This window comes from Brassica rapa, chromosome A08 (genome assembly GCF_000309985.2).
Source record: "Brassica rapa cultivar Chiifu-401-42 chromosome A08, CAAS_Brap_v3.01, whole genome shotgun sequence".
NCBI lineage: Eukaryota > Viridiplantae > Streptophyta > Magnoliopsida > Brassicales > Brassicaceae > Brassica > Brassica rapa.
The window spans coordinates 6,313,261-6,385,349 of record NC_024802.2 but is presented as its reverse complement, the minus strand read 5'-3'; the positions used below and the strand labels follow the sequence as shown (position 1 = coordinate 6,385,349).

The window sequence follows — 72,089 nt, the reverse complement described above, 5'->3', positions numbered from 1 at the left end:
TTCATCATCTATCTTATATTATGTTTTACTCTAAGTGTTATGTTATTACTTTGAAACCGTGTGGAGCCTTTTGCTTTATGTTTTCTTATGTTTTCGAGACCTTGTGCATGTACAAGGATCTCTCTATTTAAGTGTATCACAAATCCTCATTCTAATCTAAGTTATCTTTTGTTTAAAACCTTTTTGGTGTCTTCTCTCTTGCTTTGCGAGTTGTTGAAGTGTCTGGTGTGTAATATCCAGTCTGCTGGTGTGTAATATCCAGTGTTAAGGGCCTTAGTTTGGTGTGTCATATCCGATCTATAGCCTAGGAGTATCAAGGAGCCTTTCCGCAGCCTCTTGTGTCACCAATCGATCCACTTACCTTGATAAACTTGAGTCTTTGATTCGTTTATGCAAGGATCTATCCAAATCCATCCAGAGACGCATCATAGGAGTTCATTAGCTTCCTAAAGAGAGAAAAAACTAGCAACATGAACGTCGTCTTAAAACCAATTCGTTTCTAGCAATTTTCTCGGAACCGACATATTCCAAGTCGTCAACGTGGAAACAAGCAAATCACAGTCCAAGCGTCGTCTTTAAATCGTCCCGGATTATTGATCATTCCAAACCTCAGAAGAAGAAACATACATAACCCTTCAAAATATCGGTTCAACCGTTTTCTTTCGTAAAGAAAAAAAAATAGGGGACTAGGTACGTATACTATATTCGTATACTCCCAAACTTCAAAAACTTTTGCAAATCGTCAAGAAAACGATTTCGCCAAAGCAAATCGTCCCAAATAGGCAAACGTCAATCTAAAATTCATCTAAACGCTAGCAACATATCCAGACGATCATGAACATAATCTCAAAGACTATACATCATTTCTTGTCGCAATACTGCGTACAGAAACCCTGTACCAATATCAAACTGAAACTCGAAAATTAGCCAACGTATTGAAGCCTTTTCTGGCTTTAGAAAGCCAGTTTCGTTTAAAAATTTCTACGAGAAATCTTCAATCACCAAAGCATTTATTTCATTTTCCGTTGTACCAAGTGAGTCACGGAAAAGCATCGAAAACATTTGTGACGAAGAAAACTCGAGAATAGATGTAGCATCGTGCACATTAAAAGGAACACTTTCCTCCTGATGGTTAGCTAGATCCACCTCTGGTTGACCAATTCGTTCCAGAAACGAATGTGTCATGAGAATCCTCTCAAAAAACCTATGAAAAACGTTCTGTGACTAGATCGTAATGAAATAAACTTCGGTAACACTCTATGAGTAACTCCAAGCAACTTTCACCTAAGATCAAAATCACAGCATAATCGTTTTTTGTAAAACCCGCAGAAACAACCTTATGTATACATATCACCGAATTACATATCACAGCAGAATCGTTTCTACTTTGACATATGTATACATATCACCGACTTACAACCTTCGTAAAACCGGTCTCCATTACTTACGCGAAAAATCCTTCGTACAATCAGACTAAGTCTTACGAAGAAACTTTCTAAAGTTAACATAACAGGCTTTATGAATAAGTATGTTTTGTATAGCAAACGCAAACCTGTAAGATCTGATTTTCGAGGATCAATCTAAACTTTATCGCTTCGCATTACGATCTAATAGATCTCATTTTTTAGCTCTGCGGCTCGCTGGCTTCTGCCTTTCTTTTCCCTCGGTCACATCCGAGAAGGCAGTCATCCCGCCGCTGACTCCACACTGGTTATGTAGCAAACCTCTTGGGCTTCGTCTTCCTCAGACAAAAAAAATCGATTTTCAAAAGACTATAGGTCACATTATATGAAATATTCATCATATAACTTAAACCTAGAGCAGAGAATCGTTTTCTACGACTATCGGCCATATTAGCATGGATAACCCCAGCAAACTTGGCCTATCAATCTCGACAAGCGCTCTTTGGCCCTCGATCAATTAAACCAATATTTGCCATCCCCCTTAAGGACGATCGTAAACTAACATGAGCTTAAATGTTAAACTACCATGGTCTAATCCTTGACCTATAACATCCTTGGCTATCTGAGTGAACACATCCTTCACGCCAAGCCAAACTACTTGAGAAACCATCTCTCCATCACTTAACGGCTAAAAGACAATCTACGATTTTTCTAAAAACATCGTGTGACTATTAAGAGAATATTGCCCACAGTCGGAAATCATATGATAAATTCTTCGTAACGAAACTCAGTCCTAACAACCAAACGGCTAACAGAAAACCTAAACTTTTCAAAAATTGACTAAGTTCAATACGCTCCACAATTTCCTTAAGTCCGCAACGTTTTACCCATAATACGGAGCATGTAAGGAAAAATTCGTAACAAAGCTTCTAGAGCTATACAAAACATCCTCAAATGCACGAAATAGATCTCGGAAGGCCAACACTTCACAAAGCAATATGAAGGAAAACGCTTCTTCCCATGGACAAATTTACGCAACATCTCAGTCCTAATTACTCGATCGCAAATCAAATTATTAGCATCCCAACAGGAACAATAATTTTGGCTGCGAACATTCGTAGTCAAACCAGAATGTTTCTCAAACGCAGGGCTAAGACTAAACCTTTGCAACATCGTGAAACATCTTCAAGCCCACGAACATTTCAAGCACGAAATGGGGCACACGAAAGAATAACAAATCTTCAGCATCGCGAGACGTCACAGACGCCTGAAGATTCATTCTTCGACGAAATTTCCTTCCTAAATAAAAACACCTTCTTGGAAGACCAGACAGTCATACGCACTTACATCTTCTCAAAATATATCCTTCGCGAAGACTCAAAATGGTAATTTTTACGATTAAGTTTGTTGCTGATCACAACAAACTCTTAACGTCCTAAACAGACTTAGCTATCTCCTAGAGATGACTCTCGTACATCCGACTCAAGGATAATAGTGCTATAAAAGAAACCCAAAATTTTTGGTCAGCACTTCCAGGAGGCTTAAAAATTGTCCTTGGCGAGTGTTGGGGTCAAAAATGGTTACGACGGAATTACCACCCGAAAAACCTCGGAGATCGTATTTCCGAAAGAGATAGTAAAAGTAAAGATGTACTTTTCGTAAAAAATAACCAATACGAAGTTTTTACGAAGAAGTATCCTTTGAGATTCAAACCGAACAAACCAAGCTCGGTAACCGCGTATACACGCCGTTCGGTCGCTATGCAGCAACCAAACCCGAGCCAAGCTCTCGGTCGCTACGTAGCGACCGAGCTCGAGCCCAAGCTTGGTTGCTACGTAGCGACCGAGCGCTAGTCCTGCTCTGTCGCTACGTAGCGACCGAGCGCTCGTCCCGCTCGGTTGCTACGTAGCGACCGAGCGCTCGTCCCGCTCGGTTGCTACGTAGCGACCGAGCGCTCGTCCCGCTCGGTCGCTACGTAGCGACCAAGCTCAGCCAAGCTCGGTCGCTACGTAGCGACCGAGCGATCGTCCCGCTCGGTCGCTACAAAGCGACCGAGCTCGACCAAGCTCGGTCGCTACGTAGCGACCGAGCGATCGTCCCCCTCGGTTGCTACGTAGCGACCGAGCTCAAGCCAAAGCTCGGTCGCTACATAGCGACCGAGGGCTCGTCCCACTCGGTCGCTACGAAGCGACCGGGCTCGAGCCAAAGTTCGGTCGCTGTGTAGCGATTGAACCTTTCCGAACATCGATACGACACCAATCCTTGCATTCTCGTCAAACCTTCAAATGCTATCTCCCGAAGACCGTAGCAAGCTCAGTCCATGTTTCCCGCTATTCTAATTCATCGATCAAACTTCGCGGATTAGAAACCGCGGAAAATTCGTAGTAAACGTGTCGAGTCGGAAGATGGCCCAAAGGGACCTAAAACACGACTCGAGGCCCATCCTACGATTTCCTAACCAAAAGCCCGTAAACCACAGCATGGTTTACGCTTGGCCCACAAGGAAGGATAAATGTCAAGTTTCCGCGGATAATTGTGAAGATCGGAAAAAATGAAATATCTCCATTTTTATGCTATGACGGCTTAAGGGCAGAAGAGTGAAAGCGTAAACCGACCTTGGAGCTAGTATATAAGGAGTCCTAGGCGAGGAGCATAAGGGAGAACTTTTTCAGAGCAAACTTAGCACTTAGAGCAATTTAGGCAATTTTCCGTTTTTGTTATTTCGAGCTGCGACTCAATTAGGTTTAGCCGTCTTAGGGTTACTAGAACTAGGAATCTCGCCGACAGCTCTCGAGCCCAGGCTTATACCTTGTTGTAAACGCTCATACGCAAATTCGGAATAAGATCTTCTTTGCTCTCTTTTTCGATTTCTTATACTTTATCGTTGTTATTCTCGTGTTCTGATTGCTTGACGTGTGGTAATTAGCAGATATCCGGGTCCTCTGGGAAATTAGGGTTTTCCTAGTTTCCTTATTTAAACGGAAATCGACAGTGCGAATTTCGGTTCCCACAGTTTGGCGCTAGAAGGAGGGGGGGGGGGTACGGATCAATCTAACCCGCAAAAGCCACATCACTCTCAATCAGACATGTCAACTAACGACGCGGATAACGTGCAAACTCCTCTTAACGGAGGCAGCGGCACCGATCTTCACACTCCAGTAGCGGACGTATCCGCGGCCAACGCACAAGCCAACGCCGCGATGCTCGAGGAGTTTAAAAAGATGTTCGCCACCTATGAGAAAAGGTCGGAAGAACAGGATAAGCTCGTGAATACCTTGACCAAACAGGTTGAAACCTTAACGGCAAGGACCCAAGCAATCCGTCCCCGTGGAACCACCAAAATCCGCGGGAAGAGGCTCGACTTCGCCACCCCACTCGATAGAACAGGAGTTGCGTGGGAACGACCTTCCGGTCAAAACCCTAGCAAGAAATCTCCCATCGAAAAGGGGAACTCTGAAAGTCTTCCGCCCCCTGCAAAGGACTCGGAGGATAACGAAGCCGAACACATTGACCTGGATCCTAGCGATGTCTCCAACGACACCGACGAGGATGTCGACAGACATCCAAGAAGGACCAGGAGCCGATCTGCTCGGGAAGGCTCCCCGTTCGAAAAACCAATGACGGAAGAAGAAGAAATCGCCTATTGGAACGAACAGGAGGAGCTGGCTGAAAGGCAAACCGAGCTCACTCGCAGTAAACGCCGACAGGCTCGGAAATCTACTGACGAGACATCGGATATCCGCGATCTTCGCGACTACATCACCAAGACTGCGGCAGAAGTGAGAGCCGTAAAGTCTCAAATCCATCATGCTACTAGTGCTGCCCCCGAGATCGATCGACTGCTGTAAGGAGCTCGAAAGACCCCCTTTACCAGTCGCATTTCGGATATGAGGGTGTCCGATCCGGGAAAAATCAAAGTACCGAAGTACGATGGTACGGCCGACCCAAAAGCGCACCTTCAGGCTTTCCACATCGCGATGGGAAGAGCAAGACTGAAGGACGGCGAAAAGGATGCCGGCTATTGCCGCCTGTTCGTCGAAAATCTTGAAGGAGCAGCGCTCGAATGGTTCGCACGCCTTCATCGCAACACCATCAGGAGTTTCCGACAGCTCGCATCGGAATTTCTCAAACAGTACTCTGTATTCATAGACAGAGAAACTTCCGATGTTGACCTCTGGAGTCTCTCCCAGAGGGAAGACGAACCCCTCCGTGAGTTTATCAGTCGGTTCAAGCTGATAATGTCCAGGGTCAGCGGGATAAGCGACAAAGTGGCCATCGACGCGCTGAGAAAGACGCTCTGGTACAAGTCGAAATTCAGAAAGTGGATAACTCTCGACAAACCGCGAACGATCCAGGACGCCCTCCACAAAGCGACGGACTACATCATAGTCGAGGAAGAAACTAAAGTCTTATCGCAAAAACATAAGGCGGCAAGACCATCCTCGAAAGACGTGGATCCAAAAGGGAAAAAGAAGAACTCTCGTAACGACAAGTACGTCCATCACGAGGGGGAAGATCTCCAAGGGGCGCATAACTATGCGATCAATTCGGATCAAGGCCGGACCACGGGCAACACATGGACTCGCAATCAAGGGTATGACGAAAACACCTTATGCGAGTTCCACCAATCCCGAGGACACTCCACGACCAACTGCAAAGTCTTGGGAGCAAGACTGGCCGCGAAGCTACTCGCTGGAGAGCTCTCGAAAGTAACTAGCGTCAAGGATCTCATCCTCGATTCTGATCGCCCTCCAAAGACGGACAGAAATCCGCCCGCTGAAAAATGCCCTCAACGAAACCAACCTGGGGATAAACGCGGTAGGAGGCCGGACGACAAGGGGAACGATAACAATCGTCGCAGAGTCAATATGATTATCGGAGGATCACAATACTGCAGCGATACCGTGTTGGCCATCAAGGCTTACCAACGGAAGGCAGAGTCAAGTGCAAATTGGCCTACATGGTCTCCTCCTCGAGATGGCCAAAGTTCCTTGATCACCTTCACAGAGGAAGAAGCCGGCGGTATCGACCAACCTCACTGCGACCCGCTCTTCATAGATCTCGTCATACGAGATTTAGAAGTCGGAAGGGTACTCGTCGACACGGGAAGCACGGTCAACGTAATCTTCCGCGACACTCTCAAGCGGATGAGCATCAAACTCGGAGAAGTAATTCCGATGCCAAAACCGCTCACGGGTTTTTCAGGCGAAGTATCGATGACTCTCGGATCGATCCAATTGCCAGTCATGGCCAAGGAGATCACGAAAATCGTCGAGTTTGCGGTAGTCGATCATCCCGCTATCTACAACGTGATCATGGGAACCCCATGGCTCAACGCCATGCAGGCAGTTCCGTCAACCTACCACCTGGGTCTCAAATTCCCAACGCCAAGCGGAGTCGCGGCCATCTGGGGATGCCAAAAACAGTCGCGACTATGCTTCCTCGCGGAGCACAAGTTAAGGAAAATCACGGCTTCTGCAACTGCAAACGGCAAACGCGCGAAGATAGATCGATCTTCAGCCAAAAGCGCCCCAAGAAAAGACGAACTAAAATCGTCTACCGACGCAAACGCATCGGACGTCGAAGCTCGACACAAGTCACGATCGGCATGGTCAAGGCGGACATCGCAACATCTACCGCCGAGTAAGAACACTCGCGGCATGAAACAGAACTACGAGATGCCTTGATCCTCGAAAGGGGTACGTAGGCAGCTCGTCAAAAGACGAGTTCAGCTATCCCCCTCTCTAAAAAGGTGGGGGGGAGTGGGTGCGTATACTCGTATACTCCCACATAGAAAAATCTTCATTATTGTAATCGAGTTTTTAGAAACTTCAAAAACTTTTACTACAATATACGTTGTCCTTTTTATCGAAAACGCTTACGCTTCAGTACACAAAAGAAACTTTCAGGACACGCCTGGAAACATTAAGACTCTTGTCTACGGCCTCATCCGGCCCAAAAATCGTAAAAATCATCATCTTTCAAACATTCAAAAATACATGTACAATCCTCGAAATAACTGTGAGACGTCGCAAAAGTTAAAATTCGAGGATAATACTAACAAATTGTCCGAACGCGACCACCAAAACCTTACACCCCGTTCGTCGATTGGCCCCGACGAACATGCTAGCCGTCTTAAACAAACGCAATTCGATCACTCTTTTGATCTTCAGAACGTCCAGCACAAGGACAAAAGCGCGCTACAACAAAAATCCAAAATTTTGGTTTAGCACTTCCAGTTGACTCTGAGAAGATGCTCGATTCGTACCATACAAGTCATATAAGCCGAGAACCTATCGCGGACTTTAAATTGGTACGAGTCAGGAAGAAATCGCAACAGGAAAAACGATAGCCAGCTAGTCACCGCACAAACCTTAACCGAAAGTAAACCTAGGTCTTGCCCTAAACCCAACGCTCTGGTCTCAAACATCTCAAGGCATGATATCTAAAAGATACGAGATCCTAAACCATGTCTCTCCGTTCGTACCTCAATGTTCTCGAAAATCGTAAAGATAGGTAATTTTTACGAGAATCACGAACGAACTAACAGGTCGAACGTCTAATCAGAACTAAATACGAGACGACAACTCGTATTTACTTCAACCCTATTCAGGAAAACTCGAAACGAAACATTCGTCATATAAATAACCGCGTAAGGCGGCAAGGGATTCAAAGCCACCAACGGCCAGTCCCGGTAAATACAAATACGGCCATCTAGGCCTAAGCAAAATCCAAATTCAAAAGGCCACACTCGGCCAAAAACAGATAAAACGATAACTACTCCACCGCTCATAATCCAAAGTCAAAGTCCCCGGACAACGAAGCACCGAACGCATCCGCGGGACGATCCCCTTCCTCGCCACCATCGGGAAACCCGGTCGAAACCTCCTTGGTATCAGGGGAAACCGGGATGGATCCTAGAACCCTTGAATCCGCTCGTCGATCGGAGGGATAAGTGCCTCAGCGTGGGCAAGTTCATTCATCCCACTCTTCATCAAGCTCATTTCTTCCTCGAACACGTAGTCATCGGCTCGCGTCCTCCAAAGACTTCCGACCGAACCGCGGCACTCACGGAAATCACCCACCCAAGTAAAGGCGTTCTTGAGGTTCCCATACTCAACCTGGAATTGAGAGGCACGAGTCTTCATCACCTCAACGATTTCTCTTTTTCCTTTCCTTTCCGCCTTACGGACAGCCCGCGCATGATCACGAGTAAGTTGCGCTTCTCGCTCCAAGATCTCGCCTTGCACGCGAGCGAGATCTCGTTCCGCTTTCTCCGCTTTGAAACGATAGATCATAGCCTCCCTATGACTCGCTTCAATGGCCGAGTCAAGCAAGTTAAGGCCCTGCGAAATCAATTAACGCATTGGAAGCAGAAAAGGAAAAACCTAGGCAATCACGAATATTTTCGAAAAAATCATACCCCGTTGATGATTCGGGACCCTTCTGCGACGATTTTCGGCCTCGCCGACTCTTTCGCAGGTGGAGGAGCATCAAAACCCGGTGGTAGACCGGCAAAGAAATCATCGAAGTCCGGGATAGGGGCCTCGCTCGAGCCACTCCCATCGCCATAAGCTAGGTTCGGATCCCATCCTGGAAGCATAGAGTCATCCATCGAAAATTCTATATCGCCAAGGTCGATATATTTTCCCTTTCAAGAGCTCGACGCCGGCACGGCTGGTGGGGCTACAGCGGGACTCTGGTCATCAGGTTCAGAGTCACTTCCCGTGTCCGCAACCGAGGCAGGACCAGGGTGCACGAACCTCAGTGCCCTCCGAACCCTCTTCGGCGTAAAGGAAGTCCAAAAGAAGGGACCATTCCTGAGAAGATCCCTCACTTCAATAGTGTCCTCAGGGAACGGAGCAAGAGGATTGATGAAAGGACGATCGTTCGGTAACCTCCGGAACAGTGGAATGCAACTCTCTTCGACAGATGCAGCGTCAAAACGGACAAAGAAGAAAACTTCTTCCACGAGTTGAAGTTCGAAATGAACTTCTTAACCACTGACATAAATTTCCGAGGGACCAACCTATGCTTATCCGTATCCATGACAAGATGAAGCCTCAAAAGCGCTTCATAATGATCGACGGAAAGGGAGAGGCCATGCTCGTAGCTTAGGATCAGGATCCCAATAAGATGCTGAATGGCAAGGGGAGTCAACTGACTTATCGCAACTTCGAAACGATCCAACACTCGGACGAGAATTTCGGGTATTGGGAACCATAGGCGACAACGCACTACGAACGCCTCATAGCAAGTAAAGTAACCCTCTGGGGGGCTGTTAGCACATTCCCCGCAGCGGGGAACCCGGAACTCCACAGCATCCGGGATATGGTAGAACGATCGCATGATCACGAGAAACTCGTCGGTACTCCTGCTTGCATCCCCTTTCTCGACTCCACGATGGATCAGGACCGGGAACGACTTCTCCTTGGGAGGGGTCAACGAGCCATAATGAGCAACCCACCATGCCTCGTTCTCGGCAGGATGTACCGAGTGAGGCATGAACTCCATCTTCGGAATTATGAGCTCTTCATAAGCACTCGCGGACGAAGACCCTTTTTTCGCAATCTTTTTCTTGCTCGACATCTTTACACTTCTCTTGAGAAAATAGAGGAAAAGGGTGGAGAGAAAGATAGAAAGTTTTTCTTAAGAAATATCATAGAGAAAGACAAGAAAGTGAAAAAATTATGAAACAAGTTACCTCCCTTCTTATAGGCATGAGGATTTACTATTCAAGCTCGGACTTTCGGATATTAATTCCATCCATCACGCCTAACTTGCCAAACATGCCTAACCGCACGCTAGGATCCTACGATGCATGATCCTAACGGGCTGGGGGGCTAACTGTTGGGGTCAAAAACGGTTACGACGGAATTACCACCCGAAAATCCTCGGAGATCGTATTTCCGAAAGAGATAGTAAAAGGAAAGATGTAATTTTCGTAAAAAATAACCAATACAAAGTTTTTACAAAGAAGTATCCTTTGAGATTCAAACCGAACAAACCAAGCTCGGTCACCGCACATACACGCCGTCCGGTCGCTATGCAGCAACCAAACCCGAGCCAAGATCGGTCGCTACGTAGCGACCGAGTGTCCGTCTCGCTCGGTCGCTATGTAGCGACCGAGGCTCGTCCCGCTCAGTCGCTACGTAGCAACCGAGCTCGAGCCGAAGCTCGGTCGCTACGTAGCGACCGAGCGATCGTCCCGCTCGGTCGCTACGTAGCAACCAAGCTCAAGCCAAAGCTCGGTCGCTACGTAGTGACCGAGCACTCGTCCCGCTCGGTCGCTACGAAGCGATAGGGCTCGAGCCAAAGTTCGGTCGCTGTGTAGCGATTGAACCTTTCCGAACATCGATACGACACCAATCCTTGCATTCTCGTCAAACCTTCGAATGCTATCTCCCGAAGACCGTAGCAAGCTCAGTCCATGTTTCCGGTATTTTAATTCATCGTTCAAACTTCGCGGATTAGAAACCGCGGAAAATTCGTAGTAAACGTGTCGAGTCGGAAGATGGCCCAAAGGGACCTAAAACACGACTCGAGGCCCATCCTACGATTTCCTAACCAAAAGCCCGTAAACCACAGCATGTTTACGCTTGGCCCACAAGGAAGGATAAATGTCAAGTTTCCGCGGATAAATACGGAAGTTTTGAAGATAATTGTGAAGATCGGGAAAAATGGAATATCTCCATTTTTATGCTATGACGGCTTAAGGGCAGAAAAGTAAAAGCGTAAACCGACCTTGGAGCTAGTACATAAGGAGTCCTAGGCGAGGAGCATAAGGGAGAACTTTTTCAGAGCAAACTTAGCACTTAGAGAAATTTAGGCAATTTTCCGTTTTTGTTATTTCGAGCTGCGACTCAATTAGGTTTAGCCGTCTTAGGGTTACTAGAACTATGAATCTCGCCGACAGCTCTCGAGCCCAGGCTTATACCTTGTTGTAAACGCTCATACGCAAATTCGGAATAAGATCTTCTTTGCTCTCTTTTTCGATTTCTTATACTTTATCGTTGTTATTCTCGTGTTCTGATTGCTTGACGTGTGGTAATTAGCAGATATCCGGGTCCTCTGGGAAATTAGGGTTTTCCTAGTTTCCTTATTTAAACGGAAATCGACAGTGCGAATTTCGGTTCCCAGAGCGAGATGCTCGGTTCCAACCATACAAGTCGTATAAGCCGAGAACCTATCGCGGACTTTAAATCGGTATGGAATCAGGATGAAACTGAAACAGGATACGTAAGTCAAATTAGTCATCGCACCCGCAAAAACCAGGAGTAAACTTAGGTCTTGCCCTAAACCAAGCGCACTGGTCTCTAACATGTCTATGCCTCCTTATCAAACACGCTGATACGAGATCCCAAAATTTGTCTCTTTGCCAATATTCGAGCGTCTTCAAAAATCCCGCAAGTTTACACACTGCAGAAAACTCTCGAAGCAGATCACGGATATAGCAGTTCACACAGAGCTAGATTACGAGATGACAACTCGTAGTTTTCCTTTCTACACCCATATCAAATGCCATCGGCAGCAACACACCTGATAACCTCTACATATAAACTAGACCGTAAAGGTCTCGCAGGAAAACTAGTTATAAGAACCTTAACTCCAAGACGAACTATGAAAGGCTTGATCCCTTCAACAAGGGTACGTAGGCAGCCGTCATAAGGCCCAGCCCCAATCTTATCGCGTTCTACTTTTAGAAGAGCGAGAAGACCACTTACCACGGATCTTTTCAACCATTAATTCCGCCTAACTCACCTAACTTGCCTAACTTGCCAAGCCACTCGCTGGAACCTCACGCTAGAAGCTCATGGTTCTAACGAGCTGGGGGGCTAACTGTTGGGGTCAAAATCGATCACGACGAACTCAATGTCTGAAAGTCCGTAAAAATCAGCATGAACGTTTTTACGAAAAGTAATATTCGTAAAGAAATCTTTACGAAGAGCCTTGCGGTAAAATCGTGTTCAAATCTCAATTGAACCACTAAATACCGATTGTCCGAAGGCAACAGACATGTGTCCAAATCGGCCACGGACAAGCTCAAGTATGGCCATCTGACCACGCACAAGCCAAGCTCGGTCGCTACGTAGAGACCGAGCATGTACACGGTTCGGTCGCTACGTAGTGACCGAGCTCCGGCCAAGCTCGGTCGCTACGTAGCGACCGAGCATGCACACAGCTCGGTCACTACATAGGGACCGAGCATGCACACGGCTCGGTCGCTACGTAGCGACCAAGCATGCACACGGCTCGGTCGCTACGTAACGACCGAGCTCAAGCCAAGCTCGGTCGCTACGTAGCGACCGAGCATGTACACGGCTCGGTTGCTACGTAGCGACCGAGCTCCGGCCAAGCTCGGTCGTTACGTAGCGACCGAGCATGCACACGGCTCGGTCGCTACATAGGGACCGAGCATGCACACGGCTCGGTCGCTACGTAGGGACCGAGCTTTCCCAAAACCTCGATACGACATGAATCCATGTATTCTCGTCTACTCTTTAATGCTATCTCCCGCAGGCCATGGCTTTACCATTCTATGTTTCTCGTCATTCGAAGTCATCAGTCAAACTTTACGATTAAAACCGCGGGAAGTTTGTTTTTATCGAAGAAACCGTACTAAACGTTTCGACTCAAAGACGACCCAAGGAGGTCTAAAACGCAGCTCGAAGCCCACTTACGATTTCTTAACCAAAAGCCGATAAGCCATATGACGATTTATGCTTGGTTCGTAAGCAAAGGATAAATGTCATGTTTCCGAGGATAAATCTGAAGTTTCCGAAGATAATCACGAAGATCGTGAAAATTGGAATCCCATTTTGAGCTATGCCGGCTTAGGGGCAGGAGGGGAAAATCGTAAACCGACCTAGGAGCAAGTATATAAGGAGTCCTAGGCGAGAGGCAGAAGGAGAGAACTTTTTCACAGCAAACTTAGCACATAGAGTAGTTTAGGCAATTTTGCGTTTTTGTTATTCGAGCTGCGACTCAATTAGGTTTTTGCCGTCTTATGGTTTTAGAACTAGGAATCTCGCCGACAGCTCTCGTAGCCCGGGATCTTACCTTGTTGTAACGCTCAAACGCGAATTCGGAATAAGACCTACTTTGCTCTCCTTTCGATTTATTATCTTTTCTCATCTTTATTTCATGTTCTGATTGATTGGCGTGTGGTATTAGCAGTTATCTGGAACCTCTGGGAAATTAGAGTTCTCCTACTTTCCTTATTTAAACGGAAATCGACAGTGCGAATTTTGGTTCCCACAGCTATGAGAATTGTCGGCGAGAAAGTAAGTCTTTGTTAATTTTATCATAAAGTTTCAACGATAATTCCAATCGAGACCAAACAAGGGACAGTTCAATCAAGGCCCGAAGGAGAAGCTGGTCGCCTAAGGAAAATTTGGTAGGGATTGATCCAGGACACCTGATGGCGAGTCAAATGAAGCTGATCCAACTCATATGTTGGCGAATTGGACGATGTCAGTTCAACTCGCCATCAGGCGAGTTGGACGAGCTGATCCAATTGACCATCAGACGATTTGGCCGAGGTTGATCCAAAACGAATTAGTATCAATTGGAGCAAGAATTGAATCTCAGGCTCAAGCGAAATATTTCCTTTGTTCCTGAAAGTAAGATTTTTTAGATTTTTTTCTTGTTCCACAAAGATAGATTTTCTAAGGTACTTTTTTATACTTTTGAGGAACATTAATTGAGAATAGTTGAATTGATTAAATTTCATTAGTGGAAAGTTATTGGAAAGTGTATAATAAAGTAAAAAATAAATCAAATTATAAACATTTATTAAATTATTAATAAGCGTGCATTCTCTAGAAATCTTACCTTCGGGAACGAAGGGAGTAGTTAACACCTTTTTAATGTTTCTATTTTCTATATATTTTGTTTGAGATGTCAAACAGGTTTACCTATCCCGTCCCGTCCCGTACCGCGACGGGTGAGTCATCGAGCGGGTCGCAGAGGGCATATCCCGCCCGGGCTGCGGTCCTCAGAATGCCGCCCCAAACCCGTACCGCATAACATATAGGCCTTCGTGGGCCGTCCCGCGGGATGCCTCCTTATCAAACCGCCTGCTACAGCTTCCCTCATGAATGTTCAAGTGAAAAAGAGTTGTGTGATATCACACAAATTACCCTAAGGAGTGAATTACTCTCTCAAATAAAAGTTTAGTTGTACTACTTAGGGATCGATTTCATAGGGATCTAGGGAACCTAATAAATCTAATAAGTTGATTAAGCTAGGTTGATTATTATTTTATGAATGTAAGAGATAGGTTTGTGAGCAAGTTAATTGCTCGATTGATTGATTGAGTTTTTGGAACTTAGATGAGAGTAGCTAGACTTAGGGCTTTTATTCAGGTAAGCAGGATTATAATCCTACAGATGCCTAATAAGATGTATGCATGATATTATAGAGCTCAACACTTAATAACAAACCATTAAGCTTTCGCTTTCTAGGTTTGTCTATTGACCAGTGTCGATCGATTATTCTATAGGAATATCGATTGATACACTTGTTGAAACGTCGACCGATTATTCGATTGGAATATCGATCGAAGATTTTGGTCAAGCGTTAAGGTTCGGATTGAATATGCTCACTAAGCTTCCTATATCAGCTCTCGCCTTACTCTAGCAATCTTAGCTCAGTTAGGATGGATTCAAGGTGAGATGCAAGCTATCGCTTATGTCTATAACTCCTAGAGCAAGTGTGGGACCGAAATTTGCACTGTCGATTTCCGTTTAAATAAGGAAAGTTAGGAAAACCCTAATTTTCCAGAGGTCCCGGATATCTGCTAAACCATACGCCAAGCAATCAGAACACGAAAGTAAAGACGAAAAGAATTAAGAAATCGAAAAGAGAGCAAAATAGATCTTATTCTGAATTCGCGTATGAGCGTTACAATAAGGTAGAAGCCTTGGCTATGAGAGCTGTTGGGGAGAATCCTAGTACTAACAACCTAAGACTGCAAAACCTAGTTGAGTTGCAGCTCGAAATAACAAAAGCAGAAAGTTGCCTAAATGCTCTAAGTGCTAAGTTTGCTCTTAAAAAGTTCTCCCTCTTGTTCCTCTCGCCTAGGACTCCTTATATACTCCCTCCAAGGACGGTTTAAGCTTTTCACTTCTACCCCTAAGCCGTCATAACTCAAAATTGGAGATATTCCATTTTTCTCAATCTTCATGATTATCTGCAGATACTTAACATTTATCTGCGGAAATTTCACATTTATCTTTTCTTGCGGACTAAGTATAAACCGCCATAGTATCTATGGGTTTTCCTTAAAAAAATAGTAAGTGGGTTTATAATCACGTTTTAGACCTATTTGGGCCGTCTTTCGACTCGACACGTTTAGTACAATTTTTTATCGATAAAAATAAAATTTATGCAATTTTTATCATAAAGTTTAAGTGATAACTCCAATCGATGGGAGTGAGAAATGAGGAACATACGAGAATGCACGGATTTGGGTCGTACCCGTTGATTAATGTTCAAGACAGTTCGGTCGCTACGTAGCGACCTGATCCGCGTTGGATCGGCCGCTACATAGCGACCGACCGAGTGGCTTGGTCGGTCGCTATGTAGCGACCGGCTCATTCCAGATCGGTCGCTACGTGGCGACCTTGTTTGGATCCTTTTCCGATGTTTTATGTACGTGTTCTTGGACTATGGTTGTGTATTTTCGATGAATCAACGTGACTAGTGCAAGATTTCTCTGCAAAGTTCCTTGTAAAGTTTCTTTACAAAACTACTTTTTGCAACGACGTTCATGCTGACTTATACGGATATCTGGATGTTAACTTCATCGTGTCCGTTTTTGACCCCAACAGCAAGTTATAGGTAGCTAATCTAGAAACATGCATTAATGATAATCCTAAAGATGAATATCATAACTTAGCAATCTATAGTTGGGGTTAATCCTTCATAACCTATTTAAACCATAAATCTAACAAAGAAACTACTCAGACATGTCTAAGCAATTAATAACAGCAATAAGGTATAAAAACTGCATAGATAAATAGATAGATATCAATGGAGTTCCAGTCACAAATCTCTTTGGATCTTCTCTCCAATCTACTAAAAATCCTAGAAAACCTTTGCTGTAAAATCAGTAAAACAAGAAAGAACACTTTGCCTCTAACATGTTGGCAAAGCTTATATAATTAGGTTAAAACTTGTCAAGGGTAACCTTGTAAATAGGTGAAGACTCGGGGTCTAAGTTGGCTGAGACCAAAAGGGTTTCCTGCGCGCTTCATTGTCGATTGATGTCACGATGTGAACATCGATTGATTATTCCTCTTCAACGTCTACCGATGGTCGTGCTCGATGGCATCTCGGGTGCTTACTCCAAATATCTCCAAAATGCTACAAAATCATCATTTTCCTCCAAATCACTCTTGATCCTATAAATATACTAAATAGACTCTATAATATAATAATTAGTAGTTAAAACACTTATAAACCATGGGTAAAAGTGGGTCAAATCCATTGTCGTCAAGCAAAGCAGTATGTGACACCCCCGATCGTAGTTGACCGGAAATGACATGGTTGATGTTCCCCAACGGTCGATCTGAGGTTCTCAGAATACTTCTGATCGTCTTAAACCAACAACCAAAGAACACCAACGCTCCTATCAAATATTACTCTAGGCTTTTCAACCCGAAAAAGCAATACCTGATAGTTAGTTCGTCCGGACAAGGACTAATATCATATGGAACCCGTACTTTAAAAACATTCTTTGTATATCATTCAAAAGCATCTTACTAAATTTGTTATAAATTAACCTTGAGGTTTTCGGTCAACAAATCTTATAAATAAGAAATATAAAAACGCCTTTGCAAGGATAATAAAACTATGGGAACCGAAATACGCACTGTCGATTTCTGTTTAAATTAGGAAAGTAGGAGAACCCTAGTTTCCCAGAGGTCCCGGATATCTCCTAATACCACACGCCAAGCAATCAGAACACAAAATAAAAGCGATAAAATATGAGAAATCGAAAAAGAGAGCAAGATAGTTCTTATTCCGAATTTGCGTTTAAGCGTTTACAACAAGGTAAGTGCCTGGGCTACGAGAGCTGTCAGCGAGATTCCTAGTTCTAATACCTAAGATGGCAAAAACCTAATTAAGTCGCATCTCGAACAACAAAAACGGAAAATTGCCTTAAATTGCTCTAAATGCTAAGTTTGCTGTGTAAAATTTCTTTTCTTCTGCCTCTCACCTAGGACTCCTTATATATACTCGCACCTAGGTCAGTTTACGCTTTTCTACTTCTGTCCTTAAGCCGTCCTAGCTTAAAAATGGAGATATTCCATTTTTCCCAATCTTCGTGATTATCTTCGAAAACTTCACATTTATCCGCGGAAAATTGACATTTATCTTACCTTACGAACCAAGCATAAACCGTCATACGGCTTATGGGCTTTTTGTTTAAGAAATCGTAAGTGGGCTTCGAGTTACGTCTTAGGTCTCTTTGGGCCGTCTTTGACTTGAAACGTTCATTACGGTTTCTTCGATAAAAACGAACTTTCCGCGGTTTTTATCGTAAAGTTTGATTGATGACTCCGAGTGACGAAAAACATGAAATAGTTTAGCTTCGGTTTTCGGGAGATAGCATTAAAGAGTAGACGAGAATGCATGGATTCGTGTAATATCGACGTTTTAAGAGAGCTCGATTGCTACGTAACGATTGAACCGCACACGTGCTTGGTCGCTACGTAGCGACCAAGCTTGGCTTCGAGCTCGGTCGCTACGTAGCAACCGAGCCGTACGCATGCTCAGTCGCTACGTAGCGACCGAGCTTGGCTCGATCTCGGTCGCTACGTAGCGACCGAGCTTGGCTCGAACTCGTTTGCTACGTAGCGACCGAGCTTGTCTGTGGTCTGATTGCCATATTCGAGCTTGTCCGTGGCTGGTTTGGATACCTGTCCGTTGCCTTGAGACAATCGGTACTTGGTTCGATCGAAATTAGAATAAGATTTTACCGCAAGGCTCTTTGTATAGATTCTTTTTTCGAAGAGTAACTTTCGTAAAAAATGTTCATGCTGATTTTTACGGAGATTTGGATGTCAATTTCGTCGTGACCACTTTTGACCCCAACAGTTAGCCCCCAGCCCGTTAGAATCGTAGATCGTTGATGAGATTCTAGCATGCGGTTAGGCGAGTTAGGCAAGATAGGCATGTTGGACGAAGTTCGTATCCGAAGATTCGTAGAAAAACATTGACGAAGAAAAACTTATGCATATAAAGAAAGTTTTTTTTTATTGGGGCTGCGCCTTATGAAGGCTGCCTACTTACCCTTGTCGAAGGGATCAAGCCTTTCGTAGTTCGTCTTGGAGTTAATACGCTCATGAACTGTTTTCCAGTGAGACCTTTTACGGTCCGGTTATGTTGCCGTTGATGGCATTTTGTAGTGGACCTTTGTCGGCCTCGAGATTAGCCTCGAAGGCTGTTTGCTTTGGCCGAGTGTGGCCGTAATTATGTTTTCAGGACTGAGCCATGTGGCTTCGAATCCCTGCCGCTTTGCGGATTTTTACTGAATTGAAGACTTTTTTTTTGGTGGGCAAGTTTGTATTCGTGCGAATGTAGAGGGAAGTATACGAGTTGTCATCTCGTATCTAACTCTTTCGTTGGATCGTCGTATTCGCTGCTCGTTCTAGATGGCATTATTCGAAGAATTTATGATTTTTCAAATATTTATGCGAGAGTTAGAATATTGACGAAGGGACATGATTTAAGATCTCGTTATCACTTTTGGATATCATGCCTTGAGATGTTAGAGACGAATATGTTGGGTTTAGGGCAAGACCTAGGTTTACTCCTGGTTTTAGAGGGTACGATGACTAATTCGACTTACGTATCCCGTTTCAGTTTCATCCTGTTATGTTAACTTTAGAAAGTTTCTTTGTAAGAATTGGTCTGATTGTACGATGGACTTTCACGTAAGTAATGGGGACCGGTTTTACGAAGGTTGTAAATCGATGATATGTATACATATGTCAAAGTAGCGTTGTTTCTGCTGTGAATTCGATCTTAGGTGAAAGTTGCTTCGAGTTACTCATGGAGTGTTACCGAGGTTTATTTCATTACGATCTAGTCGCAGAACTTTTTTCATAGGTTTTTTGAGAGGATTCTCATGACACATTTGTTTCTGGAACGAATTGGTCAACCAGAGGTGGAATTACCAACCATCGGGAGGAAAGTGTTCATTTTAATGTGCACGATGCTACATCTATTCTCGAGTTTTCTTCGTCGCAAATGTTTTCAATGCTTTTCCGTGACTCACTTGGTACAACGGAAACTGAAAGAAATGCTTTGGTGCCTGAAGATTTCTTGTAGAAATTTTTAAACGAAACTGGCTTTCTAAAGCCGGAAAGGGCTTCAATACTTTGGCTAATCGTCGAGTTTCAGTTTGATATTGGTACAGGTTTTCTGTACGCATGATTGCGACAAGAAATGATGTAGTCTTTGAGATTATGTTCATGATCGTCTGAATATGTTGCTAGCGTTTAAACGAATTTTAGATTGTCGTTTCCCTATTTGGGACGATTTGCTTTGACGAAATCGTTTTCTTGACGATTTGCTAAGGTTTTTGAAGTTTGGGAGTATACGAGTATAGTATATGTACGTATTCCCCCTTTTTTTTTACAAAAGAAAACGGTTGAACCGATACTTTGAAGGGTTGTGTACGTTTGTTCTTTTGAGGTTTGGAATGATCGATAACCCGGGACGATATAAGGACGACACTTGGACTGTGATTTGGCTGTTTCCACGTTGACGACTTGGAATATGTCGGTTCTGAGAAAATTGCTAGAAACAAATCGGTTTTAAGACGACGTTCATGTCTCTAGTTTTTTTACTCTTTAGGAAGCGAGCTTGATATGCATGGCGATCGTTTCTCGATTTCGGAGAGTTTAGATCGGTTTGCAAGATCTGGCTGAACAGTTATGGAACGATATATCGAGAGAGGAAAAATTGCCTAAGACTTAGTTCGCTAGACTATCCACCTAGGTTTTACGTTCCCTAAAGTTCTATGGCAGTCTCAAAGGCGTTTTTATTTCTTAGTAATTTTCTACGAAAATTCCAAGTCTGATTTCAAAAATTTCAAGTCGGAAATACCTTAATTCTCTCGAAAATGCAGTTTTGTCTCTTCTCGGTTTTGCTTGCTTATTTCCCCTTCCTCTTCTCATGTATGTTCGCCATTTTCGATATTGGTGTTTATCCTTTAAAACTTGACATTTATCTTCCAAACTTGACTGTTATCTTCTCCTTAGATACGAAGTCAACTTTTATAAAAAGGTTCAACGTAATCGTATAGTTGAGGCGGCTAAGGTGTTAAGTTAACCGTTGTCGTTTTATACGATTAATTTGAATCCATGCGAGAAAACAAGTTTTTGTGGTTTTTTATCGTAAAGTCTCAATGGTAACTCCAATCGAGACGACACAAGAGACGTTTCGATCGAGATTCAAAGGATAACGCAAAGATGGAGGTAAGGGCGAGTAGGAGCAAGCCAAGGAGTTTAGATGAGTCTTACTTGTTTTCGTCGTAAAATCACAACGGAAACTCTGATTGAGACGAAACCAAAAGCGTTTCGATGAGGATTCAAAAGAAAAGGCAAAGGAGGATCTTTTTGTGGCCTGACAGGTCGTTATGTAGAGATTTTGAGGTCTGACAGGTCGCTATGTGGCGAGTAGGAGCAAGCCAAGAAGTTTAGACGAGTCTAACTTGTTTTCGATGTAAAATCTCAACAGAAATTCCAATTGAGACGAAGCAAAAAGCATTTCGATGAGGATTCAAAAGAGAACGCAAAGGAGGACATTTTTGAGGCCTGACAGGTCGCTACGTAGCGAGTTTGAGGTCTGACAGGTCGCTATGTAGTGAGTGGAGAGTTCGGTCGCTACGTAGCAACAGAGCCATGTGCGTGCTCGGTCGCTACGTAGTGACTGACTTTGGCTAGAGCTCGATCGCTACGTAGCGACCGAGCTGTGTAATCGATTTGCTGCGCTTCCTTTTTCCCCGATTAACCTAGGGGTTTTTTGCGGTTTTTGGGAGAACAAGTTTTACTTTTCCGAAACGTTTTCGGAAAATGTGTTTTGGTAAAACTCTTACGCATTGAGACTTCTTTAGAATGGTAATGAGCCAAACTTACGGGGTTTGATAAAATTTATCGTTTCCTTTTATGTTTAGAAAGAGAAATCGGTAGCTCGTTTCGTAGCACTTCCTGTGGTGAAACGTCGCGGCTAGGTTTTCTATTTTTTTCAGGCACTGTGGCGTTTGCGTAAGTGTTGGCCATATGCGCAGTGGCGGCTGGGGTTGTCTTACCAGCGTTGTTGCGAAGTGAAATTTTTTCCTTCGTATTTCCAGACATGGTTTTGATCAAGCGTTTTGTGGCCGAGAGTTAGATTGATCTGTACCCCCCCCCCCCGACCCCCCCCCCCTCCTTCTAGCGCCAAACTATGGAAACCGATATTCGCACTATCGATTTCCGTTTAAACTAGGAAAGTAGAAGAACCCTAGTTTTCCAGAGGTCCCGGATATCTGCTAATACCACACGCCAAGCAATCAGAACACAAAATAAAAGCGATAAAATATGAGAAATCGAAAAAGAGAGCAAGATAGTTCTTATTCCGAATCTGAGTTTGAGCGTTTACAACAAGGTAAGTACCTGGGCTACGAGAGCTGTCGGCGAGATTCCTAGTTTTAAAATCCTAAGACGGCAAAAACCTAATTGAGTCGCAGCTCGAATAACAGAAACGGAAAATTGCCTAAAATTGCTCTAAGTGCTATGTTTGTTGTGTAAAAGTTCTCCTCTTCTGCCTCTCGCCTAGGACTCCTTATATACTCACTCCTCGGTTGGTTTACGCTTTTCTTCTTCTGCCCTTAAGCCGTCATAGCTTTAAAATAGAGATATTTTGTTTTTCTCGATCTTCATGATTATCTTCGAAAACTTCAAATTTATCCGCGGAAACTTGACATTTATCATTCCTTACGAACCAAGCATAAACCGTTATACGGCTTATGGGCTTTTGGTTTAAGAAATCGTAAGTGGGCTTCGAGTAACGTCTTAGGTCTCTTTGGGCCGTCTCTGACTCGAAACGTTCATTATAGTTTCTTCGATAAAAAATAAACTTTCCGCGGTTTTTATCGTAAAGTTTGATTGATGACTCCGAGTGACGACAAACATGAAATGTTTTAGCTATGGTTTTCGGGAGATAGCATTAAAGAGTAGACGAGAATGCATAGATTTGTGTCGTATCGACGTTTTAAGAGAGCTCGATCGCTACGTAACGATCGAACCGCACACGTGCTCGGTCGCTACGTAGCAACCAAGCTTGGCTTCGAGCTCGTGTGCATGCTTGGTCGCTGCGTAGCGACCGAGCTTGGCTTGTCCGTGGTACGATTGCCATACTCGAGCTTGTCTGTGGCTGGTTTGGATACGTGTCAGTTGCCTTGAGACCATCGGTACTTGGTTCGATCGAGATTAGAACAAGATTTTACCGCAAGGCTCTTTGTATAGATTCATTTTTAGAAGAGTAATTTTCGTATAAAATGTTCATGCTGATTTTTACGGAGATTTGGATGTTAACTTCGTCATAAATATTTATTAAGTGTTTACACTATGTAAACACCTCATCAATTCAATAATTATTAAGAGACAAAGCCTATCAATCATCTACAATCATCTACATTCAGTATTGAACAACCATCTATCTAGACTCACCTTTGAATCCATGAGAATGGCTAAGGAAATCTAGACTTGAGGTCAAACTAATCACACTCAGCTTCTGGAACATTCTCAATTTAAAACCACCACAAGGATCCGGCTGATTCGATCACTTTCCTTGACCAGTTAGACTGTGTACGGTTCTACTAGATGAGCAAGGTTGAAACTTCAAACTTTACTCAACTACTGACCTGAAACGGAACAATTCGGAACATGATCATCAACCCAACAGTTCGGTTCTGAAGAAGAAATTTAAATCAGTTCCTAACAGCGTGGTTCAGGACACGCTTAATCAGTTCAGTTCAAGTGTAGTTAGGGCCATGATCAGCTCAGTTTTGATTAAATCCAATCAGTTTGTAACAGATGTGTTGATTATTCTAGCAAACTGATTTAATTTGAATTAAATAAATCTGAACCGAAGAAAGGCTTAAACAATTGATCCATGACAACCGCTTAACTAAATAACATCTGATTCTGATCAAGACATTTCTGAGATAAGAGACTGAAGCTTACAACAGAAACTGATGGCCATATGAACTCAGATAATCCTCCCCTTGAAAATGAACTCATGGTTGGACTGTTTTAAAAACAGCAATCAGAATCGTTTCATCGCAAAAACAGAACAAGGCCTAGGGTTTACTCTGGGTTCCTCACATTCTGATCTTCTACACAGCAGGGAACTGAGCTAGAGGATGGAAGAAAGTCATCTAAGTTAGTGGCTAATTTTTTCATATTTTGTTTTCTGATTTTTCTCTCTTTTTCTCTTCTTTCTCATTGTTTTTTCTCTGAAAATTTCTCTTGTTATGCTGCAGGTTATGAACGTCCAGAGGAGAGAAGAAGGTGTTTTAAGGCATAAGGAGTTACTTCACATGAGAGTTTACTCCCACACAAGGCAAAGCTGAGGCTAGACAGGTGGAGACATGCTTAAGCACACTAAGCAGCATAAGCAGCTGAACTTTTCCTTCCCATGAAGAAAGCTACAAGCAGCTGAAGCAATTAGCTTGTGACCAGCATGTGACTTATTTAATGAACAAGTAGGTAAGTAGCTTGTGACAGACACATGATAATCTAAATGAATCAAGCAGGCAGGCAGCACAAAACATGCACATGACTCACAAGCGGCTGAAAGTATTCCCGACCAGTTCTCGATCAAGTGTTTCCCGTCCATCAGTTCTCGCCTTTATTTTATATAAACCCTTCCGTCTTGAATAAAATTTGACCAAAATAATTAAAACTCGACGAGAACTGTCAAGAGTAGGTATTTTGCCCACGAGACAGTCCCATCGAGAATAATTCACCGGTCGATTTTTATTTTTAATTCTGGTCGAACCAACTCCAAATTAGTCGAGTGAAATTTTTCTCAACCAAAATTATATCTGCTCGTGAGGGTTATTACACAGTCTCTCTGAAAGAGGTTTGAAAACAACAATGACTCACAGATTAAAACTTAGAATCAACACCTTAGACAGTCCTAGTCTCAGAAGCACACTATACCATATCCTACTCTAGCAACCAAGTTCATCTAGTCAACAACTTAGCAAATCATGTCTGACAATCCCCTCTACCAACCTCAATGCTTACATAAATAAAGTGTAGGCTTTACCTTGGGGGTATCGATCACATGATGCAAGGATGCTCAAACAAGTATCTGGACCTGCACGTAAACAATAGTTCATATCCTCTCTCTACTAATATTCTCTCTCAGTCAAAGTCTGCTTATATTGCAAGATCATTGACCAAGATTGGATAGGCTTCCATGAATCAAGCTTTAATGGTTGTAGCCACCAAATCATGTTCACTTCTTTTTGACATATATCCTAGGATTATTTGTGAATCAAGACTTAATGGTTGTAGTCAAGTCATGTTCTAATCATTTACCTATAGAATTCTTATGAAGCAAGCCTTAATGGTTGTAGCCACCTAGTCATGTTCAAATCCCTTCCTAATAAATCAATCTATAATTTTTTTTATTATTTGTTTTTCTTAATAACTAGATTTATAATGTTATCTATATTTCAAAAATAGAGAGATAAAGGGTGATAAATCTACACAAGGCTTTACCTTCTAGACTTGTTTGAAGAATCTGATCCCATGTATACCAAGCCCTAAGACAAGAAGAGTTGAGCTCAATTAGGTTGGAGGTCAGCTTTGGTTCCTTCAAACACTCTCAGCAAGTGTAACATAGTTGACAGGTTGATCCACTTTGGTATCTTTAGTACTATCTACAACTAGTAAGTCTAGAATGGTGTGGTTAGATAACAAGAAAAATCAATAAGTTCATCATCCCCTTCTTTATTCAATAAAAACTTTTTTTGAAAACATTTTAATAAGACTCATGAATAAACTAGTATTAGTAAACCTCCCCCAGACTTAAACTACACTGTCCCTAGTGTAAATTCGGTCGGAGTTATGGTGATAACTAAATCATAAGGACTCAATGTAACAAGTTAGAACGATATACCATACCGGAATGGATGTCGATCGATGTAAAGGTGTTGATATCGGTCGCTGCAGGTGATGTTCTGTCGATCGATGTCGGCAGTGTTTTGTCGGTCAATACTCACGGCAATCGTCTACTCGGATCTTTTTTATGAAATGCAATAATTAAAAACCAACATAAATACTAGATTAATAAAAACTAATTAAATATTACCTAATAATGGGTTGCCTCCCACTCAGCGCTTTGTTATAGTCATTTAGCTTGACTTTTGTAGGTAATTTGGCTAGTAATGTGGAAAGCTGGAACTTGCAGGGAAACAAGTATCCATCTCTTCTTTGCGCTTGTTGAACCATGTACCAGTGAAGTCTCGCATTGCTTCATCTCCTCTGAGCCATTTGTCCTTGTTGTAGCAGTTGTGTTCTCTATTTTTTGCAATATGTCTCCAAGACTCTCAAGTTGGAACTTATTCCTTATGAGTGTGATGTACGAGTATCTAAGATCTCCTCTCCATGTTTGTGTGGATTTCATCTTTGGTACTAGCCTGCCTCGGTTTGTAGCTTCGTCGACCGATTTTCGTCTGCGACTGTCGATCGATTTGTTGTTGTGTCTGTCGATCGATACTGACGCTTCTAGTCGACCAGCGATGTATCCCTTAATCTCCACTAATTCCCTCTGTATTGCTTCTATCTGAGAAGTCAAAGAACTCATTGTAAGGTCCATTGGTAAATAGATGTCATCACATCTCCTATGAAGCCTCTCTTCTGTTGTTTCCAGAGTTTTGTAGATCCCTTCTACCAACTAATCAATCTCTGCTCGGGTGTAAAAATCTGGTTGAGACTGCATCAGATGTGAGTGTTGTGGGTCGTCGTCGGTCGATTTTGGGTGGTATTTGTCGATCGACGCTGGTGGGGTTGCTTCGGCTGCACACTGTGTTTGGATTTTGGTGATGTCTTTTCTCATCTCCTCCATGCATTTAGTCAACCAACTGATGCTATCGTTCAGTGGATAATAGACACCATCATGCTTCATCTGGAAATCACCTTCATTCTTTTCTTAGGCTCCACAAAATCCATAGAACATCTCGTTGATCTAGTCCTTGGTCTAGATCTCTTGTACCAGTTTGGTCTGTGTGAATGAGCTAGTATGTTTTGGAAGACATATGTAGTTGTGCTCATCTCTTGAATCTCTTTCCAAAAGACTTCTGATATCATCCTTGGATACTCTGATGATGTGTCCGTCTACATCTCTGTAGACTCCATACTCATCTTTCTCTTCCCACTGGAATCTCCTAATTTCATCATGGTCATAGGCTCCTTTTCAAATTTTGGACGTCTGTCGATCGATGAAGGGACGTCAACATCGATCGACGGTCGAGTAGGATGTATATACTTCTGCTTGAGGCGATTGCCTATGCCACCAGTTGTGTCATAGAACTCGATTGTAACCTTCTGCTGATGCGCTGGACTGTTGCGTTGTTGCATGAAGAGATTATCTGCTCCATTAGCCATCTGAAGAATGTATGTAATGACATCTGCAGTGCATGTCCATCTATTGGGTCCCTGAAATACAAAACTCATCATGTGTTAGACTATTGTCGACCGATTCTTCCTTTGGACTGTCGATTGATTTTCCATGGACGCTGTCGATCGATGTGGCGGTGTGAGTTTTGATCGACGCTGAATCTCCTGTCTCATACTCAGCTCCATAGTGGCATGCTGAGATGAGAACTGGTCATCTATTCTTCTGGAGGACACATGTGGCTTCTTGATAGGAATGGGGTTGTAGTGGACATGTGGATTGATATACCATGGATTTGACCCATTTTTACCCATGGTATATTATTATTTTACTCTATATATATCTATTTTTTCTACTCTTCTAGGTATGTTTTCAGGTTCTGGTGCATTTCGGAGTAAAGCTATGACTTTGGAGCATTTTGGAGCATAAAGGATATTTCACCCGAGCTGACCACTTAGAGGTCGACGAGAGGAAGAATAATCGATCGATGCGCATCAGTGCTGACGATCGATATCAGGAAATGCCTCGACAGACGAAGATTAATATCGATTGATGTACACAAGTACCATCGATCGATGTCGAGACACCAGACGCGACATTTTGGATTCAGCAAACTTAAAAACCAAGGCCAAGCCAAATTACCAAAATGCCCTGACGAGTTTTTAACCTAGTAGAATATATACTGTAAGTGTTTTTGACGGCAGGAGAGCTTTTTCTTTTCTAGACCTAGTTTTGTTACAAGTTTCATTTGGGAGAGAAGATCACTTGTGATTGGAACTCCTTGTTTCTATTTTCCTTTTCATCTATTCTATGAGTTCTTATTTCTCTATTGATATGAATTGCTTTGCTATGTCTGAGTAGTTCAACTGTTAGATCCAGGGTTCAGATAGGTTTGTGGGATTAGCCCCAAACTATAGATCTGCCTTGTTGTTATATTCATGATAGATTTGTATTCATTGCTTGTTTTAGCCTTGCTAACTAGAACTTGATCATAGGATTGCATATTCAATCACCCTTGTTATCCCATCCTGAAATATATCTATCATATTAGGATTGCTAGAGAGGGTTAACCGCCAATTTAGAATCTTAGTAGGGCATTTCATACTCGCGCATAGGCCTGGCTAGAACCCGTCGATCGATGTCCTCAACTGACAATCGATCGATGTTGGCAAAGGTGTATCGGTCGACGTCTTAATAGACTATCGATCGACACTCTCTTGTGTCTGCATCTAACCGGTGAGACACAAGATCTAGTCTGTAAACCAGTGGTACATGCGACAGCTGATCACTGAGTTAAGCGAATGAGCTCTAATATATCATGCATGCAACAGTTAGGCATCTATAGGAATTATAATCTCCAACACCTGAATAGTGGCCCTTCATCTAATATCATTTCCAACCTAAGTTACATTTATCATTTACTCGCTTGTTACTATTGCTATTTCATTTAAACATTACAACCTTTAGAATTAATAAACACTAGATTTAATTGTTCCCTAGCTCCTTGTGGATTCGATCCCTAAGTACTACATCTGAACCTCTTTTGATGAGAGTAACACTCCTTAGGGTAATTTGAGTGGTATCAAATTTGGCGCCGTTGCCGGGGAGCTTTGATCGCCATTAGATTTAGTTTTATTAATTCTTATTCTTTTCTTTACCCCCTTTTCTAATAATCTTTCTTTTTCTTGTCTTTTCAGGTGCATGCCCAGCGGTACCAGAAGCAACAAGGAGAAAGACTTGCTGTTCTTAGACGATCCTGCTCATTTGGAACGCACCATCTGTAGAGGTCAACGTTCCACATCGCTCGACGCAACCACTTCGTCGTCGATCGATACGCACAATCAACCGTCGACCGACACCAGACCGTCATCGTCGATCGATCCCTATCGTTCGACAACGATCGATACTACACCGCGTACGTCGATCGATACCGTGTCGTAAAAAATGGTAAACATTATTATTCTAACTCAGGATGAGAACGGAAACCTGTATGACAAGGCCAGTCATCTGCGTAATGCAACAGGTCATAAAATAGATGCTCAGGGAACTGTAATCCTTGATGCTGATGCTACAGGAGCTGCTCAACCTGTAGATGAGGACGCTCGATCGAAACCACTGGCCGACTACAATCGCCCAGATGAGTACTATTTCAACAGATCAGCTATTCGACTTCCGGAGACCCAGAAGCAGAATTTCGAGCTGAAGCCTCAATACTACACTCTCGTGTCGCAGATACCCTATTCTGGGTTACCGCACGAGCATCCTATGGACTATTTAGAACGGTTCGAGGATCTAATCGCTGCCTTTCGGATGGAAGGAGTCCCCGAAGATTACCTACTGTGCAAGCTCTTCAGATACACGCTGAATGGAGAAGCGATGCACTGGCTTAGGCAGCAACCCACAGGATCTTTAACATCCTGGAGCGACATCAAGAATGCTTTCTTACGAAACTTCTTCGATGAGGCGCGCGCTGAAGAACTTCGGAACAAAATTTCCACATTCTCGCAGAAGGCTGGAGAGTCTTTCAAAGATGTGTGGATTAGATTTAGGTTCTTCCAGCGAGACTGTCCACACCACGGATTTAACGAAGTGCAGCTGCTAAGCACTTTCTTCCGAGGTCTCGCCTTACAGTATCAAATGGCCCTTGATACGGCGAGTGAAGGAAACTTCACTACTCGGAATCCGTTGGAAGCTGTGAGACTTATCGAAAACCTTGCTAACAGCAGCAGCACCAAAAACACTGACTTTGAACAGAAGAAGTCTGTATCCTCTATCGGGAAGGAACAGATGGACGAAGTAAGAGCTAAGTTAGATGTGGTGCACGAGCTTCTTAGGAAGCAAGTCTGTTCAGCTGAAGGAGAAGTAGCAGATACAGAAGGAGAAGAAGATGTGAACTACATCGGAAGTACCAGATTTCATAAATTTGGAAACCAGGGCGGAAACAGAAACTTCTTTAGAAATGGCCAAAGAAGTAACTAGAGTTCACAATTTCAAAAACCCTTCAATAACAGCAAGAGCTACTCGAACTCTTACTATCAAAATCCACCACCCCAGACTCAGGAAAGCAAGATCGAAGAAATGCTTGATCGAGTACTGTTGGGACAACAACAAACCTTCGTGGATTTCAACGGTAAGATAGACTCTGCCTACAACAATCTGAACACCAAAATCGAAACCTTAGGGACTCAGGTGAGAAAACTTGAAACCCAAGTAATTCAGACGGGCGAGACTATAAAGAGGCTAGAAGCTTTCGCTCGAGAGGCAGGAGCCGACAAAGGGAAACACCACGTAAATGCCATCATAGATGATGAATTCTGGCAAGTGGTGAGAAATGAAAACCTTGAGGAAAGAGATTTCGAAATCGAAAGCTCCATGAGTCTCGGCGGATCTCAATGGTGTCGACCGATGTCGATGAACTCGCATCGATCAACAGACCATGATGAAGATCGATGGACGGATTACTCCAGTCATCGATCGATGTCGTCTGCCAAATCGACTGAATGCAATGCGGTTCGAATTCTAACTCATGAAGAATTCACAGCTAAGCATCCTCACCCACCCTCCCCTTTCTATGAAAAAATCGATCGATCGGTTGAGCCAACCATCGATCAACAGAGTGAGTCCGATGTCGATCGTCACAACACACCTCCCATCGATCGACAGGCACCTCTGACATACCGAGTGCGGTTACCCTCAATCGATAATGATTACATCAATGCACTCAGACCACCACCTAAACCATTAGCAAACCCACCCGAAGCAAAACCCAACCCTTTAAATAGTTCTCCAGAATCAGCTCAAGAAGAACAAGAATCTGAAAGGAGAAGGTTAAGGAACAGAAAGGAGAAGATTCCTAAAAACCTTGAGAGGGAAGCTAACGATAAGGAGATGGATGGTTTCACTAAACGAGTCCTCAGAATCCCAATCGAAAAACCTTTTGATGAAGCTTACTTCACACACCGGTTGTGGATGTTCTTCAGAGAAACAAAGGTAACTGAGGAGGACATTAGGAGAATGTTTCATCAAGTCAGAGAGAAGATGAAACACAGGATCACATTGACGAAGAAAAGTGATCCTGGGAAGTTTGCAATACCATGCATAGTCAAGGGTGTTGAATTTCCCCATTCAATGTATGACACAGGAGCATCAGTCAGTATCCTCCCTAGGATCATGGCAGACCAGCTTGGTTTGACCATCAAACCCTCAACAGAATCCTTCACCTTCGTGGATCTTTCAGAAAAACGATGAGGAGGTATCATAAGAGATCTGGAGGTACTGATTGGTAATGCCATTGTCCCTGTAGATTTTCATGTCTTAGACATCGAGCTTAACTGGAACTCTTCACTTCTGCTTGGAAGATCTTTCCTAGCTACAGTAGGAGCTGTATGTGACATGAACAAAAACAAATTGTGTCTAACGCTCATAGACCCAAACATCCACTACGATCCCATCCGACCTAAGAGAAAGGTAATTAATTATGTGGATTATGGGAAAGAACTTGGCTTCATTGGCGCATGCCATTGTGGAGCAGGGTATGAATCGGAGTACGAAACAGAGTACTCGAAATCGATCGACACCCCAACATTTCCATCGATTGATTCCAATGAGTCAACGGTGACCGCTGACCGCAACAACACGTCCCTCGACGTAATGCACCCAGTTGACCATTTCGCTTCACCTAATCATTGTTACCAACATTTTGCCTTCCAACCTCCAACCAGGAGAGGACATGATGATTATTCCATAGGCAGTTGGGCAGACAGTGGTTTCCATGAAAGTTTTGCAGTTGACACTGTAATTACTTCACCTCATGAGGAACATACCGAGGAATACGATGAGGATTACTGGAAAGAACGTGCAATAGAAATGTATTTGCAAGATGAAAGACTTGAAACACATAAGTTCACCAACACGTTTCCAACATCGATCGACGCTGTGCACTCCATATCGGTCGATTCCCACCCTCGTCCAGCAAAACAACCGCTCACATCGATCGACACCCTGAAAGAAACATCGATCGATATTCGCGCCGCAGCGAAAATTCAGGAGCAGGAGAATATTCCCTCCCTAACTAGGTTTACAGATACCTATATAAATAGTTTTGCACCTCCGAAACCACCTACACACATCAGAGCAAACACACAAGCAAATAAGATGAACACTCTTCCTTCTACATCAACAGAAAAATCTATGAAGAGAAATCATCTCAAGAACACAAGTTCTGCAGAAATTACTCTGCCATCGATCGATGTAACTGTATCTACATCGATCGATACTACTCTAAACCCTAATCTCTCTATTTCTAAAATGAATAATTATGCAAACATTGATTATGGTTTTCTAACACCTGATGAATTTGGTATTTTCAGGGACCCAGATGGCAACGCACGTGCAATGGATGGAAGGATTTTACAAGTGTCTAGAGAGGACATAGCAGACATCCTTCAAGTAGCCAATGGACCTGACAACCTGTTCTCACAGCAACGTGGCACTCCAGACGTCATTCTAACAGATCCTAACAACCACGCAGGAGTCGCCACAACAGAGACCAACCCAGATCTATCACGCCAACTAAAAGGGCAAGCATCGATCAACGGTACAACGCAAACATCGATCGACAGGGTAACACCAACGTCGATCGATATGGATGAACCGACGTCGATCGATAGACGGTATGAATGTGGGAGCCGCGCTTTCGACATGTATGGATCCAGAAAGTTCACTTGGGAACAAAGGGACGAGTATGGAGTCTACAGAGATGAGCGTAGACACGCACGAAGCGCAGCTGGTGAGATGATACCTGTCACAAAGGACAACATCAGGAAAATACTGGAGAGAGCATCTCTTTTTGAAGAGAGCCACATCTGTCTTCCAGAACATGCCACATCCTTCACACTCACAAGACTGGCACCAGAACTCTACACCAAAGAAGAAATCGATGAGATGGTGTTTGGAATTTGTGGAGCTCAGGAGAAACTGGGAGAGGAGCTCAAAACATTGGTGGAAGATACACATCATCCTTTGGATAGAGGCTACAATGAGCTTTTCAGATGTATGGCAGAAATGAGAACAAAAATTGAGAGTTTACGTCAGCAACTTGAGAAGGAAGCTACGACCTCAGCATCGATCGACGCACCACGTGCAACATCGATCGACATCAGTCTTCCTACAGCTCAGATCCCTGCAGAACCGCGATGTTCAACACAACACAGGGATGAATGGAAAATCTCATACATCGACACGAGGATAAACGACGTTTACTGCCCTCTCAACAACAACGTGGACTGGCTAAGCACCAAAATCGAGCTACTACAGCAAGATCTGGACACCATTCGCAAGAAGGACCAACAACAAGCCACATCGATCGACATGTGCACCTTCACATCGCTCGACGCCAAAGTCTCAGCCATGAATGAGAGGCTGAGGACTTACGAGGATATGCATGACCGTTTTATATCACCAGTCATGATAGATTTAAACAAATTGTCTAGTAAATTACTTCACCCCCAAAAGGATATTGAGAACATTACTAATCAGAGTTTTTTGCAGGCAAAATCAACATCGATCGACAGGCTACGAGGACCCTGGATCGATGGCAAGAAACCTGTGGAGTTACTTCCTTACACAGCAGCAGAGGTTGACAAGATCACATCCAAGATCTACACTGCTCTAGACACCATGGAGGAACGACTTGACAAACGCTGCGATGACATCTACTTTCCATTCGACAACAAAATCAGTGGACTAGACAACCACGCAGAATGGCTACAAAAAGAAGTCAAAGCCATTCAGAGGCAACTCGCAGCTCAACACCAGATATCAGCATCGATCGAAAGGACAAAAGCAAAATCAATCGACGGCAACTCGCCGAGATCGACCAACAAACACATAATCGCATCGATCGACGCCGAGTCTACAACTATCGGCGAGCAGCTGATACACAAGACAGTAGAGTCAATGCAAAAGGAACTGACAGATCTTTCAGCATACGCCTATGACAACATAGGCTGGCACCAGGTCAGCATTGACAACGTTCAAGAAAGGCTACAGAACATCTCCAATGTACTTGAAAAGATGGATGACAAATGGACAAGAAATGATGAGGCCACAAGAAGTTTCATTGCATCTTGGTCCAGAATGCGCAGAGATGACGTGGATGCTTGCTTTCCAACAAGCATCTGCTTCTCCACCCAATAGCCAATCACTAGACCAGTCAAGCTAAATGACTATAACCAAGCGTTGAGTGGGAGGCAACCCACTATTAGGTATTTTACTTTGGTTTTATTAGTTAGCATTTAATTTCTTTCGTTTTATCTCTTTCAGATTTAGGAGAACCAAGTAGGAGGACTTGAATATCGACCGACGACGAGACGTCGACATCGTTCGACATAGGCAACCACACGACGATCGATGTAACACTTACCCATCGATCGATATCTAATCCGGTCAGATCTATCTTCCTTACTTGTTACATTTCGTACATCATAAACTTTTCATCATAACTCCGGCTGAGTTACACTGGGACAGTGTAATTTAAGTCTGGGGGGAGATTTACTGATATATTTTATTTTATTCTTACGTAAAAAGGAATCTCAAAGAAATTATGCTTAGCTATTGAAAATATGGACTATAATCCTATATTGATTTAAACATAAAATTCTAACCAATCTTTAGCACCATTTTAGATTTACTGATTGCAGATAGCACTAAAGATGCTAAAGCGGATCAACCTATCAACTACACACTTGCCTTGAACCGTATGAAGTAACCAAACCTGATTTCCAACACTAAACCTGACATAACCGCTTGTCTTGGGGCTTGGTATACATGGGATCGGATTCTTCAGACAGGTCTGGAAGGTAACGCCTGGTTTAGATTATTTATCACATTTTCTCTCTCTAGATTTCGACCCTATATTAGTTATAGAGTAAAAAAAAATAATAATAATAATAATAATATAATAATAAAAAATATATATATATATATAAGATCTATTGTTTAATTAGGATGAGTCTGAACAGGACTTGGTGGCTAAAACTATTAAGGCTTGATTCATAAAGACTCAAATAAAAGAGTTCGAAACGAGACTTGGAGGCGGCAATCTTCAAGGCTCGCTTTCGCAAAGAACTCTTGGATATAGGTCAAAAAGAAGTGAACAGAACTTGGTGGCAACCACCATTAAGTTTTGATTCATGGAAGCCTGTCCAATCTTGGTCACTGATCCTGCAATGGAAGCAGACTTTGACTCAAGAGAGAAATTTAGAGAGAGAGAAACTAGGAACTAACTTTTACCTGCAGCTCCAGATACCTGTCTGAAATCCTTGCATCCTGTGATCGATACTCCCCAGGTAAAGCATTCACTTTATATTTATGCTAAGAAATGAAATCAGTAGAGGGGATGTCAGACGTGAATTGATGAGTTGTGTTATGTTAGAAATGTGTTATTTTTAAAATCTTAAGTTCCCAAATATTTTCAAACCCCTTTCAGAGAGACTGCCTGTATGTTTTGCTTGAGGACAAGCAAAAGGGTAAGTCTGGGGGAGTTGATATACCTTGGATTTGACTCATTTTTATCCATGGTATATTATTATTTTACTATATATATATATATATATATATATATATATATATATATATATCTATGTTTTCTACTCTTCTAGGTATGTTTTCAGGTTCAGGTGCATTTCGGAGTAAAGCTGTGACTTTGGAGCATTTGGGAGCATAAAGGACATTTCACTCGAGCTGACCACTTAGAGGTCGACGAGAGGAAGAATAATCGATCGATGCGTATCAGTGCTGACGATCGATATCAGGAAATGCCTCGACAGACGAAGATTAATATCGATCGATGTACACAAGTACCATCGATCGATGTCGAGACACCAGACGCGACATTTTGGATTCAGCACACTTAAAAACCAAGGCCAAGCCAAATTACCAAAATGTCCTGACGAGTTTTTAACCTAGTAGAATATATACTGCAAGTGTTTTTGACGGCAGGAGAGCTTTTTCTTTTCTAGACCTAGTTTTGTTACAAGTTTCATTTGGAAGAGAAGATCACTTGTGATTGGAACTCTTTGTTTCTATTTTCCTTTTCATCTATTCTATTAGTTCTTATTTCTCTATTGATATGAATTGCTTTGCTATGTCTGAGTAGTTCAACTGTTAGATCCAGGGTTCAGATAGGTTTGTGGGATTAGCCCCAAACTATAGATCTGCCTTGTTGTGATATTCATGATAGATTTGTATTCATTGATTGTTTTAGCCTTGCTAACTAGAACTTGATCATAGGATTGCATATTCAAGCACCCTTGTTATCCCATCCTGAAATATATCTATCATATTAGGATTGCTAGAGAGGGCTAACCGCCAATTTAGAATCTTAGTAGGGCATTTCATACTCGCGCATAGGCCTGGTTAGAACCCGTCGATCGATGTCCTCAACTGACAATTGATCGATGTTGGCAAAGGTGTATCGGTCGACGTCTTAATAGACTATCGATCGACACTCTCTTGTGTCTGCATCTAACCGGTGAGACACAAGATCTAGTCTGTTAACCAGTGGTACATGCGACAGCTAATCACTGAGTTAAGCGAATGACCTCTGTTTGTGCTTGCGTTCTTGAGCTAAAAACCTTTTTTTGTTATCAGCATAAGATTTTATTGAGTTTGAATCTGATTGAGTTGTTGTCTTTGTAATAACTTGGCTCAAGTATTGTATGTCTTCATCAAACTATCTCTCTTTGTAATTCTTTGGATTTCAAAAAGAAAATCGTGAATCACTATGTCAAATTATACAAGTCACATGATACAACTAACTTTTTTCCTAAACAACACCATTTTAACCAAATTTAGTTTAAGAAAAACACCATTTCATAATACCGAAAACAAAACCAATCAACTTAAACAAGAAATTCCGCATTTTAATAAAGCAATTCATAGTTGTGTGTAATAAAAAGAGAAAACCAAATCAAAACACATCCAGAGTTCGAATCGTCATCGCTGGAGCTGGAATCGTCATCGCTGGAGCTGGAATCATCATCGCTGGAGCTGGAATCATCATCACCGGAGCTCGAATCATCATCGCCGGAACTCCTTATGTTTTATGGGGGGAAAGTCACAAGAATCGCTTTCTTTTCACTTTCTCTATTATTTTTTCAGGTAAAATAAGAAATGAAAAAAAATGCGGGTCCATGTAATCCCGCATGATCCGTTTCGATTCATCCCGCAAAAAATCAAATCCCGTAATGACCGTCTCGTGAAGTCCGCAAATTTACGGGCCTAGAAAATCTCGTCTTAATACCGTTTCGTGACAGTCCTTTACGAGCTATGCATACGGTCCAAGTCTATGATTGTCATTTCTATGGTTTGAGTGATCGGTGAGGTCGATATTGAATCTCTTTTCGAATTCCATATGACCTTCCTTTTGCTTAGATTTATTCTCTTTTTAATGGACTTTTGGGGTACTGGACTCGACCTTGAACTGTGTTTGGAGTTGCATGAAATTTCATCTTCAATATCAAAGCACATGCGCAAGTTCACGGGACTCGAAACATTAAAATCCACCGACTGGTCAGCTGATATAAGGCTTTAAAATACAATTTTTACAGAATAATAATTTGTCTGACATAACAATAATAGATTGTTTAAGATGAATAGATCCACCAAAGACGTCAAAACAAACAGAAACAAGCCCAAAAGTGAAGAAAATAAAAGCACCAACGAAATCACATGGGAAGCAGATCCGCCCGGAGCCCTCACTAATTTCCACCGACACTATATTACCTGTTTTGTTTAAGTCCATTAACAGTATTAAAAAAACTAGCGATAGCTGAACTACTATTGAAGATGTTAAATATAATATAGAAACTGTAAAGAAAAAAAAATTCTAATAAGATACTAATACTAGTATAACAGATGGTACTACTGTTTTGATTTTTCTTTTATGTTGATTTTCCCGCTTATTTAATTAGTAACCATTCAAACGGACACTATTACAATTACTTTGTTGATTAAATGTAGGGACACAATGTTTTTCCTTTTTACTTTTGGACACCTTTACAGCATTGACAATCCATGTTCGGTATAAATTACAAAATAAATTTAATCGTTTAAACTGGCACGCTAAAATTATAAAATGAAAAACGACGGACAGGTTATATGAAAGAAAAAAACGACGTGCCGAAGAGTGCGCTAAGATTTGTTTTTCATGAAATAGCAAAAAGAGGACTGTCATTGTACATGTAGGCTTAATAAAATTATCCAGATCCAAAATTTTGAACATATCTTTCCAACTTTAAAGTACTAATCTGAGCTTCATCTGAAAATAAATATTTAAATGGTTGTTTTTTTTTTAAATCTTTTTTAAATCTTTTTCCAATTTTTTATATATCTTAAAAAGTAACAAAAGTATTTGACTTATATATGACGAAATATATAATTCATTTCTTATTATTTCAAATATAACCGAATCAAACCTAAAATATTGAAATCAAATTTTAAATACCCTAGTAATACCAAATTTTCTTGATATTAAATATCATGTATCTTAAATATCCTACATGAATCTGATATGTTATATGAATACCCAAATCTTAGATAAGTTTTAGTGCATCCCACACTTGGGGGCAGATCATACAAGTAAAGCTTAAAGTGTTTTAGGATAGAATCATTTGGTTTGCGCAGGGAGTTCCACGATATTCTTTCATTACCTGGTTAGCGATATGGAACCAGATAAGTTATCTACAGATGATCGTATGCGTTCATGAGGGCAAACTCAATGTTGTATGCTCTGCGGTGAGCCAGACGAGACTCAGAATCATCTATACTTTGTATGTGCCTTATTCCTTCATAGTTTGGCTAAAAGTGGGAGGAGGACTGCTCACAGATCAAGCTTCTCCTAACTAGACGGACATGTTTAACTACTTGCACCATGAAGGCCGAACCCTGATGGATCAGATACTCTTACATATGGTGTTCCAAACTATGGTTTTCTACCTTTTGAGAGAGAACAATATCAGGAGACATGAAGGATCTTGGATCCCACATGAGCAGACTTCCAGACTCATTACCAAAGCAGTCAAAAACAAAATATTCTTCTTGAGATACAGATTTCCACACAAGTTAGCAGGTCTCTTGCACAAATGGTTCGAAGTTACTTAATTCTTTGTTCTCTGGAGAGAGGGGGGAGGGTTTGTAGTTAATATGTTCTGCCTCAGAGTTCACTAGTAAACAATTCATATTTGTAAATATGTTTTTTGTTGATCAATAAATTTCACATTTCAATGAAAAGAAATCCTAGATAAATTAGAAAAGAAAATTTCTGATCTACTATTTCGTAACTAATATACATAGGAATAAACACTATGTAGATACAATTTTGGATATACAAATTAATTTTCCACTAAAATCTTATAAGATTTTGACTGCATTCTAATTTACGGGATTATTTTTGTTTATAAAATTTTATTTAATAGAAATTATAGTTGCATGCATAATTTATGTATTTTAAGTTTGTGTACATTTTTTTTCTCTCAAAAGCGATGGCGACGGCAACTGTTTAAGTTTCGATGTGGATTCAGGATTGGGATCCGGGGGTTCAGGGAGTAATATGGAATCGATCGGATCTCTATCATTATGATAAGATTGGGGCGACATGTAATCTTACAGGATATTTGGAACATGGGATTTTCGGAGGAGAAAGACGGTTCGATGGGATCAGAGCAATGATTGGGAGGCCAGGGATTAGGATTATTACGCGATCTGAGTAGAATGGTTTAAAATTTTTATTGGTATGTTGTATCAATAAATTCGATAATGTCAAGTACTTTCGGAAAACATGAAAATATATACTGAATTCTTTTGATTAACATATCTTCAAGTTTACAAAAGAATTCACAACTAAAATAATACACATACAAATAATAAAACTGACCATAAACAAAACTATTACACATAGAGCTAGATATAATTCCTCCACATAGATAAGCTTGGACTCCACTTGACATCATTCATTTGTACCACCTAGGGGAGAAGACTTCGGAAGACTTCCCGAAGACTTCGTGGGAAGTCGTCTAGCATAAAATACATTATTAGTAGACTTCCCAAAAAGTCTTCCGAGAGTCTTCCAAGATTCTTCTAAGAAATGTTCCAAAGTCTGACTCAAATCTGAAAGATCTGCATATTCAAAAATATTCAAATGACTTAAAAAAACAGAGAAAGCTTCAAAAATAAATTTTTATGCTTAAATAATAAACAAAAAAATCAAATTAGGTTGAATCTATAACTTTTTAGAATCTAATATATAAACACACACAAAATACATATTCAAAATGTATACCACTTTGGGCAGAAGACTTCGGAACACTTCCTGAAGATTTTGTGGGAAGTTTTCTAGCATAAAATGTATTAGAAGACTTGCCTAAAGTATTCTGAAAAGTCTTCTGAGAGTCTTCTAAGCCTGTCTCAGATCTGAAAAACTTGCAAATTCAAAAACATTCAAATGGCTTCAAAATAGAAAAAACTTCAAAATATAATTTTATGCTTAAATAATAAACGAAACACTCACATTAAGTTGAATCTATAGCATTTTAGAATCTAATATATAAAATACACAATAATACATATCCAAAATTTATAGATCTACCTTTCAATGAGTGAAAGATGAGAATCATGTAATGAAAAATCTGTAAAAAGAAGATAAATTAGTGAGAAGACGTAAGAAAAAAATGATAAATAGATTTTAAGTTTGGTGTTTTGATGTTCAAATAGATTAGAGAGAGGTTTGAGAGTTTTAGAGTGAGAAACATTACATTTTTGTTGCAGCCATTTGAGAGGAAGAAAGAGAATGTGTACATTTTCTTTCTATATGGAGACAAAAATTCTAATTAGGTTAAATATTTTCGATACAGAAGACTTCTTGGTAAGTCTTCTTGACCCTAAAAAGCAAATACATGAGAAGACTTCTGGAATATTTCTGGAAGACTTTGCTTTATGCGGAAAATTTAAATTCTACTAAAATTTATGCGGCAATATGTCAGAAGACGTCTTGGTAAGTCTTCTTGGGAAGTCTTTTGTGAGTCGTCTTCCAAACCCTATAATCAAATAACTAAACAAAAGAACACTTCCTTAAACTTTTAAGATACTTAGAAAATGTTTAAATCAAGTTATTAGATAATCACTAAACAAATATAAGTCACAAAAATTAAAAAAAAAAACAAAAGATAAGATTTCCAAATCTAAACCCTAAATATATCAACAATAATATAACATATGTTACCAAACTCTAAACAAAGGACTATCATGAGTTAATCTACATTCACTCATCTATGTTGAAAATAATTCAATTTTAGTAAGAATAAATTAACTTCATTTAGAAATGTTATTATTACATGATTTCAATTTTTTCCCATCAAAATATTTTTTATAAAAATTTTAAATTACTTTTAAAATCTTCTGAACGGGAAAACTTACAAACTCAATACATGTTTTTTGTTTAGTCATAAGGAGGTTGTTGTAATTTCACTAGCCTTTTGGGTTACTTTTGCATTTGATTGAATTTGAGATACACTTTTGTATTCAAAATTAAGTTTTGAGTCATTTTTGGCAATTTTCCCAATATAAAAAGCATGTATTATTTTCTTAAATAAAAGCTACAGAATTACCTAATATGATTAATATATATATATGACAATTAACGATTTTGAATAATAAAGATTTGATAATAATTTTTGCATATTTCCACTTTTTTTTTAATTTTATATTATTAAAAGATATTAAACAATCACATTAATTATATAATAAAAAATATGATTTTTTCTTATATGTTATATTTTAACAAATTTTAAATGATTTTAAATTACAAAAAATGTTAAAAATCCCTTTGAAAATTTGTGATCAATGGCTAATTTGTTTTGTTATAACAAGATACAAATGATGATATAATCGTAGTAATATGAATTTAAATTTAATAGATATTCATATTAAATAATATATATATATATATATTTAATAACATTTAAATTAAACTATGTACCATTGAAAGAGTGTTGAGATTTTAATATTTTAATTTTGAAATTTGCCTAAAATCGATATGTACCATCATCATTTTATTAAACTGGCCTAGAAATTTTTTTAATGATTAACTAAATGGGCCACGTACATAGTAAAATGTGTTTTGGTTTAAAAACTGTTGCATACCCAAAATCAATATAAACCATCATCATTTTCGTTTAAATGTTTGTCGTAATAAAATTATAGGGTTGGGAAAAAAATCTGAATCCATAAAAACCAAACCAAGGCTCCAAAGAATAGTACTAAACTTTAATCTAAATTGGTTAGATATCCGAATGGGTTCAAAATATTGGTATCTAGAGAACCGGAGCAGAACCTGATCCAAATCGTAATATTTTAGGTATCCGATTATATATGAACAAGATTTATATACTTAAATATATTAATTATTTTTAAATTTAATATCTAAAAGAATATATAAAATATATAAGACGTTTTTAAGTTGTTCAAAATACTCGGAATTATATACAAATAGTTATAATTACATGTTTAAAATAACTAAATGATACTTATAATACCTAAATTAATTTAAATATCTATTGATTCTTTATCCAAATATTTAAGCTAAGCCAATTTTTATGTTAAATTTAAGTATTTTGGCATACATTATTCAAATTTATATATTATATTTAATTTTATTTTTAGATTTTGAAAATTTTAATTTAAGTATGGACTTTAATTTTTGAAAAAAATTTAATTAGGTTATTTGAATCCAAGCTACCAAACCTGCAAAGATCTAAACCGAACCAAACTTTCAAGGATCTGAATTGAACCAAATGATACTCGAATGTCCACCTCTAATCAAATGTAAAAACGGTTATTGATAATAAAAGGTATATTATTTATAATATTAAAGTGTAATATATTTTTAAAAAAATTCAATCCGCGTAGGACACGGATTATCATCTAGTTTTCTTGATATAAAGGAATTAGACTCGTCGACAAAAAAAAAGGAATTCGATTATTTTAAATTTGTAAGTCAACGCAGTAAATTCAAAATTTCTTGGCTTTTATTCATTTTGTCCAGTTTAGTTAGGAACCCCTCTAGCTCCCACCCTCCCGACGCACTTAAATTTACATAACTCAGTGTGTGTCTACTCATCTCTCTCTCTCTCTCTCTCTCTCTCTCTCTCTCTTCACCATTAGAAACGCCGTCATTCAACTCTCTCTCATTCAAAAATGATGGCAGTGGGCAGATCCGGAGGCACCGTCCTATTGCTCTGCTACTCATTCTTCGCCTTGGTCACTGCCGAGAGTCCTTACCGATTCTTCGACTGGAATGTAACATACGGTGATATTTATCCTCTCGGTGTTCGTCAACAGGTCTTCTATTAGCTCTTCTGTTAAAACGAGCAGAGTACAATATTACTTTATTTTTTAAAAGAGTATTTTCCTAAAGAGTATTTTCCTACTATTTCTTGTGTAAAGCAACGTTATGGCTCCCTGGATCGTTTTATTGGTTGGTTGACGAAAAGTAACTTTTTTTTTGTTACCCTGAAGGTTAGATCTAGTGAACTGAATCAGTCAAGAATACTAATTTTTTAAAAATTTTTTTATGGAAATAGGGAATACTGATTAATGGACAATTTCCGGGACCCGACATTCACAGTGTGACAAACGACAATCTCATCATTAACGTACACAACAGCTTAGACGAGCCTTTCTTAATATCCTGGTAACGACCATACTTCATTTTTTTCCGAATAACAACCTTATATATGCCCTTCACATCCAGAAAAGGAAAAAGAAAGTTGTAGGTTATACATGTACTATTTTGAACAACAGATTATACATGGAATTAACATACAATAATAATCCGTGAGAGCAGTTTTGCTCCACGTTTTCTTCATTTTCTTTAAGTAGCCACTTCATCTTTTTGTCATCTAAAAATTCGAGTTTTCCAGCAACGTAAATAAACTGGTAGTCGCGATTTGTTAGACTTTACCCCCTCTCACTCTGTTTCGATAAGCAGTTTTAGCTGACATTAAAAATTTTGTTACTTTAAAAAAAAAATTACAAAGTTGCATCGAAAAGTTGCATTGAAATGTGAAAACTACTTATATTTTAATACAGATACAAACTATTATTTTTTCCTGTCACTATTATAGTCAGGGCCGTCTTTTATCATGTGCAAGTGGTCCAAAATTTTAGAAAATCCATAATTTTCTTATAATAATAATTATAGATTTAAAATCATATATTTATAAAAAAATTAGATAACAATATTTGAATAAATATAATTTACAGTATATCATAATTTAGTTATCAAGCAAAATCATACTATCAATGTGATTCGATAGAACTAAAGTAAAGAAAAAAAAAGTTAAGAGAAAATGGAAAAAAAGTTAGTGTAAATGTTATTATTCTAGTAAATTACTGAATAAAATTAAGTAAGTGTTTTTCTCATTTGATAGTAAATAAACTAAAAATAAAACATTATTTTCACTTAATTAGTACTCCCTCTGTTTCTTAATGTTACATATTCTAGCTTTTTCACACATTTTAATAAAACACATTAAATTTGCATAATTTTTTATATTTATCTTTGTTTTATAATTTTAAGTCAATAAAAATTCAGTAAGTGCAATTAAGTTTTTTGAAATTTGCAATTAAGTAATAAAACATGTCTTGAAAATGTATAAAGTGGATCTTTTTAAAACAAATTTTTTTCTAAAATATGTAATATTAAAGAACAGAGTGAATATGTTTTTAGTGGAATTTGAAGTAATTAAAAATTAGAGTAAAAATAACTCTGAAAATGTTAACCAATCACATTCTATTCGATGACTACATTTATCACATTTTTTGACAAGACAAAAACAAAACAAAATTCCCTCTCACTAATGGCGGTTATCTTTGATTAATACCCCTAATAGATTTTTCGTTATCTTACAGATGCATGCCATTATGGATGGACCGTTTCCATTTTAAACCCATGTCTACATTTATCACACTCGCATACTTTCCTATCGTAATAGTAGGGGTGGGCGTTCGGGTACCCGTTCGGGTTCGGATCGGGTATTTCGGATTTTCGGGTATTTCGGTATAGAGGTGTAGGACCCGTTCGGGTATTTCTATACTTCGGGTCGGGTTCGGGTATTTTTAGTTCGGTTTCGGTTATTTCGGATCGGGTTCGGATATTTAGATTTTGAAAAAAAATTAAAATTTTCATTTCTTAAATTTCTTGTATTTAAGAATATAAATTTTACTTAACTTTTTTTAATAGATTAAATGGTTAATAGATTTGGACATAACATTTTAAAACTAAAAATGCATTAATTTAGTTATTGTTTTAAAATTTTGGATGTAACTTTTTGTTAATTTTTGAAATAAAAAAACTTGACATGCTTTTTAAGTGAGTACCAAATCATTTTTTTCCGTAATTGCATGTATATCATATGAACTTAAAGTATGTGTAGTATTAATATAAATATTTTATATAAAACAAGAGATGTAAACTAGAAATATAAGGTTAATTATACATATGTTCGGTTATCTTCGGATATCCATTCGGGTTCGGATATTATCTATTCGGGTTCGGGTATCCAATCTCTCCTAATTCAATACCCGTTCGGATATTTTACTACTTCGGTTTGGATTTCGGTTCGGGTTTTTCGGATCGGGTTCGGATGCCACTTCGGATATCGGGTAAAGTGCCCACCCCTACGTAATAGCACGCTTTTCCACATATATTTATTCTAAAAATTGTATGAAAAGCACAATTTCAAAGTCGGCCTTTATTTTTTTCGCCAATTTCGCAAATTTCATGGATATATAAAAATAAAAATAATACTTATAACATATATATTTGATTATTAAATTTAACATAAAAATTAGTTTGGTTGAAATATAGTAACAGAATAGTATTATCTTCCACATTTTGCCACCTGTCTCCCTAATTCATTAGCTGTTTAACACCCGAACATGCCCTTTCGGTGAAACTTGTCGGCTGCATTAGAATGTCGTTGAAGTTACGTTGTCTTTAAGAAGGGCCCTACCCATTTCCACTAATTAGCCTATCTTCATGACATCATTTTTTTTCCTTTTTGACGTTCTATCGGTAAAGATTGATCGAGTTATAGTGTTGGTAACTATGTACAAACTTTACTAAGATCATCTTCAGTGCATTCCTTTTTTTTTATTCTATATAACAGAAGAACTCTATGATGAAGGTGAGTTATCTATAATGTATTCTTTTATTTTTAAAAAAATATATTTAAAAGATTTTTTTTTATTTTACAATTAACACTCTTTAACTTTTAAATGTTGATAATTAACTTATTCATTATATCTTTTGGAAATCTTTCATAAAAATAAAATATTATTTAATCTAAACATTTTATTACAAAAAATATTAAACAAAAATAATGAAACAAAGTAGACATTATCTGACCATCATTATTATTATACTTTTCTCATAAATAATCAATTAATGCATTATAAAATGAGAAATGAGATTTCTTTTTTTTGATATTTTTGAATTGATTTAAAAACTTTTGGAATCGGTTATCTTCATTATTTGATATTTGAAGCAACCAGCAATAAAATCAACAAGCTCCATGTCCATCCATTTCGTTTGAACAATATTCTAACGATCTTTATAAATCCAGAAGTAATTTACCAGAATATTAAGTTGTTTTAATATGTTGTATTAATTAATATTTAAGTTCAACTTAAATATGTTATCAATATGTAAATTTTATGTAGACTTTTTAATAATTAAACAATAATTAATAATTTTAGTTTTAAATATAAAATTTAAATATTATTTGTTAAAAAATTGGATTTCAAAAAAAAAAAATAATATTTATTTATTTTATATATAACTGTAATAATTAAGAATATTATGTAAACAAAAAAATAATTAGGTCTTATATGTAAGATAATGTATTTGTATGTAACCATGTATTTTTAGTTATAATCGCAAAAAAAGTTAAAGAACTAATGTGTAAATAAAAAAGTATGCCTATATTATGAAGGAATGTTATTTCTTTCCCTAAATATAGAGGAGCAAATAACAATTTTTATTTTAGGAGAAGAAAAAGAGGTGAGAAAGAGTCAATTTTACTCTATTATAGTATATAAAGATAAATATCTGGGTGGGTTGGAGATGCTCTAAGCCAACATCATTTATAGAATTTAAATTGAAAACCATGTTATATAAAATTGTAATGTTATATAAAATATTGTATCTACAAATAAATTAACATGATAGTATTAGTTAGTAGCCCACGCAAAACCAGTTAGCAGATGTTATTTTGCAAAGAAAAAAACATTAAAACGACATTCTAAATTTTGGTTATTTGCTACATATGCTCTTATGTGTATTCGTTGCTATTTAACTGTTAAAAATGAATAAAACAGGAATGGAGTACAAAATAGGAGAAACTCTTATGTTGATGGAATGTATGGAACGACTTGTCCAATTCCACCAAGGACCAACTACACATATATTTTGCAAGTGAAAGACCAAATTGGAAGCTTCTACTACTTCCCATCCCTTGCATTTCATAAGGCAGCTGGTGGGTTCGGAGGCATCAGAATCCTTAGTCGTCCTGGAATTCCAGTTCCATTTGCTGACCCCGCAGGAGATTACACTGTCCTCATCGGAGATTGGTACAAATCTAATCACACGGTGAGTTTTGGTAAAAAAGCAAAACAAAACAAATTTCTTTCGCCAACAATAATATGAACCTGATCTGATTTTATAAAATTTGAACGTGTTTTACTTGTTTAACATGAACTTGACATAAAAGTAATTACTAACTTTAACATTAGTTATTTTAAATAGTTAAATGTGTTCTGAACAAAAAAAAGGTCAAATGTGGTGATAATAAAATTAACTTAAAGTACTTTTAAATTTCTTTTTTTGTTAACTATTACGACCGCCAAAAGAAAAAAACACAAAGTACTGTTAACTTTCTAATCTGTAAAATATAAATTTTAAAATAAAAAATATAAATATAAAAACTATATAAATTTTTAATGTATAAATAAAAAATAATAATAAGTGACTTCAAATAGCTCCAAAACATTTTTTTTTATTTCCAAACTAGTTCACAATATAATCAAAGCTACTAATTTATCCTTCATAAGAAAGATAAATGATAATTACATCATTTCCTATAAATTGTTAAATAAACTTTCTATTTTATGAAAGCATTCCTAAATTCAAATCAATTTTTTTTAAAAATTATGGAAAATTACATATATATATATTGAAGAAACTTGTTCTAATTTCTTAATTAAAGAAAACTCATTTTCTAAAATATGTTGGAAATTCTAAACGATTATTTTGTTAAAAGCAAAAAATTCAAGAAAACAATTATTTTCATATTTTTAAAACTTATTTATTTTATATATTTAATAAATAAGTAATTAAAATTATAAATCAAAATATGATTATTTTTTATCCATTAATGAAAACATGTTTTGAGATTTTCCCATAGAAACTGTTTAAAGAACAAAAACCAAAATAGGTTATTTAGGAGATTTTCCCTAATAAAAATAGTAATATTAATTTATACACAAATTCATATAAATAACTAAATCCGAATTTAATTTGTACTAGGTGTTATCCGCACATGCGAACAAAATCATGTTATAAATATTTATTATTATATTTATTATTAAAAATTACAGAATTTGATTGTTTTTTTAATTTACTTAGTGTTTATGCATCTTTTTATTTTTAACCTTTTACATTAACCACTGTGAGTGCTTGATTGCGAAAAATTATTTCGCAAAAATTTAATAGCATGAATTTACACATTTTCTCAACTTTTATTTTATAGGTTATATAATTATCACATGCGTATCCATATCATAATCTATAATGATATATTTTGATGACCTAGTCTATTATGACATATGTTATATTTTAATTGATCAAGTGCTTATACAAATAAAATTCTCTTAATATTTTGTATACTGCTCAGGATTTAAAGGCGCGTCTTGACAGAGGAAGGAAGTTACCATCGCCTGATGGTATTCTTATCAATGGCCGAAGCAACGGTGCTACATTAAACGTTGAGCAAGGTGTGTGGCATTTGATCTCGATTTCCTGTATTTCACTCGTTCAACACGTTTATTAATAATGTTTCAAAAACACGTTTATGCAATGTAGGAAAAACATACAGGTTGAGGATATCAAACGTTGGATTACAAAATTCTCTTAACTTCAGAATCCAAAACCACAGGATGAAGCTTGTGGAAGTCGAAGGGACACACACAATGCAAACCATGTTTTCGTCACTTGACGTTCATGTTGGCCAGTCTTACTCTGTTCTCATTACTGCTGACCAATCTCCTCGTGACTACTACGTGGTTGCTTCCTCTCGGTTCACCGGTAAGATCATAACAACCACCGGCATTCTCCGATACAGTGGTTCGTCAACTTCAGCTTCGGGTCCAATTCCCGGTGGTCCCACCATTCAAATTGATTGGTCGTTAAACCAAGCACGTGCCATCAGGTACTCTTCTTGGCTCTTGCATAGGCAACTAAGTGTTTTAAGCTCCATATAGAGAATTGTAAAGATTTAGTGGTTTTGTTTTTTCGTAGAACCAACTTGACAGCCAGTGGACCAAGACCAAACCCACAAGGATCATATCATTATGGTCTAATACCGCTCATTAGGACTATTGTGTTTGGTAGCTCAGCGGGGCAGATAAATGGAAAGCAAAGATACGGTATCAATAGTGTGTCATTTGTGCCCGCGGATACACCTCTAAAACTTGCCGACTTCTTCAAGATAAGCGGGGTTTATAAGATCAATAGCATCTCGGACAAACCCACAGGGGGAGGTTTATACCTTGACACCTCTGTTTTGCAAGTCGATTATCGAACATTTATCGAGATTGTATTCGAGAACAAAGAGAATATCGTTCAAAGTTATCATCTCAATGGTTACTCCTTCTGGGTTGTTGGGTACATTTATCTTCACACCTTTTTATTTGGTAGTTTCTTTTTTTTTGTTGACATTGTCTAAATGTGTTTTGATCGGATAACATACAGGATGGATGGTGGACAGTGGAACACAGGGAGCAGAAATGGGTACAATTTACGTGATGCAGTTTCCCGTTCAACTGTCCAAGTGAGGCAGTTTCCCGTTCTTATTGCCTCTTTTTCCTCAATCTAACACATTATTTTATTTCCTTGTTCTAATTAAGAACATGACATATATATTTGGGATTCAGGTGTATCCAAAATCATGGACAGCCATTTACATTGCTTTGGACAACGTGGGGATGTGGAACCTAAGGTCCGAGTTTTGGGCAAGGCAGTATTTGGGACAACAGCTCTACTTGCGCGTCTTTACAACATCGACGTCCTTGAGAGATGAGTACCCTATCCCAAAGAACTCGCGTCTGTGTGGCCGGGCAAAAGGACGACATACTAGGCCCTTGTAAGAAAGACGTACGACCTTACGTGAAAATCGTATCGATACAGGTTTAAGTTATGTGTTATTCTCGCTAAGACTTGCAATATTATAATGAGAGAGGATGTAGTAATAATATAGTTTGAAATGATCTCAGCTCGAGGTCTCAATTGTTTTTTTTTTTCCTTTTTTCTGCTTAGACGAGGTCTCAATTGTTTGTGCTTCCAAATTCTCATTTTTCTGATGATGTATTTGTTATTGATGTTCTTATTATATATCTGGATATTTCTCTTGGGTTATGTCATTTTCCTCGAGTCGGATCACAACATGCATCTCTCATTCGTATGATCGTATATTCTTTCTTGAGAAACTGCAGCAGAAAATTCAACACCCGTTATTTATAAAAGGAAAGTTTACTCAAATATATAATATTTTAGGACAATTGACTAGAACCATACAAATCTTTTTTTTATTACTGACATTTTTTAAATACCAAGCGTGCCCTTTTTTTACGTTATGAGAAAAAAACGTATTTACAAGAATGCCATTACTTTTTTATGACACGTAATCAAAAATCCGCCGCCACGTAGGAATTCAGTTTCGTGTTTTCATTAAGTCGGCTGTAAAGAGCTATATACGTCGTTACAACTGAGTTATTGCTACGTTGCGGCTGAATTAAACAACGCGTCTGACTTAAGAGAAAACAACAGCTGACTTAAGAACATAAATCAGCCGTTAGTTACGGCTGATTTACAGAAATCTGGCTGTTTTATGGGATAACGGCTGACTTACGTACACAAATTAGGGCTGACTTATACATCGACAGTTTGATTTCTGAAAAATTTGGCTGAGTTGTAGTTAAGACACGGCTGAGTTATGTTTCTACGGCTGAGTTAATGAACATCGACTGGCTGAGTTATTGAATTTACGGCCGACTTATGAGATTTTGTTACTGCTGAGTTATATTTAATCAGCCGTCATTAGATGGATTAATAGTAAACTCAGCTTATTTACGGCTGACTTATTAGCGAAAGATTAATTACTAGAATATCATTTGTTTGACGGCTGATTTATTTGATGATACGACTGACTTAAGATTTTTCATCCTAATTACAGCTGATTTATTAGCAAAAGATTAATTACTGAAATAGTATCCACGTTTCTGCTGACTTACATTATACATGAGGGCTGATTTATTTAGGCTGAGTTATATATTTGTTTGGCGGCTGACTAACCGATTTTCCATGTTATCCGCCATGTCATAAATTCGGATTTTCCATGTCATCACTAATGTTATAACAATAAAATAAGGGTCTATGTTATTCTTCATCTTCTTTATCTATCTTCTTCAACTTATTCTTTATCTTTCTCTGAGATCTTATGGTTCTGGTAATTTTTGTTTCCGCAACTAGGTCTAAAAACATAGATTTTTTTAAAATTAAAAATTTGAGACAGATTTACTACAGTCGTCGTCGTATTCGATGATGATCGGTTAAAGAAGAAGCTTCTTTTCTACAGTTTCATATATGGCGGTCCTATATCCTGCTGCTCCCTCTCTCATTGGATTCGTCGTCTTGCAGAAGAAAAAAGACTCAAAGAGAGAGATGAAGAAGTTAAGTCCCGTAAATTGTAAGAAAAGAGGAGAGTTGAACCAAAAAAATAAGAAAATGAGAGAAGACGAAGAAGATGATGAATTTGAAAGCTGAGTTTATATGTTTGATGACTCAGATGGTGCGTCATCTTAATATGATAACTTTAGTTCATACATTAAGTCTCCAACACATACGTTAGGGCTGAATTATCCTTACATTACGGCCGAGTTATTCATACATTACGGCTGAGTTTATAATTTTTATAACTTTATAGTTTAGGGCTTGAAGTTCAAATTTAAGAAAAGATTAAAGTTTTAATATTATTTTCAAATGATTAACTTTATAATTTTTATAACTTTATAATTCTATAGTTTAGGGTTTGAGGTTCAAATTTTAGAAAAGATTAAAGTTTTAATATTGTGTTCAGAGTAGAAGGAATGAGTTTTTTCCCGCTCAAAATATTTTGTACCTGCCCAAAATACGAAACATCATGAAACAAATTACACATGATGGCTGAGTTTTAGGAATGTTACAACTGGCTTTTACCATTCAGATACGTTACGGCTGAGTTATGCATACTTTACAGCTGAGTTATGCATACGTTACGGCTAAGTTATAATCAAATTACGGCGGAGTTATGCATACGTTACGACATACTTTATAATTTTTATAACTTTATAGTTCTATAGTTTTGGGTTTGAGGTTCAAATTTAAGAAACGATTAAAGTTTTAATATTAAGTTCAAAAGATAAATTTTATAATTTTTATAACTTTAAAGTTCTATAGTTTAGGGTTTGAGGTTCAAACTTAAGAAAATATTAAAGTTTAAATATTGTGTTCAGAGTTGAAGGAATGATTTTTTCCCGCCCAAAATACGAAACGTCGCGAAACATATTACACTTAACGGCTGAGTTATAGGAACTTTACGGCTGACTTATACCATTCAGATACGTTACGGCTGACTTATACCATTCAGATACGTTACGGCTGAGTTATGCATACTTTACAGCTGAGTTATGCATAGGTTACGACTGAGTTTATAATTTTTTTATAACTTTATAGTTCTATAGTGTTGGGTTTGAGGTTCAAATTTAAGAAAAGATTAAAATTTTAATATTGTGTTCAAAAGATAAACTTTATAATTTTTATAACTTTATAGTTCTATAGTTTAGGGTTTGAGGTTCAAATTTAAGAAAATATTAAAGTTTAAATATTGTGTTCAGAGTTGAAGGAATGATATTTTCCCACCCAAAATATTTTTTCCCGCCCAAAATACGAAACATCGCGAAACATATTACACTTAACGGCTGAGTTATAGGAACATTACGACTGGCTTATACCATTCAGATACGTTACGGCTGAATTATGTACACTTACAACTGAGTTATGCATACGTTACGGCTGAGTTTAATTATAAACCAACCCTAATCTAAAACCTAAAAACAAAAAAAGCTTGCAGCCGTGTCGACAAAATCTAAACCTAACTAAACAACCATGTGTTTCTTCCATATCACGAGAGCCGGGAGGTCATTATTGTCTTCTTCCTTCGCCACCGCAGTCCAGTTACCATGAGAGGTCCGACGTCTTCAAGCTAAACAACTGTTTTGTTATCTCCTCCACCATCAAGCTCCTCTGCCTTATTGACCTTCTAGTAAAAAGAACAAATTCAAAACACAGAGAAAGAGCGAGAGAGATTGAAAGAGAGAGAGGTGACCAGTGTGGTGACAAGTGGTGGTAGTGGCGACTACGGTGAAGAAGACCGGCAAAAATGGATCTGAGAAACTGAAACAAGGACGACGTCGGCAAGTATAGATGGCGACAAACTCAATATCCGTGATGATGGCGAAGACCAGTCTTCTTCGACACTTTCTCTTCTTCGCCGACAATCTTCTTTTCTTCTTTGACGTTTCTTCTTTTCTCACTTCTAAGATTTACAAACCAAATATACTAAGGCATAAGAAATGAATGACAATGTATGAATCTCTCTTGTTTAGAAGACAGAAAGTGAGAGAGATGAAGAAGATCTGGAACTGTAAAGAACTCCCGAAAGAAAGAGAAGAGGAGAAGGAGACGTCAAATAGAAGAGAGAAAGTAAAGAAAAAAATGCATTTTAAACCATTAGATCAAAACTAATCAATGGTCAAGAATTGTAATCCTTGTACTAAAAAATCTAACCAATGAGAAAGAAGTTAGAAGATAACCACTTGATGGATTTGTAGCCCTTAGATTAAAACAATTAATGGTTAATGTTTTAATTTTGATGGTTAAAATTATATTTTATATTAAAGTGTATTTTTGATAAAGCTTTAAATTTTGAAACTTGGATTTTATGATTATATGTTGACTTTTTGATGTGTGGTTTAAATATGAAGTTTAAAGTTTCGGGTATATAACCGAGTGAGTTTAGGGTTTGGTATATAGTGTTTTGGGTTTCGATTTAAGATTTAAGATTATATTTTTAAATAACAAAAATATTAGAGTATTAACATTTGTAGTTAGAATTTATGGTAGATGATTAATTATTTTTTAAAAACAGTTTGAAGTTTAATGTTTTATGGTATAGGTCAGAGTATGTGGTTCAGGGTTTAGGGTTAAAGGTTCGAAATAGATATGGTTTGAGATCATGTTTTGAAAATATTTAACTTTATAATTTTATATTTAATATTTGTAGTTTAAATTTTAAAAAGTTATAAAATATTATAATTTTATATCGAAAATATTGAACCCTTAGACTAAAATCAATCAATGGGCATGAAAAAGCAATATAATTTGTAATTTTAGTACTTTTCAATTTTTTTTAAAAAATTGCTTAAATTTATAAAATGTAGTTACGGGTTTAAATCAAAATTTAAAATGGAACTTTAAATTAAAGATTATTTTTTTAAATTATTAAGATTTGAGTTTAACTCTAAACCTAAACTTTAAACCTAAACCTTAAACTTTAAATAATAATAAAAATATTGGATTTAATGTTCAAAGATAAACTTTATAATTCTATAGTTTATGGTTTGAGGTTTATATTTAAGAAAAGATTAAAGTTAGAGTCTTGTAAGTAAAAATTGTTTAAGTGATTGTAAAAGAACATATATCTCAAGATCAAGTTAAAGTCTCAACTTGAAATTCAAGAAACTATACACATTCAGTTGATTTATATTCACTTGATATTGATAAGATGATCTTCAATATAACTTCTTAAAGTACTTGAATTCAGTTTTCCGATTTTAGGGTATGTTTGAGGTATTGCTGATTTATATAAACGATACGGCTGAGTTACCTAAATGATACGGCTGAGTTATCTAAACATTTTCTGATTTTAGGGTATGTTTGAGGTATGGCTGAGTTATGTAAACGACACGGCTGTGATATATAAACGACACGGCTGAAAAGTGTAAACATAGCATAAATCAAACACACAATACATGAGTGAGTTATGTTTTTTTACATAGAAAACCAAAAATACATGTTTTCTGCACCATTCTGGTATTCAGCCATGTATCCAAGCTTCAATGAACTCCTCTGTGTCGTCTCTGCTGAATCCTCCGTCACTTCTTTTTGTCTCCTTTATTTTCTTTTTGTTCAAATTTCTCTTTCACTCAGATCTGAAAAAAAAAAATAGATTATCCATATATGGGAATAAAATCATAAACAAACTTAATTAAATATATCCCACAATTGCCGATCTGGGTGTTTTTTTGAATGTATTTGTCTTTTCTCCTCGGAATGCACACTTCTTATAACAAGGTTTTCGAAAATTGGCGAGAAGTAACTCAACCATAGCTGCATATATAAACCAGCCATAAAAGAAAAGTAACTCAGCCACAACATAAATTAAAACTCAGCCACAAACTCGAAAAACGCAGCAGAGAAGATGATATCGGTTATCGGAGAAGACAAGATATAGAGTTAGTTCGAGGAAGAGGCAGTAAACACAATGTCGATGAAGATTTCAGGGAAGATGTGGTTAGGGTTCCTTTAGTTCTTCGACGAAGTTGTGTTGTGTTATTGTGTTTTTTTCTCAACGATATGTAATTAAAGAGATGGTTGATTGTTCTCTGTTGATTATGTGGATACTTAATTAGTGATGTAGATTTAATGTTTAAAAATAATTTTAACTAAAAAAAACTAACTAAAGATCCTTATTGTCAATTTACTAGGAATATCAAAACACTCTAGTAATTTTCAAAAGATGTATAACATTCTAGTAATAAATCAAATTTTCTATAAATTCTAGTACTTTTCTCTTTATAAAATACCTATTTTAGTAAATAATGCCAAATGTGGGTTGAGAGCAACGTAAACGAAGACAGTGAAGATATGAAGAAAAATGAGGATCGCATTCTAAAATTGCCTTCCAGACTCGTAAAAAATTCTGATTTGGACCCTTTAATAAATTTTTTATTTAAATCACATTTTAAAATGGATAAACTAAAAAAGGACAAAAATTAGGTTAACTCCCTAGGGTAAAACTTTAAATTCACCACACCTTTTAGGACCAATCAAATTTCCACATAGATTATTAATTAAAAAATATTAAACTAAACAAAAAAATAGCTACAAAAAATAAAAATGCTAATTTTAACGATGCTAACGTTTCCAGCGAAACCCTAAACCCTAAATCTTAAATTCTAAACTCTATACCCTAAATTCTAAACCCAAATCCAAACCCCTAAACCCAAACCCTAGACCCTAAACCCAAATTATATACCCTAAACCCAAAACCTAGACTATAAACCTAAACTCTATACCCTTGGCTCGAGCTCAGTCCCTACGTAGCGACCGAGCTTGGCTCGCCACGTAGCGACCGGACAGCGTGCATGTGCCGTAGTTGCGTAATGACCGAGCTTGGTTTGTCTGTGTTCTGATCGTCATACTCGAACCTATCTGTAGCTGGTTTGGGTATGTTTCCGATGACTTATGTTTGATCTAAATAGAATTTGAACGAAGCTTTATCTTAGGAACATACGTTGTGATGTTTTCTTGACCGAGCACGATTTGTTGCGGAAAGACTTACTTGTATTTTTTTGGAGATTTGGACGTTAACTTCGTCGTAACCGTTTTCGACCCCAACAGTTAGCCCCCCAGCCCGTTAGAATCGTGGATTTCTAGTGAGATTCTAACGCACGGTATGGCGAGTTCGGACAAGATTGGTGTATTTGGGCGAAGTTCGTGTCCGAAAATCCGCAAGTAAATAGCAATTTCTCATGCCTATAAGAAGGGAGGTAACTTCTTCATAACCTTTTCACTTACTTATTCCCATAGAGAGTCACTTGAAAATTTTCTTTTTTCTCTCTATCCTTTTTTTCTTGATTCTCAAAAGGAAAATACGAAATGTCGAGTAAGAAAAGGAGTTCGAAGAAAGGGCCCTCGTCCGCAAACGTTCCTGAAGAGCTCCTTGTGCTGAAGATAGAGTTCGTGCCTAATTCGGTAAACCCGGCCGAGAATGAGGCATGGTGGGTTGCGTGTTATGGTTCGATCACACCTCCCAAAAGAGAAGTTGTTCCCGGTCATGACCCATCGTTCAGTCGAGGAAAGGGCTCCAAGCAGGAGTATTAACGAGTTTCTCGGGATCATGCGGTCGTTCTACCAAATTCCGGATACGGTGGAATTCCGGGTTCCTTGTCAAGGAGAGCGCGCTAGTAGTCCCACGGAGGGTTACTTTACTTGCAATGAAGCATTCGTAGTGCGCTGTCGCTTGTGATTCCCGATTCCCAAAATTATCGTCCGTGTGTTGGATCGTTTCGAGGTGGCGATAAGCCAACTGAATCCCCTTGTCATTCAGCACCTCATTGGAATCCTGATTCTGAGCTACGAGCATGGTCTCTCCCTTACCGTCGATCACTTTGAAGCGCTTTTGAGGTTACAGATCATCAAGGATACATACAAGTATAGGCTGGTCCCTCGGAGCTTCATGTCGGTGGTTAAAAGGTTTAATTCCAACTTCAACTCGTGGAAGAAGTTTTTCTTCTTCGTTCGTATAGACGCGGCGTCTGTCGAAGAGAGTTGTATCCCATTGTTCCGGAGGTTGCCGAACGATCGTCCCTTCATCAATCCGCTTGCTCCGTTCCCCGAGGATATTATCGCAGTGACGGATCTTCTCAGGAACGGTCCGTTTTTCTGGACTTTTTTTTACGCCGAAGCGAGTTCGAAAGGCGTTGAGGTTTGTACATCCCGGTCCTGTTTTGAGCGTGGAAACAGGGAGCGACTCTGAGCCCGATGACCAAGGTTCTGACGCTGCTCCAACGGTTTCGACGGGGTGGAACTCTTCGAAGGGGAAATATATTGATCTTGGCGACATAGAGTTTTTGGTGGATGATTCTATACTTCCAGGATGGGATCCAGACCTTGCTTACGGCGATGGAAGCGGTACTAGCGAGGTCCCTATTCCGGACTTCGACGATTTCTTTGCTGGTCTACCCTCGGGCTCCGATGCTCCTCCGCCTACGAACGAATCGGGGAGGCCGAAAGTCATCGCGGAAGGGTCTCGCATCATCAACGGGGTTAGTTTACGAAAATTTTGGCGATCGCCTTAGGTCTTTCTTTTTCCGCTTACAACGTGTTAATCGGTTTTGCAGGGCCTTAACTTGCTTGGCTCGGCCATTAAGGTGAAGCATAGGGAAGCCATGGTCTATCGATTTAAATCAGAGAAAGCGGAAAGGGATCTTGCTCGCATGCAAGGCGAGATGTTGGAGCGAGATGCGCAACTCGCTTGTGATCATGCGAGGGCTGTTTGCAAGACGGAACGGAAGGGCAAGAGGGAGATTGTCGAGGTGATGAAGACTCGTGCCTCTCAATTCCAGGTCGAGTACGGGAACCTCAAGGATGCCTTCACCTCGGTGGGCGATTTCTGTGAGTGTCGTGGTTCAGTCGGGAGTCTTTGGAAGATGCAAACCGACGACTATGTTTTCGAGAAGGAGATTAGTTTAATGACGGACATCATGAAAGAACATGCACACGCTGAGGCGCTCATTCCCCCGATCGACGGGAGGATCCAGGGATTCTGGGATCCCATCCCGGTTTCTCCTGATACCGAAGAGATTGCGACCGAGTTTCCCGGTGATGGCGAGGAAGTAGATCGTCCTGCGGATGCGTTTGGAGCTTCGTTGTCTGGGGACTTTTACTTTGAACCTTGAGAGGTGGAGTGATCATCCAGAGGGACGAGTTTGTTTACCCGTTCTGATTTTGTGGCCGAGTGTGGCCTTTATTTCGAGAGATTGTATGGGCCTGTTTTGGCCATTTTATCGTTTACCGGGATTGGCCGTTGGTGGCTTCGAATCCCTACCGCTTTATGCGGCTTTTATATATATGATGGGTATTTTATTTCGAATTGTTTTGAGTAGGTTCGAAGTAAATATGAGTTGTCGTCTCATATTTAATTCCGTTGAGACGTTCAATCTGTCGGTTCGTTCGTGACTTTTCGTAAAAAATATTTATTCTTACGACTTTCGGGAACGTTGAGATGTGAATGGAGAGACATGATTTAGGATCTCATATCTTTTAGATATCATGTCTTGAGATTTCTGAGACCAATGCGATGGGTTTAGGGCAAGATCTAGGTTTACTTTCGGTTTAAGGTTTGCGCGGTGACTAGCCGGCTATCGATTTTCCTGTTGTGATTTCTTCCTGATTCGTACCGATTTAAAGTCCGCGATAGGTTCTCGGCTTATTATGACTTGTATGGTATGAATTGAGCATCTTTCTAGAGATAATTTTTAAGTCAACTGGAAGTGTTAAACCAAAATTTTGGATTTTTGGTCTAGCCCGCTTTTGTCCCTACGTTGGACGTTTGAAGATCAAAAGAGTGATCGAGTTGCGTTTGTTGAAGACGGCTGGCGTGTTCGTCGGAGCCAATCGACGAACGGAATGTAAGGTTTGGGTGGTCGCGGTCGGACATTTTGTTCGCATCATCTTGAATTTTAACTTTGCGACGTCTCGCAGTTGTTTTGAAGATTATACGTATATCTTAAGTGTTGAAGAATGATTATTTTACGATTTTGGGCCAGAAGGCCGCTGACAAGAGTCTTAACGTTTGTAGAGTTTCTAGGCGTGTCCTGAGACTTTTGCGTTAACTGATGCGTAAGCGTGTTAATAAAAAGGAGCAATGTATATTGTAGTAAAAAAATTTGAAATCTCTAAAAAACTCGATTACAATAATGCATCTTTTCCTATGTGGGAGAATACGAGAATACGCACCCACTCCTCCCCCCCCCTTTTTAGAGAGGGGGATAGCTGAACTCGTCTTTCGACGAGCTGCCTACGTACCTCTTCCAAGGATCAAGCCATCTCGTAGTTCTGTTTTATGCCGCGAGCGTTTTACTCGGCGGTTGTCGCCGTGCTGACCGCCTTGATCGTGATGAACATGGCCGGGTCAGTGTTCTTTTCCGGATGTTCCGGTTGGGTTGTAGTGTCAGCTTCGGACTCGTGTTGAGTTTCGATGTCTGAAGCGTTTGGGTCAGCAGACGATGTTAAATCGTCTTTCCTCAAAGAAATGCATATTTAAGACCACTAGGGAGGGGTTTTAATTTAACTTTTGGTGCTTTGTCTTTAAACCAATTAGATAGTGAAGATGGTTGCCGATCGACGGCCCCTGAGGTATTGATCGACGATAATGTCTGAGTCATCACCTTCTTCGATGTTCGCAACCTCGATACTTGCATCCATCAGTCGCATGTAATCGTCTGTTCTGTTATCTATGCTGAAGATCTCCCTTTCTACATGGGTAAGAGCATTTTCTAAGGGGTCGTCTGAGCACATGTCTATGAAAGATTCTTTTTCCAGCTCAGAAACTTCTTCCACATAGAAGGCTTGGTCATCTATCAAGGGTCGCTTGATTAGCTTTTCCATATCAAAAATCATCAAGATGTCCCCGATGTTTAAATTTATTCGTCCTTCTTTCACATCAATGATCGCTCCAGCCGTAGCTACGAATGGCCGACCTAGAATGAAGGGGTCTTTTGGTTCCTGTCTGTATTTTAACACAAGAAAATCCATAGGCACGAAGCAATTATTAATTTTCACGGGAACGTCTTCGAGAATCCCTTCAGGTACCCTGATAGATCGATCAGCTAGAACCAGGGGTATCGGAGTTGACATGAACTCGTTGTACCCCAAGGTTACTGCTACGGAGTAAGGCCTAAGATTTACACTAGAGCCAAGATCACATAGTGATCGAGGAAAACGCGTGTTCTGTATATTGCAATATAGGATGAAACTACCAGGATCTGTTAGCTGGAGTTTCTCCTTGAATCATGGCGCTTACTTCCTTTGACACCATCATCACGCTATATTCAACAGTTGGATAATTTGGAGACATCATATCCTTCACATACTTCTTTATCGAAGGTGTTATTTTCATAGCATCACTAAGGGACATCTCCACAGTAATTTTATCCAATGCTTTCTTGCAGATCGCATATTCTAATGATTTCTTAGTCTGCGATTTAGGAGGATAAGTGGGTAGGGTTCTATAGACTCTTTCAATTGTTGGTTCGGGCCGAGTGGGACGTCGATCGACAGGGTTATTGGGATGTTGATCGACGACGGGATCCACTGGTTGATCGACGTGGGTGCCATACTGTCAATCGATTTTGGCTTCAACTTCCAAATTGTCTTCTACTTCTAAGTCTATAGTATTCTCCTTATTAATCTCAGAGGTAGACTTCCCGTTTTCGCGAGAAGAGTTTGGGTCAGGGTCATCAAGAAGTATAGGCTGAGAATCGCTCTTGCCTGTTTCATCAGCATTGGCTGAATTTCCAATTTCGGTGTTGCTCTTCGTGTTTGTCGCGAGATGTTTTCCGCTACGCAACATTACGGCACTAACTTGACGTCTCGGGTTTTGAATCAGTACTCTCGGGAAGAAGTCATGTTTCTCTTTTGATGGTAGTCGCAATTTCAGCTACTTGACTTTCTAATTTTCGGATAAGTTCACCCAAAGAATCTGCTTTCTCCATTAATTTTCCGTAAACCATATTTATTTTTCCGTAAGAATCTGACTTTGTGTTACGGTTGCCAGTAAGTTCTTGTCTGATATTGAACTTTTCCTTTCCAGTGCGTGATTTTACAGCAATGTCATAGGCTTGGGTGAAACTATCAATGTTAAAACACGAAATAGGGATCTGAATTGTTTGTCTCTTCTTCTAATTGATTTTCCATATCTGACAAATTATCATCTTCGATCTGGGCTATATCAGACTGGTGTTGATTCTGAAGAAAAGAGTAGAGTGAATTGAGGGAATTCTTGATCTCTTCCAAATCTGAATTATCTTTTGAATTTATTGAATTTCCTATTTCTTCATCCATCTTTTCATAGGATTTTCCCGTTGCTACATTTTCCATAAGGCATCTAGCATCTTCGGGGCTCCTAGTGACGAAATTTCCTTCACTCGCCGTGTCGAGCGTGGTTTTATAACTCAGGTTAACACCTCCATAGAAGACGTTAAGGAATTTTAGTTCTGAATACCCATGATGGGGACATTCAAGTTCATAGCTCTTGAATCTTCCCCAGGCGTTTTTAAACGATTCACGTGGATCTTGGCAGAATGTAAGATTTGTCTCCTTACTTCCCAATAGCGATCATCATCAAAAAATCTCTTAAGGAAGGCGTTTCTAATCTCTTCCCAACAAGTAAGGGATCATGTTGTTAAACAGTTTAGCCATCTGAGAGCTTCTCCCTCTAAGAAAAATGAGAATAGTTTGCAACTATGTATTTATCTGGGCTAACCCACTTACTGTCAGATATAGCATAAATTACACCAGCTTCTAGAAGTTTCATTATCTCTTTCTTCACAACATCTTTTAGATTCAGGTTTAACCTCCTCTGATGTTCCACAGAAGTCATCGATTCATCTTCTAGGTGTATCTTATGCATGCATAAATCAGGTGAAATTCCAGGTATGTCAGCTAGTGAATATCCTAATGCCGTATGATATTTTCTAAGCTCACATAAGAGCAATGCAGTTTCCACATTATTAAGATCAGAGTTCACAATGACAGGATATGTGGATTTTTGTGGCCAAGAATGCATACTTGAGTCCCTTGGGAAGGGATTTGAGCTCAACTTTCGGAGCCTTCAGCTCGTTCCAAGGATCGTCGAGCTGTCTTGACGGATCAGTCGAGTTCACTAGGGAGGTTGTTCCCGTTGGATTGTTCTGGTTGTTATTGTTTGCCTCCCCCAGACTTAGACATGTTATCATCCGCTCCATACTTCTTGCGGAGTCGAGCATCTTGGTATACTTATCAGCATCAATGTTCTCGACGTTCTGGTCAGCCTCAGCTCTTATCAGTGCGAGTTTGAGCGGATCATCTGTAAGGATCTCCACAATCATTCCTTCATGGGATTCTAGCGGATCAATCCCTTCATCCACCTCAAAGGTTTGTCCGTCCAGCATTGGTTTCTTAAGCAATGAATTCATTTCGAACTGCATCACGATGTCTCCCAGATGGAGATCGATCTTTCCTTTCCACACATCAATTATAACGCCAACAATGCACAAGAATTGTCTTCCTAGGATTAGAGGATTCTTGGATTCCTCCTCAAGCTCCAGAACTACGCAATCTGCAGGAACAGTGGTGTTCCCAACTCTTACTTGGAGATCTTCGAGGATACCGACTGGAGACTTGACTGACATGTCCGCGAATACTAAGGACATCCTGGTTGGTTTGAAATGCGTGAATCCCAGACGTCTTGCCACTGAATAAGGCATGAGGTTTACGCTGGATCCCATATCAACTAGAGAGCCAGAGAAAACTAACTTCCCTACATGGATGGAGAGAACAAACTTGCCAGGATCTCCCAGCTTCTTTATCGGCATGTTCTGAAGTACAGTACTGCACTCCTTAGAGACAATCATGAATTCACTATCTTCGGATATATTCCCTGAGATTAAACCCTTCATAAATCTCTGCATAGAAGGCATCATTTGGATCGCATCCATCAAAGGAACTCTGACGGTCAAGTCTTCCAGCATTTTTCTGCATTTTATCTCCTCTTGACCCTTACGAGTAGCTTTCGCTGGAATAGTATATGGAACCTTGGGAACGTATTCGCGAGCAGGAACAGGTTCTGGGGATGGGCGAACAGCTTCAGCTGGCTGCTTGGTTTCAGACGGATTGATCTCAACCGGTTGTTCCTCCTCATTTTAAGCTGTTGGAGCATCTGAGGGTTGCTGTTCTGACTCCTTCTGCTTCTTTTTCTCGGCCGCTGTGAATTTCCTCGGTGCTAGATCGGACAGTTGCTTACCACTTCTCAGCCCAACTGCATTGTACTCCTTTGGATTTTTTTTCGGTTTTTTCCAGGAAGTGTACTGATACCACTCAAATTACCCTAACTAGTGTTACTCTCATCAAAAGAGGTTCAGATGTAGTACTTAGGGATCGAATCCACAAGGAGCTAGGAAACAATTAAATCTAGTGTTTATTAATTCTAAGAGTTGTAAATGTTTAAATGAAATAGTAATAGTAACAAGTGAAGTAAATAGTAAATATAACTTGGTTGGAAATGATATTAGATGCAGGGCTACTATTCAGGTGTTGGAGATTATAATATCTATAGATGCCTATTTGTTGCATGCATGATATGTTAGAGCTCAACCGCTTAACTCAGTGATCAGCTGTCGCATGTTTCACTGGTTAACAAACTAGATCTCGTGTCTCAACGGTTAGTATGTTGACAACGAAAGAGTGTCGATCGATGGTCCTATAGGGACGTCGACCGATACACCTTTACCTACGTCGACCGATAGTCAGTTGAGGACATCGATCGACGGGTTCTAGCCAGGCCTATGCGCGAGTATGATATGCCCTATTAAGATACTAAATTGGCGGTTAGCCCTCTCTAGCAGTCCCAATATGATAGATAGATGTCAGGATGGGATAACAAGGGTGCTTGAGTATGCAATCCTATGATCATGTTCTTGTTAGCAAGGCTAAAACAAGCAATGAATACAAATCTATCATGAATATCACAACAAGGCAGATCTATAATTTGGGGCTAATCCCACAAACCTATCTGAACTCTGGATCTAATAAATGAACTACTCAGACATAGCAAAGCAATTCATGACAATGAAAAAATGGGAATTCATAGTATAGATAAAAAAAATGAAAACAAGGAGTTCCAATCACAAGTGATATTCTCTCCAAAACTCTCTCTCTCTCTCTCAAAGTTAAACTGTAACAAAAAGCTCTCTCTGCCGTCAAAAACACTTAGGCAGTATATAATCTACTAGATTAAAAACTCGTCAGAGTATTTTCGTAATTTGGCTTGGACTTGGGCTTCAAGTCCGTTGGATCCAAAATGTCGCATGTCCAATGTCTCGACATCGATCGATGGTGCTTGTGTACATCGATCGATATTAATCTTCATTTGTCGAAGCATCTCATGGTGTCGATCGACAGCACTGGATGCGCATCGATCGATTGTTCTTCCTCTCGTCGACCTCTACATGGTCAGCTCGGATGAAATGTCCTTTAAGCTCCAAAATGCTCCAAAGTCATAGCTTTACTCCGAAATGCACCTGAACCTGAAAACATACCTAGAAGAGTAGAAAAAATAGATATATATATATATATATAGTAAGACACCTATATACCATGGATGAAAACGGGTCAAATCTAATGTATATCAACTCCCCCAGACTTATCCTTTTGCTTGTCCTCAAGCAAAACATACATGCAGTCTCTTTGAAAGAGGTTTGAAAATATTAGGGACTACAGATTTTAAAGCATAGAATTCTTTTCCTCAACAATTTTTCAACCACATCTAAAAAGTCCTAATCACAGAAGCATACTATGCAATATCCTAGCTTAGCAACCATTTTTAACATAACACAACTCATCAATTCACGTCTGACATCCCCTCTACTAAATTCATTTCTTAGCATAAATATAAAGTGAATGCTTTACCTTAGGAGTATCGATCATAGGATGCAAGGATTTCAGACAAGTATCTGAAACTGCAGGTAAAAGTTAGTTTCTAATTTCTCTCTCTCTAATTTTCTCTCTTGAGTCAAAGTCTGCTTCCATTGCAGGATCAGTGACCAAGATTGGACAGGCTTCCATGAATCAAAACTTAATGGTGGTTGCCACCAAGCTCTATTCCTTTCTTTTTGACCTATATCCAAGAATTCTTTGTGAAAGCGAGCCTTGAAGATTTCCGCCTCCAAGTCCCGTTTCGAACTCTTTTATTGGAGTCTTTATGAATCAAGCCTTAATGGTTTTAGCCACCAAGTCCTGTACAGACTCATCCTAAGTAAACAATAGATCTTTTTTTTTTTTTTTTTTTTTTTTACAATTGAAATATAAATTACTAACTATTCTAGGGTCGAAATTTAGAGTGAGAAAATGTGATAAATAATCTACACAAGGCGTTACCTTCCAGACTTGTCTGAAGAATCCGATCCCATGTATACCAAGCCCCAAGACAAGCGGTTATGTCAGGTTTAGTGTTGGAAATCAGCTTTGGTTACTTCATACGGTCAAGGGACTATAATCTTATATTGATAGGTTGATCTGCTTTAGCATCTGTAGTGCTATCTGCAATCAGTAAATCTAAAATGGTGCTAAAGATTGGTTAGATATTTAAGTTTATATCAATATAAGATTATAGTCCCATTTCCAATAGCTAAGCATAATTTATTAAAATTCCTTTTATATAAGAATAAAATAAATTATATCACTAAATCTCCCCCCAGACTTAAATTACACTGTCCCAGTGTAACTCAGCCGGAGTTATGATGGAATAATTCATAGGTACGAAATGTAACAAGTAAGGAAGATACATCTGACCGGATTAGATATCGATCGATGGGAAAATGTTGCATCGATCGTCGTGTGTTTGTCTATGTTGAGCGATGTCGACGTCTCGTCGGCGGTCGATATTCAGGTCCTCCTACTTGGGTCTCCTAAATCTGAAAGATATAAAACGAAGGTAAATAAATGCTAGCTAATAAAACCAAAATAAAATACCTAATAGTGGGTTGCCTCCCACTCAGCGCTTGGTTATAGTCATTTAGCTTGACTGTGGTAGTGATTGGCTATTTGGTGGATAAACAGCTACTTGTTGGAAAACAAGCATCCACGTCATCTCTGCACATTCTGGACCAAGATGCAATGAAACTTCTTGTGGCCTCATCATTTCTTTTCCATTTGTCATCCATCTTCTTAAGTGCATTGGAGATGTTCTGTAGCCTATCTTGAACGTTGTCAATGCTGACCTGGTGCCAGCCTATGTTGTCATAGGCGTATGCTGAAAGTTCTGTCAGTTTCTCGTGCATTGACTCTATTATTTTGTGTATCAGCTGCTCGCCGGCTGGTGTAGACTCGGCGTCGATCGATCCGATTAAGTGTTCGTCGGTCGATCTCGGCGATTTACCATCGAGCGATTTCGCTCGCTTCCTGTCGATCGATGCTGATACCTAGTGTTGAGCTGCGAGTTACCTCTGAATGGCTTTGACTTCTTTATGTAGCCATTCTGCGCGGCTGTCTAGTCCACGGATTCTGTTGTCGAATGGAAAGTAGATGTCATCGCAGCGTTTGTCAAGTCGTTCCTCCATGGTGCCTATAGCAGTGTAGATCTTGGATGTGATCTTGTCAACCTCTGCTGCTGTGTAGGGAAGTAACTCCACAGGATTCTTGCCATCAATCCATGGCCCTCGTAGCCTGTCGATCGAAGATGAGTTTGCCTGCAAAAAAATTTGATTAGTAATTTTATCAATATCCCTTTGGGCATAAAGTATTTGACTAGACAGTTTGTTTAAATGTAGCATGACTGGTGATACGAAGCGGTCATGCATGTCCTCGTCAGTCTGCAGCCTATCATACATGGCTGAGATCTTAGCGTCGAGCGATGTGATGGTACACACGTTGATCGATGTGGCTGGTTGTTGGTCCTTCTTGCGAATGGTGTCCAGATCTTGCTGTAGTAGCTCGATTTTAGTGCTCAGCCAGTCCATGTTATTGTTGAAAGGGTAGTACACGTCGTTTATCCTCGTGTTGATGTATGAGACTTCCCATTCATCCTTGTGTTCTGCTGAACATTGCGGTTCAGCAGTGATCTGGGCTGTCGGAAGATTGACGTTGATCGATGGTGCATGTGGTGCGTCGATCGATGCTGAGGCAGTGGCTTCCTTCTCAAGTTGCTGTCGTAAACTCTCAATTTCTGTCTTCATTTCTACCATACTTCTCAAAAGCTCATTGTAGCCTCTATCCAAAGGTTGATGTGTATCTTCTACTAATGATTTGAGCTCCTCTCCCAGTTGAGCTCCACAAATACCAGTCACCATCTCGTTGATTTCATCTTTGGTGTAGAGTTCTGGTGCCAGTCTTGTGAGTGTGAAGGAAGTGACATGTTCTGGAAGACAGATTTGGCTCTCTTCAAAAAGAGATGCTCTTTCCAGTAATTTTCTGATGTTGTCCTTTGTGACAGGTATCATCTCACCAGCTACGCCTCGTGCGTGTCCACACTCATCTCTGTAGACTCCATACTCGTCCCTTCGTTCCCAAGTGAACTTTCGGGCTCCGTACATGTCAAAAGCGCGGTATCCAAATTCATAACGTCTGTCGATCGACGTCGGGTCATCCTTATCGGTCGACGTTGGTGTTATCCTGTCGATCGATGTCTTAGTTGTCCCGTCGATCGATGCTTGGCCTTTTGATTGGCATGATAGATCTGGATTAATTTCTGTTGCGGCGACTCCTACGTGTTTGTTTGGATCGGTTTGAATGACGTCTGGAGTGCCACGTTGCTGTGAGAATAGGTTGTCAGGTCCATTGGCCACTTGAAAGATATCTACTATGTCCTCTCTGGACACTTGTAAGATCCTTCCATCTATTGCACGTGCGTTGCCATCTGGATCCCTGAAAATACCAAATTCATCAAGTGTTAGAAAACCGTAATCAATGTTTGCATTATCATTCAATTTAGAAATAGAAAGATTAGGTTTAAGAGTAGTATCGATCGATGCTGATACAAATGCATCGATCGAGGGCAGAATAATTTCTGCAGAACTTGTGTTCTTGAGATGATTGCTCTTCATGGATTTTCCTGTTGATGTAGACGGAAGAATGTTCATCTTTTCTGCATGTGTGTCTGCTCTGGTGTGTGGAGGTGGTTTCAGGGGTGCAAAACGTTTTAAATAGGTATCTATAAACCTAGTTGGAGAGGGAATATTCTCCTGCTCCTGGATTTTCGCTGCAGCGCGAATATCGATCGATGTTCCTGTATGGGAGTCGATCGATGTGAACGGTTGTTTTGCTGGACGAGGGTGGGTATCGACAGATGTGGAGTGCACTTCATCGAACGATGTTGGAAACGTGTTGGTGAACTTATGTGTTTCAAATCTTTCATCCTGCAAGAACATTTCTATTGCACGTTCCTTCCAATAATCCTCATCGTAATTCTCTGTATGTTCCTCGTTAGGTGAAGTAATTAGAGTGTCAACTGCAAAACTTTCATGGAAACCACTGTCTGCCCAACTGCCTATGGAATAATCATCACGTCCTCTCTTGCTTGGAGGTTGGAAGGCAAGGTGTGGGTAACAACGATTAGGTAGAGCGAAATGGTCAAGCGGCTGATCAACATCGAGCGACGTGTTGTTGCGGTCATCGATCACCGTTGACTCATTGGAATCGATCGATAAAAAGGTGTGGGTGTCGATCGATTCCGAGTACTCTGTTTTGTACTCTTATTCGTACTCTGCTCCACAATGGCTTGCACCAATGAAGCCAAGTTCTTTCCCGTAATCCACAGAATTAATAATTTGTCTCTTAGGTCGGATAGGGTTGTAGTGGATGTTGGGGTCTATCAGCGTCAGGCACAATTTGTTTTTGTTCATGTCACATACAGCTCCTACTGTAGCTAGGAAAGATCTTCCAAGTAGAAGTGAAGAGTTCCAGTTAAGCACGATGTCCAGGACATGAAAATCTACCGGGACAAGGGTTTTACCAATCTGTACCTCAAGATCTCTTATGATACCTCCAGATCGTTTTTCTGAAAGATCCACGAAGGTGAAGGATTCTGTTGAAGGTTCGATGGTCAAACCAATATGGTCTGCCATGATCCTAGGGAGGATACTAACTGATGCTCATGTGTCACACATTGAATGGGGAAATTCAACACCCTTGACTACGCATGGTATTGCAAACTTCCCAGGATTACTCTTCTTCGACAATGTGATCATGTGTCTCATCTTCTCTTTGACTTGATGAAACATTCTCCTAATGTCCTCCTCAGTTACCTTTGTTTCTCTGAAGAACATCCACAACCGGTGTGTGAAGTAAGCTTCATCAAAAGGTTTTCCGATTGGGATTCTGAGGATTCGTTTAGTGAAACCATCCATCTCCTTATCTTTAGCTTCCCTCTTAAGGTTCTTAGGAATTTTCTCCTTTCTTTTCCATAACCTTCTCCCTTCAGTTTCTTGATCTTCTTGAACTGGTTCTGGTGAACTATTTAAAGGGTTGGGTTTTGGTTCGGGTGGGCTAGCTAATGGTTTCGGTGGTGGTTTGAGTGCGTTGATATAGTCATTATCGATTGAGGGTATCCGCACTCGGTATGTCAGAGGTGCCTGTCGATCGATGGGAGGTGTGTTGTGACGATCAACGTCTGACTCACTCTGTCGATCGATGGTTGGGTCAACCGATCGATCGATTTTATCATAGAAAGGGGAGAGTGGGTGAGGATGCTTTGCTGCGAATTCCTCATGAGTTAGAATTCCAACTGCATTGCATTCAGTCGATTTAGCGGACGACGTCGATCGATGACTGGAGTAATCCGTCCATCGATCTTCGTCATGATCTGTCGATCGATGCGAGTTCATCGACATCGGTCGACACCACTGGGATCCGCCGAGACTCATGGAGCTTTCGATTTCGAAGTCTCCTTCCTCAAGCTTTTCATGTCTCACCACTTGCCAGAAATCATCATCTATGATGGCATTTACGTGGTGTTTTCCTTTGTAAGCTCCTGCCTCTCTAGCGAAAGCTTCTTGCCTCTTTATACTTTCGCCAGTCTGAATCACTTGCGTTTCAAGTTTTCTCACCTGAGTCCCTAATGTCTCGATTTTGGTGTTTAGATTGTTGTAGGCGGAGTCTATTTTACCGTTGAAATCCACGGTGATTTGTTGTTGTCCCAAAAGTACTCGATCAAGCATTTCTTCGATCTTGCTTTCCTGAGTCTGGGGTAGTGGATTCTGGTAGTAGGAGTTCGAGTAGCTTTTGCTGTTGTTGAAGGGTTTTTGAAATTGTGAACTCTGGTTACTTCTTTGACCATTTCCAAAGAAGTTTCTGATTCCGCCCTGGTTTCCAAATTTCTGGAATCCGGTACCTCCGATGTAGTTCACATTTTTTTCTCCTTCCGTATCTGTTACTTCTCGTTCAGCTAAACAGACTTGCTTCCTAAGAAGCCCGTGCACCACATCTAACTTAGCTCTTACTTCGTCCATCTGTTCCTTCCCGATAGAGGCTACAGACTTCTTCCGTTCAGAGTCAGTGTTTTTGGTGCTGCTGCTGTTAGCAAGGTTTTCGATAAGTCTCACAGCTTCTAACGGATTCCAAGTAGTGAAGTTTCCTTCACTCGCCGTATCAAGAGCCATTTGATATTGTAAGGCGAGACCTCGGAAGAAAGATCTTAGCAGCTGCACTTCGTTAAATCCGTGGTGTGGACAGTCTCGCTGGAAGAACCTAACTCTAATCCACGCATCTTTGAAGGACTCTCCAGCCTCCTGCGAGAATGTGGAAATTTAGTTTCGAAGTTCTTCAGCGCGCGCCTCATCGAAGAAGTTTCGTAAGAAAGCATTCTTGATGTCGGCCCAGGATGTTAAGGATCATGTGGGTTGCCTAAGCCAGTGCATCGCTTCTCCATTTAGTGTGTATCTGAAGAGCTTGCACAGCAGGTAATCTTCGGGGACTCCTTCCATCCGAATAGCAGCGTTTAAATCCTCGAACTGTTCTAGATGGTCCATAGGATG

The 72,089-nt window shown here is 39.6% G+C and overlaps 1 protein-coding gene, 1 long non-coding RNA gene and 1 other non-coding gene across 3 annotated transcripts; all 3 read left to right on the top strand.

Annotated features, from left to right (window-relative positions):
- The first annotated feature begins 1,149 nt into the window (after nt 1-1,149).
- LOC117127406 lies at nt 1,150-2,354 on the top strand. The gene is made up of 2 exons (XR_004450424.1): nt 1,150-1,554; nt 1,629-2,354. It is a non-coding gene; the product is annotated as an uncharacterized LOC117127406 (long non-coding RNA).
- Nucleotides 2,355-43,203: 40,849 nt separating this feature from the next.
- Nucleotides 43,204-50,838, top strand: LOC103833294 (L-ascorbate oxidase homolog). The gene is made up of 8 exons (XM_009109383.3): nt 43,204-43,484; nt 43,727-43,836; nt 47,526-47,796; nt 49,100-49,199; nt 49,288-49,633; nt 49,723-50,088; nt 50,176-50,254; nt 50,358-50,838. The coding sequence occupies exons 1-8, from the start codon at nt 43,341-43,343 to the stop codon at nt 50,568-50,570; spliced, it is 1,629 nt and encodes a 542-aa protein (XP_009107631.1). The 5' UTR covers nt 43,204-43,340; the 3' UTR covers nt 50,571-50,838.
- Nucleotides 50,839-71,769: 20,931 nt separating this feature from the next.
- On the top strand, nt 71,770-71,876 carry LOC117127556. Its single transcript, XR_004450576.1, has one exon. It is a non-coding gene; the product is annotated as a small nucleolar RNA R71 (small nucleolar RNA).
- Nucleotides 71,877-72,089: the final 213 nt, after the last annotated feature.

Excerpts from the sequence above, each read along its gene's own strand:
- LOC103833294 (XM_009109383.3), top strand. The coding sequence starts at position 43,341 with ATGATGGCAGTGGGCAGATCCGGAGGCACCGTCCTATTGCTCTGCTAC. Across the intron at positions 47,797-49,099 it reads GGTACAAATCTAATCACACG|GATTTAAAGGCGCGTCTTGA; the intron begins GTGAGTTTTGGT and ends TATACTGCTCAG. Across the intron at positions 49,200-49,287 it reads TACATTAAACGTTGAGCAAG|GAAAAACATACAGGTTGAGG; the intron begins GTGTGTGGCATT and ends TATGCAATGTAG.